The sequence below is a fragment of the Saccostrea cucullata genome, unplaced genomic scaffold (assembly GCF_032062105.1).
Source record: "Saccostrea cucullata isolate Sc308-1 unplaced genomic scaffold, CSIRO_AGI_Scuc_v1 ctg2867, whole genome shotgun sequence".
Lineage (NCBI taxonomy): Eukaryota > Metazoa > Mollusca > Bivalvia > Ostreida > Ostreidae > Saccostrea > Saccostrea cuccullata.
In genome coordinates this window covers 1-61,890 of record NW_026934783.1, presented here as the reverse complement: position 1 = coordinate 61,890, position 61,890 = coordinate 1, and the positions used below count along the sequence as shown (strand labels likewise).

Here is a 61,890-nt window from a genome sequence, read left to right as displayed (position 1 = left end):
TAATTATATATCTTTCATATTGATTATATTGGGACGATTTATATGAAGGCCGATATGGTCTGTTGGCGCACGACCAAAATTCGGAATAATTGACGCATATAACTATTACATTTGCTTTTATTTCTTTGGAACTATGTAAAAGATTGAATTAAAATTTAAATCACTGAAACCAGAATCAAAATCTTTATAATGTGTCAAATTTTCATATAAATATCGTTAGAAACAGAAGACTGGTGGCATGATTTTCGAAGTGATGTTCGAATTGAGATTGATGAAAATGACGTCGTTGAAGGCGAACGCGGCTCACGGAAATGTAACAAATTGTTCATGGTATGCTTTATATTCATCAGAGACGGGAAAATAGTACAGAAAGGACATTACACACTACATTTTAATAGAAAAGTTTTTTAATAGTATAAGATTCAAAGATAGTTTTTCCTCTTTAGAAAAAAAAGTAGTTATTGCATGTTAAGAAGAGTACTGATTGTTTAAAGCAGACATTTGGGAACGTTCTGGGCCATGAACGTCGTGAAACAAGGTGTATTCTCTGCTGCCTAAAATGTCAGGTGATCTTTCAACTAATTTAATTTTGACTAAAATTTGAATCTACTTCAGAAAACGGATAGTAGTGAATTTAAATTATTCCCTTAGTCAAGTGTGGTTTTTCACTATAAAAATATTCATTTGGATGCTAATAGCCTCATGTGAAGCAGAAAAAGGGACCATGACGTTATGAGATACGTAAATTACGCTTGCTTTCGTGCGCCGATGTACACTTACATGGTTTCTTTAATTTTTCATAGTTTTCTTATTAAATGTGGTATAGTCATGAAACTTGATATAAGTGATCTTACAATGTTACTCTTTGCTATGACAAGAAAAGAAATTTAATTTGGCAAACAGAAACTAAACTGTTTGACCTGTCTACGACTTTTTGGGACAGCCCTCGTACATTTCATTGTTATTCATCTAGTCTAATTTTTTTAGATCAATTCTTACGATGTTAGCTCCTCCTCTCATACATACATAATGTTTAATCAAGGGCAGGTAAGTGTTAATTCTCCGCATTCGGAGTTCGTAAGGACAAAAACATGAAATGAATTATTGTATTACAGTCTAAAATTATTTTTATTTTTAACATTTAAATCAGGTGACAAATGGACATACTTCTGTAGTAAACATATAAAAGTGAAATTAAGCTAACCTTTAAAAGCAACAGAAGCGATCGAAAAGACCCGAAACACAGCGTTACGTGCAGTCATCCTTCAACAATTTTGCTTTGAGACTACACAATTAGTCATAAGTAGGCAGATCATTGTGAAAAATGTGAACAAACCTAAATGAATATTCACTACACCTGGTAAATTTCTTAAGGGTACTTACCACAAACAAAAATTTGATGCATGGATTGATATATATATATTTTTTTACATGATTTTGATTTGAAATGACATAAATAATAAATCCCTGAAATATTAAGAAATGGTAGGATTTCCTAAGTGCTTATATAAAAGTTTTTGTTCTGCCTTCTTTATAATTCCATAAAAATTTTTACATCAAACTTTAACCTTATGACGAAATCTTACAAAATTTGGTCACTATACTTGGTAAACATTATTAAGGCTACCAATTTAAATGTAAATCTATGATAAATATTGCTGATTTTTTAAAAAAGTTTGTTTGTGTTATTTATCTTTAATATTGAATTTCGTTTAGAAAAACATGCATATGGTCCACGTATTGCAGTCCTTTTATTTTAAAGGACAGCAACATGTCCTTATATTGTTACGAGTTGTTGTCAATATCATACATATTTGTATATTTAATTTTATGAGCCAATTTCTGATTCTGTCAATCAAGATAGAACTAATTAAGATAAATTTAAAAGTTCTCTTTATAAGCATTGGAATTCTTAATTAATAGAGTGAATAATTTTAAAAGAAATTTTAAAAGCATGGATTTGTACTAAAATGAAAAAAAGTGTGATCAATTAAGTCCTGTGTATAATATTCCAGAGAAAGAAACTATTTTAAAGTATCTGAGTCACCAACAACTTATTGATTAACAGATTGATAAAAAAAAGATTCAAATATTATTCTGAGATTAATTGGTCGATGATTAAACATTTTTTCTTGTGTAAACTTCTAAAAAATATCACATTATTACAAAGCCAAATGTGATAACAACGCAACATGTAATAATCTGGAATAATAGCGTTTTGTGTTGTTTGATTTTACATTAAGATACACGTAAAATTTAAAAACACATATAGAACAATACGATTTTTGGATTCTAACATTTTGCTTTATTACATTTTGTGTTGTTCTCAACGCACAATGTACTACATGCACTTATTGGTTTTTACATTATGCATTCCTTTTTGTGTTGAGAACAATGCAAAATTCAATTAAACAATAAAACAAATTGTAATGAAAAAAAATACATTACATAATCTAAAACACAAAAAATGATTTAAACATATACCAATTAATTTACTGACTTATCTACTTATACACTAGTATCAGTCTGTATCATTTATCCATCACTTACATTATTTATCTCCATAGATTGACCATGGGTCTATGAAAAGCTCTTCGTATGCATGTACCACGTGCAAGCTTACATTCGTAAGGGAATTAGAAGTGCACGGAGAAGTGGAGGTAGGGGTTACTTTGTATGGTGATCATTGTATTTTTATGCAGAAATCTTCCATTTCATTAGAGACAGAGAGAGTAAATTTAATTTCTCTGGTCTGCAATGCACATATTTTATTAAAGAGTATGAAATCTTAATCGTCAAGAAATCCCCTTCCCGTTAAAATAAGCATATATTTGTTTTTTTCCTTTTGTTTTTTTTCCCGTTTGATTTCTGAATTCGCTACTCAAATGAAATTTATTCTCAACCTCACTGACCAAAAAGTCACAGTTTGCTTTCTTGAAGTTTGCTTAATCTCGACATAAAAAATAACAACTCAAAATGCAATAATCTAAAAATCGAGTTTTTACATTTTGCGTCGATTTCGACACAAAATGTTATAATTCTATAAAGTCTGTTTTTACATTTAACGTTATTACATTATGTGCTGATATCGGCGCAAAATGTGATAATGCAAAATACAATTATCCCACTTTATCAAATTACGCATTGTAGCATTGCGTAAACGATTTCATAGCAAAATCATACCTATATTTATTAAAGATACTTTAAGAGCTTATTCTAACCTATATTAAAGTTTGTTCAAATCATTGTTCTTCAAATTCAGTTTTACAATTTAAACTTGAAAGAGAATGTAATAGTATACCTTTTGACAAGATCCAGCTGGATTCATTCACATCCCCACAAACAGTGCGTAGAGTTTCATTTACAGAAACGGTGAAGTTTTCTAAAGCGTACTCTGTCTTTTTCACAAATTCAAAAAAACTGCTTACGCTGCATTTCTGTAATGTAACATTCATTGCATTCATTTGATATTGGAGCATTTCAATTTGCGGGCTTTTAGCGGAAACCATTTGCGATTCATTTAAAGCCTTTATTTTCTCGTTTGTCTTCTGTTCCGTCATCTTCAAAGTCTGTATGACTTTTTTCAGGTCACTTTCCATTGTCTTTTTTGACAAATTAAGCTGTTCTTGAAGACCTAAAATTTTGTTTTCAATCATCTGGTCAAGATACTGAATTTCTTCCTTTGTAAAGTTTCTATTGTAAGTCACTGTCTCGTACACTACCTTTAATTCTTCTTTAAGTTTGATATTTTCTTCCTCAATATTTTGGCTTTTTGTCTCCAGATCCTGCAGTTCTTTTGTCACCTCACTTAATTTTGCCTTGATAACCTGTCCATCTTTTTTGTTGTCTATGGCATCCATCACTAAATTTTGTATTTTTTGTACCATAGAGAATGGACCAGACTTTCCTGATTCAGAATGTCACGTAGGACATTAGACGCCTTACCAGATACAGTACTAGGGAGCAAGCCATTTTTATCAGAAGCTTCGTTTTCAAGTAAAGATAAATCACCAAGTGTTCCATACATGAACATAGAAAGAATAAAACAAAATACTTCTGGAACACCCATCTTTGCAGTAAAATATCGTTTCATGGGTGAGGGGGCTCTTATATATTGTACAACAATGGCGGTTGGCAATTAAATCAACTCATGAAGCACTGAAATAGTAATTGGTTGTTTTTTTTTTTTTTTTTTTTTTTTTGCTTAAAAGAATAATTTGATACTCAAAAGACTTCCAAATAACAGTGTAGTCTTTCTCCTAAGTGAAACAATGCAAGATCCAGTGTATAATTACTAAAAAGAGTTGTCACAGGAAAAAATGGGTTGTTACTTGACTTACATAAATAATGTAATATTTTTCCAAATTGAAAACGCTATCCCGCATATGAAAAGTTTTGAAAAATTGAATCTAAAAAAGGAAGAAAAGATGTGTAAGTGTGTTTGTTGAAAAGAAATAAAAAGATACTTAAAAATTGATAATTGAGAAAATTGTTCACAACATTGTATGCTTAATCTGATATAGTACTTGGTAACAAATAACTTTTATAGATATCTTTTCGACAAATATAAATGACTAAAGTTCCATTCATGTAAAGCAAGTGTTTTAATGTGATACTTCTGATATAGTACTTGGTATCAAATAATTTTATAGATATATTTCCGATTAATATAACTGACTAAAGTTCCAATCATGTAAAGCGAGTGTTTTATTGTGATACTTGAACAACTCCTAATTGTCAGTAACCTTTGATATTTAAATTGTTTACATAAAAATGACAGTTAGATATTTGATAAAAAATTCTTTGATTCAAGATATGTTTACAATTTAAGTTTTATCAATACATATGACTAATGGCTGATGTAACCGCGGCATAGTGGTTACTCCTCCTACACATATATTTTCCTATGAAAAAAAGACCTGAAAACTGAAATGAAAAACCTTTGTCAAAATATGACCTAATTATTGATTGTACTAACAACGTCATAAAACTGACAATAGACTTTACAAAAAATCTCAACTTTAGAGAGATTGCCGAGATCCTCCAAAGTATCTCTCAGTAGCCTGCTTCAGTTTGAGACATGGCCGGACTTAAGGTTCTATGATGTCAGTTATTTAAAATTCAAAAGCATAATAGTAACGTGTTTACATAATATGAATATAAATAAATATTGTTAATTATAAAACGTCCTCAAATATCTGAACATCGTTTTAATGGTCATAGTAAATTTTGTTTTTTTTTTCATGTAAGAAATTTGAAAAAAAAAATCGGCATTCTAGAAGTATCAAAGAAGGTAGGCTAATAAAGGAGCACAATTAGTGCCCATTGAAATCCTGAAGATAATTGGAAGACCTATTTACCGAAGGCTACATGAATATTGTAAATGGAAATTTCCCAGATCCTTCAATATAAACATCTTGATGTTACTGATTTCTGAAAAAAAAATAACGATTAAAAATTTAAAATTTTTTAAACGTTTTTTGGGAGGTTTTGAGAAACAGGGTAAGTCTAAAGATTCTCCTTCACAGAAGTGAATATTTTTGTAAGGAATTAAAGGAAGGGCGGTGTATATCATTTTCTTTCATTGTTTGTGAGGTTTTTTAGGAGGTTTAGGAATCAAGCACGTATAAGCAAGGTAGATTAAACCCATCCTGGTTGACTGCAACGTCAAAAGTTGTGATTTTGAAGATTTTCACCTTTAGAAAGTGAACTGTGAGTATAAGCGGTATGCTACCCTGGTGCTGAACAAACTTTTCTCCTAGACTGGAATTAAAAACTGTTCAATTTCTGGCATTACAACACACTTTGAAACATGCTGAGGAAGAACACCCCCCTCTACTCTTGACCAAGTAAAGTTAAACAATCTGCAAAGAGTTGCGTGAAGGATATGGAGATAACGAACAGTATTCAATCTCAACGTCCATTAAACAAATATACAAAATAAGAGCAGAGCAAACACGGACCTCCGAAACATCAGAGGTGGGATCAGGTGCCATGGAGTAGTGAGCATCCCCTGCCGACCGGTCACACCCGCCGTCTGCTCCTTGTCATAATCAGGAAATAACGGAAAAAATCCGTGGTCAATTCAGTGTATAAATAATGGACTAACAATTGGTATGAAAAACGTCAGTCAGCATTTCATTCAATGATAAATTGTATTTGCTGACAAGGTCATTGTATCGGCCATAGAATTTACGAAATGATGACTTTAAACGAGACTGTTGATTTTCTTGTTTCATCAACTTGCTTGTCAATAATTTACCTCGTTTAAGAAATTGTTCATACGTAGAGCATGCTCTTGCGTATCGAATCAACTGAGATATAAATACTCCGTATGCAGGTGATGAAGGTATATTGCTACATAAGTAAGGGAAGTTGACGATAGAAAAGTTAAAGTCATCACGTTTATCATATAGCTTGGTTGTTAGATTGTTAGATTTGAATTGAAATTTTTCATTCTTTTACCAGGAATGAACTACATTATTCATTTACTATGGTTTTATGTCAGAATTGTCTATTTTAAGTTTTTTAAAAAAGATTTTGTTGCCATGGTTGGGAAAAAATTATCATAAATGTTATTGGTTCATGAATTTTATTCATTCATGAACATTCCTGAAAAAATTCATCAAATTATTCATGAACAGTTCATGAAGATCCAATGTACTTATTATTGGACATTCTTGAAATAATGAATCTTCATGAATATCTTCATGAATATGACTATCCATGAATTATTCATGTAAAAAAATATTCATGAATATTCATTAATTTTCTTTTATGAATAAGAATTCATAATTTAAAAATGTCCAATAATAAGTTCATTGGATCTTCATGAATATTTCATGAACATTTCATGAAAAAAATGCATGAAAAATTCAAGGAAATTCATTCATGAATTATTTATGATCGTCTTGCAAGGGGAGTGCATATACCTCATGAATCTTCAAAAATTTAATTCATTTCTTATACTGCAGTATTTACATAATTTTTCTGACGAATTACCACAAAATAAGCCATTAAACTGCATTAAATTTTTTGACGTCAAGTACGGTATTATGACGTAACAATTGATATATTCATGCTCATCCATTGTAGTTCATGAGAAAATATACAACACTAATTTTCACAGAATCTTAAGGAAAAATATTTTAAAATGTAAATATTTCTAAATCGTCTTACAATCTGAAAATTCTTTTTTGACTTAAATGTCTTCCAGAACTTTAAAATGATATTTTGTTGCACCACAACATTTTTTTCTGTCGCACTCATAACATTGCATAACCATTTTTCAAAATCAGCCTTGACCACAACTTGACACAACAATAGGAAATACAGTCCACATTTAAAGCTCTGTACTTTGAATATAATTAGGAAGTTTTATTTCCAACATTAATCTTTCACAGATCTTTAAAAAAAAGTTTTGAATTTTCAAATTGTCTCAAAAAATTGTTGCATTCTGACATTTTAACATCATTTTTCTGCTCTTTTTTGTGACTTGGGATATCAATGAGATATATGTAGCAGGTCTTTAGACAATAAGACATATGTTGAGACATAGAAATTTATTTCCACTGTTTGAAATTTTTGTACAGGATGATAAATACGTGTCTGTTCATTTTTTTTAATTCACCCAGTAGTGTATTGCTACATTAACAAGCATTCTGGGAGAATTGCATAAGCAATACATGTCCCCTACTGGGTCTCTTTTTTCTTTAGGATGTCATTTTATAATATGCAAAAGTTAAGTCCAAGGTAGAAATGCATGCTTTTTAGGTTGTGAATCAATGAATTAAACCTAATAGATTAATCCGCATTAAGACGACAATTTAATTCATTTGTCCAACGTCTTTTTCTCGTTTCATATTTATGTCGACCATCGGAAGTTAGCGCAGCACGAACCCGATCTTAATTAAAAGAATGTTAAAAATTCAAAATTCAATAATTCTGTCAAAAATCAATGAAGCTGTGCGAAATTCAAACTTGACCTGTAACTCATCAAGATACACGCACATACCAAAATTCAGATCAATATCTGCAAGCATTTAGAAAAAAGTGCGGGAAACCAATTAGGACAAACTGACAGATATACAGGGACAGACAGCTAGACGGACGGACGTACATTCGCAGAGGAAACCTATAGTCCCCTCAGGTTTCACCGGTAGGGGACTTATAAGGGAAGTTGACAATAAAACAGTTTACGACTTTAAGTTCAACAAAGTTTTGTGTTAAATTAGTACCCTTTTTAGTAAAATATCCAAATGACTCTATAATTATATTAATTTCAATGTTTATCGGAAACGAGCCTTTTATAAAACTAATGTCGAAATACACAGTACCTGTATCTTACTTCTTTTCTGAATGGTCGTGCAGTGTACGTCAGTGCATCGAAAATTCAATCACACCTCAACGCAAGTTTAAAACTTGTCCAATTGACCGAGCGGTCTAGCACGCTGTAAACTGGTAGATGAACTAAACGACTAACATGAGTACTACGGCTTTTAGGAGGAGGGTGTGGGGTTTTGTGACAGAGAAAAACATCTCATACCTAAATGATTTTTTTGCAGTATTCCAATCTAGACAAATTAGTGATCAAGCGTAGACAAATAATTTTAAAGTAAAATTCTAAAAAAAAAAATGTGGGTATTTTCCACCCAACCTCGAAAATAGTCCTGGATCTGCGCATGTTCAAGTGCATTAAACTCAATACACCTAATCATAAGACGACACCTAGTGATAAGTATCCTCTACTGTCTTCTTAGGCTTCTGAATATTTTTAAAACTGTTTTCCGTGCTCAAGCTGGTCAGGTGTGTAGATTTTCTTCTGATCACCCCCCTCCACCCCGTCTGATGTAATCACAGTAACTCAGTAACTTTTGATGCCCCTTGCTTCCATATCTTAGAAATAGAAATTGCGAAATAATGATATTTTTTTCGCTTTTCTTCTTGTTAGTTAGGACTTTTTCAGCATTTAATTTTGAATGTGGTCTTTTTCAGCATTTAATTTTGAATGTGGTCACAACTGAATTCATATGAATAACATTTGTTTTATATTTTTGTACTAGTTAATTCAAATACCACGCAGGCCGTTCATCAAATACAAAGTTATACTTGCATTGCTTTGAAACTATAAATATTTTTAGAAATTCATTTTTTATGTTCTTAATAAAATCACATATTTTTTTATTCGCTAATTTATTGTGTTTCTCAGTTTCTTCAATTAAATTTATTTAGACATTAATTCAGGATTCATTATCACGAGCCCCCTCCCTAACCCTGGCATGATACCCTGTAAGTGGTGCTTTCTGTTTTTCTGTCAAAGCGTAATAAAAGTCCTATGGAAACAAGATAAACAATAATTTCCTTGTGTTCAAAATTGTCAATAATATTGTTGCATGAAAAATATCTTAAGACTTGTCTTGAGATTTATCAAACAGGGATAGTTGTCTGAATGCCGTGACAGATCTTTTGAATGCCATTAATGTTTAAATATTTCAGGACAGTTCTGTGAAACACAGTACAGGCTTATAATAATCATCTAAAAGTTAACATTACACCGTGTGTCTTTATGCTCATTAATATAACATTTATGAAATAAATCAACTCAATTGTAAGACTATTTACTTCTCATACAAATGTTGTTCATTTAATTTTTCATCCACTGAAGTGTTATGCTATATATATATCCACTATGAATAGTACGTTTAAAGACATTTTTCTTTTCAAATATGAAGTGTAAAAATAAATCACGCACATTGTCTGCTTTGAGGTTTCTTTATTGCATATAACTGCCACCTTTATAATAAACAACGTTAATGCATTTGTAGGAAGAAAGCATGATTGTTGAAAATTTAATGCAGTGGTAGAAAAAGTTTCTGATTGTTTGACAAAGATAAAATATCAAATTTGTAATGATGTGTCAGATCTGATAATAAATGTTCTCTAGTTCCTGTGTCTGATCATCATCACAGTCGATCTGCTTTAGAGCTTCACTACTCTTCCAATGATGCCATATCGGGTATTTCCAACCGGACACACCAGACTGTCCATACATTCCGTTCAGGTTTGAGTAGTGACAGCCGTTGTACCACCAGGCTCCGTGATATTGTGCAGCACAGTTATCACCACTCCTAGCGTCGTTGTCCTGGTCTTTTGTTGTAAATTTCATTCCATTGTGATAATTCAAACTGTCACCTGTAACAGAGTATAGATAATGTTCTAATCTATAATTCAATGATAAAGTAATCATAACATCGGAACCCTCACATAAGAAAACTCTAGGGTATTAGTGAAGTAATAGCATACAAATGTCAGTGTAATATCTTATTTTTTTTATAGCACATCATACATTCTAACGTAAAACTAGTATCAAAGGTATTCTAAAATATAATTTGAATGTGTATGAACGTGAAATCATGTATTTCTAAGAATGTATTTTGATTGTTGATTCACAGGTAGTTTTAAGAATATATATAATTTTTAAGCAGTTAGCTTCGCTAAGCGCTTTATGGCATGTGTCCGATTTTTATCAAAACCGGAAACTTCCATAAGGCGCTACCTATCGACAACGGAAGCTTCAACAAAGCCTCTACCTAATACCTATGATTTGTTTCTAACACATATAGCATATGTTAAATAAAATCAAGACTATCAAAACAAAATAATCTTTCGGTTTTATATATTTTTTTTCCTGATTTTGTTTGTCAACGAAATAAATTTATAATTGTTTTATTAAAAAAAAGTTTATGTATAGGAGCATTTGGTGTCGAGATTAAATTTCCGTGACATCAGCTGATGGCGATCTGGCCCTATGACGAAATTCGAAGTCAGCATGAAGTTTAGCAGATAACATTATCAACTCGTTAGAATTAAACTTTAGGAAGAAATTTATAGCGAGAAATATCATATTTGAAACCAATGCTACAGGAAAACCAGTAGGCATTTCCGATTTATGTATTTAATTTAAGCCTGAATCGAACAGGTGGTCAAAATGGCGTTGGACACCTTGTATGTCTATATATAGAGGGAGTAGAATGTTTCGATATTTGGCTAATTTAGAGACTTACTGAAAAAATTCAGGTGCCTGTGATTAATTATAAGGCACCCCTCATGAACAATAAATATTTGACCGAATTATGCCACTGGGCACAGGGAGGACGGGCTAATTACTGTCTAAAGCCTAAAAGGGGTTTTTTGTTATTACTAACTGCAAAACATCGAAGAATCTCTCGATCGAGTTTCATTTTCCAAAATATTAACTTAGGTTAACTCAGGTAATATTAGTACACAAAGAAAGCCTTTATATCAAAGTTGTACAGTTATGAATTACTTCCATAATGAAACATTTGTTTTCTTCTCCTTTTTTCTCAATTGAAAATATTTAAAAGATGATAAAAGCTTTGTTTCTAGGGAAAAATTGATTTTCAAAAAGTGGGAATAAGATAGAATGAACCCACCTGCTGACCCGCAGTGAGCCTACGAAACTGAAGCTCTCTGAAATTACCGTAATTAATTCGTTCTGAGCACTTTTGGACGCAACTAATGGAGACAATTAGGGAGAAAATTTTGAACTTTCTGTCTTTCAAACTGAAAATCGCAGGTTGATATTTTGAAACAAACATTTGTGACATCAGTCTGGGATGTTATTGGTTATACAATTTAGTTAAGTACTACAAAATTCATTGTGTCTGCTTCTTTGCTGATGACATTGACGTTGCGCACGGTATTGGTACTATAAAATATAACTTTTTATGTCGCAAAGAAATTTGCGGTTTCACGATATCATATTAAATTTAAAATTAAAAATAAAATTATTTTTGTTATCCAAAGTAGATAAATATTTCTAAAACTTCTCATTTAAATTGTTTACAATTATTTTAACTTTGATGAGGCGTCATTCATTATTGGTCATTACGACGAAATTTCCGTGTCCGACGTTACATCAATTATTCTTCGTGCAACTACAAGGCATGAAACAATGCACTTACAATCCTCTAAATTAAATGAAATTTAGGGGATACAATACAATATACGCATTCTTTAAGAAATTTTTGAGTTTTTAACCTCATTTTATCAATTTCAAAATTTGGAACGGATTTACAGTGCGTAAGTAAAATGTCTAACAGAAAAAAATCGTTTCCTTACAATAACATTAGCCGAAATGGTGATGTGTACCAGGCATAAATTCCACAGAAATATAAATTTTGGTGAATAATCATTTAGTACATATATTTCTAAGTTTCATTGAGTTGGTACATATTATATTACTTTTCCAACGTAAATATTAGGAAGGTTTTCTTAAGTGTAGCCATTTTGTTATGCACGCACAACTCACTGTATTGTAACTGAATATGTCTCAGTTACATTACAAAATATATAAATTAATGTAAGATATATACCGATCATTACTGTAGCTTGAAAGAACATTTAATACTGCATTAAATAATTGCATAGTTTTTACAGTAATGGTCTACATGAAATAAATACAAACATCAATAAAAGTGTAGAAATTTTGTCACAGGTACTAAAAACGTCATTTTACACGCTACTTATAAACATATGACGTCGGGAGCGTCAAATTATTATAGCCGTGTCTTTTTTTCTGCAAGTCCGTAGTATAGACCACAGCTAGTCTTGTGGACAGGACCCCCCCCCCATTCATCCTCGGAGCTTGTTGGACATTCTTTTTTCAAAAATTTTATTTATTACACCTAATCATAATGTGTACCTTAGGAAAAAAAATCATGAAAACCCCAAAATAATATCCTTCCACAGAAAAATACCCCACTGTACGAAGTATACATTATAAGATCATCCCCCTTCTTTGACCAAAAATAGTAAAAAGATTTTAGAGTTTTGGTGATTAACCAGATTTTCAATAATGACGAAACGTCTCCATCCAAAAATTGAAACTTGAGCTTAAAGATGATTTTGTTTCATGTTCTTTAGTATTCAAAACTAGCCTAAACAGCAGCCTACTACTTGGGCTGAACAAAGCAAGATAGTTTCAATCCAATATAATTAAGACAAACAAGGTTGCGATGACCTATCATAAAAGAACGGATCCATATCACACAATACCACAAAAATTGTAATAAAAAATAAAGTCGTGTGCTCAGCATTTTTTTTTTAATTAAAAACGACGACCAGTTCCATTGAAACGTAGGAAGCATGAAAATTTTAACTTTCATTTTTATCTACACAACCAAAGCGTAAACGGACGCTCTATAGAAATAGAAAACTTGTAATGACCTAACTGAAAAAAAGATATTGAGGCAGAAATGGTTGAAATGGAAAACTACCTAGCTGTTTTCACTTTATAAGACAGGCAATACAAAAGTAAGGAAAAAAAGAGGTCTGAGAAATAAAGGATAATTTATTTTTTTATTTTTATTTTTAAAGGATAAACGAGTGCGTTTGACATTTCATTAATTATAATTTTACAATTTAATTTTTAAGATTCATTAATAAGCATCTCGATATTTCAAATATATTTCAAATATTAGAAGGTTCAAACATTGAAAATTTTGTGCCCTGTTACACTATTTTCATTTATTTGAAAAATAAAATTCATATTAAAAAATCTGAGGTATGCATGCATAAGGTTCAAAACGTTATAAAGACGTAATGACTTCAATAACGTTATTTTGACGTAACGTCAATATGAACCAACACCGTGCGAAACGTCATTGGAAAAAGATATGCATGCCTACTTTAATATCATCATTCAATGCATTTTTTGTCATTGTACACTGTACATATTTGATGAAAGCATGCTAACCGCTTTTCAGTACTTTCAGTACTTTGATTTTGATTTGTCATTTTGCTTCAAGATTGTAAAATTAATTGATTGAATTGGACATATTTCATTGACAGGTCAAAAGGATCGGACACAAGTTCAGTAACTTAGATAGTCCTCTCCTAATACAACATTTTGTAAATAAAAAATAAAAACATATATACATATACGGTCTACTACATACATTGTATACATCGTTGTAATAGAAAGAGAAAAAAAATCTTTAAATGTACAGATATAATTCTAGATGGTAAGAGAGAGAGAGAGAGAGAGAGAGAGAGAGAGAGAGAGAGAGAGAGAGAGAGAGAGAGAGAGAGAGAGAGAGAGAGAGAGAGAGAGTTAACTAATTTTGAAAAACGACCATATGCATTTAAGAAAGTTTGAATAATTAATCATTATAAACTTTAAGGTAATTAGGGTGAATTCACCATGCATCGAACACCTTTGTACTTCAACAAGTTCTAGCGATGTGCACTTTTGGGGCTGGGGGGATAGCTGGGTTCACTTTTAGGGTTGGGGGATAGCTGGGTCAAGGGAGTGCAGCCCCTGGAGGGGGATAGCTGGGTCAAGGGAGTGCAGCCCCTGGGGGGATAGCCGGGTCAATGGAGTGCAGCCCCTGGGGGGATAGGTGGGTCAAGGGAGTGCAGATTAGGGGGTCTGTGGGGGATAGCCGGGTCAATTCAGTACATATAGCCCCCTAAATACGGGGGTGTTTACACTGTGTTTACATTATATACTATACGCTGCTACTACGATTTTGTCAGCGACTCAAGAATTTAATTATAACGTCACGCTTCACAGTCTACCCAGCCTAGCCTAATCGGTTCAAACTGATTTCCTCAAAACAATAAAAACCTGGATTTTTTACTGAAAACAATTACAAAAACACACATGGTTTATATACCTTTACTGTAAGGGCCCTGTGCATCAATACGTTTTACCTGCGTTTTTATACCTGTTGCATCATCTGTAAGGGGGCCGTGTGCAAAACATACCATAGACTTACCTATGCATTGTGACGTCATAAACTTGGCAGCGACGTCATGTTAGTCCTTCACAAGCCGCGATGGCTGCTTATTTTGACACAATAACACAGACTTTCACAGCGCTTGAGACTTCATGTAATAACAGTATGGTCCTATGGATTTCAGTACCAAAACTGATTTTCTACCGTTTTTCTTCCAAGAAAGTTCTGAACAGCTGAATCCTGGATCAGCCTAGATGTTATTTCACTGGATTATTTAATGAATATTACTCTACTGAGTTACCTGGTTACATGGTAAGTTTTAACAAACTTTTCTTTATACATTTTCTATGAAGGTCATCTTTGTATTTATTCATTATTACTGTGTTATATACCTTATGTTTAGAACATTCATATAAACACTGCCATTGTTTACCCTGAAATACACTAGGACACTAAAAGATCCTTAAAATGTTGATAAATCTTTTTTGCATGAGTTATGATCATATTGTCTCACATTCCTTTTATTGGATCAGTATTCTAAATATTCTTATGAGGAGACTCCTAGCATATCTTATAAAATACTGATACATGCTTTTAAAACAACTAAAGTGATATTCTCAGTTGTTATTTCTAATATTTCTATGAATCTTTAATCACAGTGACCAAAAGAAGGATATGGAGATAATCAATCAGATCATATTATGCCAATGAATCTTTTGTCTCAAATCTTTTTTAATGAAATATACAGAATCTTTTGCCTTATTTGTCACTCATATTTTTACATTCTGGTGCAACAGTGGCCCAATGAAAGTGGGAAAAACTCAGTCTGAGCATCTCTGTAAATCTATAAACATGTGTGCCCCCCCTTTTTTTTTTAAACCTTCATGTATATACATGTATGTATTTTATTTAGTCAGTGATTTCAAACATCAACATGTAAAATATATATTGAGTACTTTAAAAGTGAATATGCATGATTTTTACACCCTGAATATTCTGACATACTAATGGTGACATCAGTTAAAAGAGTAATTAGTTATGTAAAATTCAGTTTATATGAATGTAAATGGGGTATTTATTCTCAGTTCATGTAAGGTATAATTTGCATGTAACCCAGAGTGTATTTAATATTACTACGATGGGTCATTCTGTGATTGAATTTAAATCAGAAAAAATGTTTACTAAATTTTGGTAAAATACATATGGTATCTTTTACATTTCTGTCGTGTTTGTCTGTCAATTGTTGCTTTACTTCCTTTGTAAAATGAGGTTAATTTGTGTATCACTGAATATTGTATGCTTTTTTTCAGGATCAGCTAAGATGTTGTTTCACTGGATTATTTAATTGGGCATATAATTGGATAATTCTGGTAAGTTTGTCTTTGTTTTGTTTACATTTCCTATGAAGGTCATCTTTGCATTTAACCATGATTATATGGTTTAATTTAATTACTGTGTAATTCTTATGTGATCTAATATCTCTAACATTCATATAAGCACAGTCTTATTTTGTCTAAAATATACACTGAAATCATTTTGTATTTGTGATATTAATACAGTAACTGTGCTTTTTTGTTATCATAACATTGATATATATGAACTTTTTAAGTCATGCAGTTTTGTCATATTAACAAAATGATTATATTTTCTATATAAAGATATGTTTTGTTCCTAACCATCTATAATCCATTCTCTATAGTTCTATAATTGGTATTATGTCTACCCAAATTCCTTTGGAATTCAGACTTACAATAAATTGTGAATCATTTTATATTTAATTCTGAAAATGTATATTTTAAAAGGATAAAAAAATGTAAAAAACATCTGAAATCTACAAAAGGTTTTTTTATGTCTAAATGATAATCATTTTATTTATGATATTAATACAGTATGTGCTTGTATATATGGCATGACATATATTTTTTTTTGAGATTAAAAACATTTTTCACTTTTTTGGTATTCTTGGTATTTAAACATGCAATGTTTCATTTTTGTCATATTAAAAAATGATTATATTTTCTACAGTCCTCAACCTGGAAGATATGTTTTGTTCCTAACCATCTATAATATGTCATTCTCTATGAAGTTCAGCCTTTTTTGGAAATACATAGTTAGTCAACCAACATAGAAACAATCAAACTTGAAGGTAAAGTTTCAATGAGATATCATTTTAATTTATTTAATTCTGTTTTATTTAAATGTTTATATTTTAAAATGGATAAAAAAATGGATAAAAAACATCTGATAATGGAAATCAAAATTGATATGCTGTTAAGAGAAAGTTTTTTAGTGTCTAAAAATTAATCTGATAATCATTTTATTTATGATATTAATACAGTAGTTGTGCTTGTTTATTATCTATAGATAACATGTTGAACTTTTCTCATCTGGAATTAATGTTAAAAACAATTTTTTGAGATTAAAAACAAATATTTTCATGATCTTTTTTGGTATTGTACATGTTGTATTTAAACATGCAATGTTTCATGCAGTTCCTTGTCATATTAACAAAATGATTATATTTTCTACAGTCCTCAACCTGGAAGATATGTTTTATTCCTAATCATCTATAATCCATTCTCTATGAAGTTCAGCCTGTCTGCCCAAATTCCTTTGGAAATACATAGTTAGTCAACCAACATAGAAACAATCAAACTTGAAGGTAAAGTTTCAATGAGATATCATTTTAATTTATTTAATTCTGTTTTATTTAAATGTTTATATTTTAAAATGGATAAAAAAATGGATAAAAAACATCTGATAATGGAAATCAATATCATAAAGATAGTAAGTTTTTTAGTGTCTAAATAATTAATCTGATAATCATTTTATTTATGATATTAATACAGTAGTTGTGCTTGTTTATTATCTATAGATAACATGATGAACTTTTCTCATCTGGAGTTAATGTTAAAAACAATTTTTTGAGATTAAAAACAAATATTTTCATGATCTTTTTTGGTATTGTACATGTTGTATTTAAACATGCAATGTTTCATGCAGTACTCTGTCATATTAACAAAATGATTATATTTTCTACAGTCCTCAACCTGGAAGATATGTTTTATTCCTAACCATCTATAATCCATTCTCTATGAAGTTCAGCCTGTCTGCCCAAATTCCTTTGGAAATACATAGTTAGTCAACCAACATAGAAACAATCAAACTTGAAGGTAAAGTTTCAATGAGATATCATTTTAATTTATTTAATTCTGTTTTATTTAAATGTTTATATTTTAAAATGGATAAAAAAATGGATAAAAAACATCTGATAATGGAAATCAATATCATAAAGATAGTAAGTTTTTTAGTGTCTAAATAATTAATCTGATAATCATTTTATTTATGATATTAATACAGTAGTTGTGCTTGTTTATTATCTATAGATAACATGATGAACTTTTCTCATCTGGAGTTAATGTTAAAAACAATTTTTTGAGATTAAAAACAAATATTTTCATGATCTTTTTTGGTATTGTACATGTTGTATTTAAACATGCAATGTTTCATGCAGTACTCTGTCATATTAACAAAATGATTATATTTTCTACAGTCCTCAACCTGGAAGATATGTTTTATTCCTAACCATCTATAATCCATTCTCTATGAAGTTCAGCCTGTCTGCCCAAATTCCTTTGGAAATACATAGTTAGTCAACCAACATAGAAACAATCAAACTTGAAGGTAAAGTTTCAATGAGATACAATTGTAATTTTTATTTATCTATTTATTTATTTATTTATTTATTTATTTACATATGCATTTTTATATTTTTGAATTGATAAGTAAATGATATATGATTTTTTTTTTTAATAAAGAGGGCTTGGTGGTCATGGTCATGTTTAAACTCTATTGATATCCTTTAGAAGAAGAAGAAAAGGCATAAAAATTCATGATCAAATTTTTAAAACTAAAATGTATGAAATTTTTCTTTGCCAAATGATAGTTAACAGCTGAAGATAGCATATTTATAGAATAAGTTAAATATGGCTAATTTGTTAACCCCCAGCTTCCTTAATAGCATAATTGGTAAAGATAGGAAGTTTTGACTTCAATTGCTGATGAATTCTGAATTTTCCATTTAATATTAACATTCTATCAAAGAGAAAGAATACTATAATGTGGCTCATTAGGATGACCAGAAAAGAAATCTTAATGACCCTCTTGACTATGTATAAAGATTGTAACCTTATAACTGATGTAAGATGATCTGATTGTGTGGAAATAAAATTTCCTGGTGTTTCTACTACCCAAGATCTTCTTATGAGTGTATGGGACTGCTGTAATCCTTCTCCTGTTTATAAAAATAATACCTTGGAGCATGACACTTTATTCATAAAAGGCACTTTCAATATCATTTCTATGAGTTTGTGTTCTTTCTTTTTAATAATCTAGTGTTATATCTCCTTTAACCTCATTAATATGTATGCTTCCAACATCTTAGATCTGTCTGTATAGTTTCTTCAGCTCTTTGAACACAAATACCCTGATTCAATCTTTTGAGGTAAACATCATAGAGACATCATAGATGATTATCAGAGTGTATATATCACAATCTTGACCATAAGGTCAATTTAAATGGTCAAAGGCACAACAAATGAAAGTGAAAACTTTTCTTTTTTTTTTTTTTTTTTTATCAGAATACATAATTTTGTAATAAACAAACACTGGAAAGTTACTCTCATAATGAGCCTTAATGTCTTCCAAGAGTTCAGTTTGGACTTCCTCCATTAATCCTTGTATCTTGTAATCCTTGTATCTCCAATGGTTTTGTGGGCTAAAAATCATGTGTCTTTAACAATCTTTTTTTTCTGACAACTGTTTTCTCTTATCATCTATAAACTTGACTTCTTCTCTAGTCAAAGGTCTTTCAGGGTAATCCAAGTAATTCTCACCCTCTTTTGGTAATAAATGGTTATATTCTTCATTGGCTTCTTCTGCAATCAAGGGTCTTTCTATGTAATCTCTGACAACATTAGGATCACCCTTTTCTGGACATAATTGGTTATATTCTTCTTGAGAAATGATCTCAATAGTGCCATCTTTTTTATTTTAACTGGTATACCTCTGTCTACATCTTTCTCTGAAAGAATTCTCTCTCCGAACTGAATTTTACTCATTCCTTTACTCTTTTCTTTACTAGAGGTGTTACCCATGGTTAATATGAAAAGTCAAAATCTTATGTTACAACTTGTTTTTATACCCTTTTTGTCTATATGTAGAATTCCATCAAGCTTATATTACATTACAATTTTTTTTTTTTTCAACTAAGACATTATTTTTTTTTATTTTTTCAGGATTCTCTAGTGAGAGGTTATGGAAATGATCTATGTCTACTCTTAGAATGGTGAAAGACTCTCAGATTATGCAAAGACTAACAGAATATCCTCTCTTGGAACACTGAAACAAGAAAACCAAACTTAAGAGGATGCAGGATTTAAGAAGAACATAAATATGATTTCCATCGAATTTAACCAGTACGATCATAGACTGTGGTTTATACAGGATGACAAAGAAAGGACCCAGGATTGTATGTTTCACTGTCAGACACTGACTATGGATAAAGTGTAATCATTTATCAAACTGAGATCTAGTCAAATCAAGTATTGAAAATATGATTTTCTGATAGCATGAGCTCTTTAAAAACTATTTCTCACTGACCTCAAAGTATCTGAATGTGACTTTTATTTTTACCAATTCATATTGAAGACTGTTGTTATGTATGGGAATTACACATTTAAACCTTTTATTTTTCATCTAATTTTTACAACCCCCTAGAAATTACACAGATATCCAGATGCTGGATTTAATGGTATTATTTAACTTTCCTGGAATTGTAAATATATTTTGTTTGTGTATGTATCATGTTTAATTTTGAATTTAAAATTTGTCTCAATAGGACCCCCATAAAGATGTAAGTGTCCCATAATCTGTGATGCAATAATATCTTGAATATTTGTTGTCATCCCATATACTTCATACTTACTACATAAAGACTGATTGGAGGAATACACTTTGTTGTTTGGGACACTTTATCAAGGTCAAAGCATGAGATTATTGAGAAGACTACTTTGACAATAATTTGTAACTTACAAACTTCACATCATAAGTACATAAATGAAGAATGAATAGGATGAATAAGAGATTTCTTAAGAAATCTTGGATCATGTTTCTCCTGAATAAAAACCAGTTACTGAGATAACTGATATGAGTCTTGCAATAACTTCAACATTTTGTAATAAGTATAGAAAATATGATTTTCTGATAGCATGGGCTCTTTAAAAATTAATTCTCACGGACTTCAGAGTATTTAAATGTGACTTTTATTTTTTGCCAATTCATATTGAAGACAGTTGTTATGTATGAGAAGTATACATTTAAACCTTTTATTTTGCATCTTATTTCTATATCCCCCTAGAAATTACACAGATATTCAGATGCTAGATTTAATGTAATTATTACTTTCCTGGAATTGTAAATATATTGTATTTGTGTATATATGTATGTGTATTGTACCCTATTTTTAAATTTAAAACTTGAAATATGATAAAGGTCCCTTAGTATCCCACTTCAAGATGCAGTTACCCAGTAATCTGTGATGCAATATCTTGAATATTTTTATCATCTCATATACTTCATGCTTACTACACATAACAGCTTATAGTAATACACATAGTTTTAAAGGACACATTTGTCAAGGTCAAAGCATGCGATTATTGAGATAACTACTTTTGAAAATAATTTGTAACCTACAAACTTCACATCATAAGTTAAGAATGAATCGGAGATTTTCTATAGATTTTAAGATCATTTTTCTTCTGGGTAAAAGTCAGTTGGTAAGATTACTAATATGAGCTTTGTAATGTTGAAACTTTAACATTTTGTTATAACCTAGAGACTTTATATCTGTTATATTGGGTGACATGGCATATTCTTTGGAAAGAATTGGAAATGTAAATCAAATGCACAACAAGGATGTTTAAAGACTTTTACTATGTAATACCTAAGAATTCTGTAAAAAATCTTATTATCACTGCATAGATAAAGACTGGTTGGAATAATATAAGTTTTGAACTAAGGTCAAGGGGAAAAACCCATTCATAAATAGATCTGCATGGGGAAGACTCCTCTAGATCTTCATTCAAAAGTAAAGAAAGTATTTTTTTTTTAAGTTTGAAAGATTGAATGGCAGCATATCATTTGCTTATGAATTTAAAATGAATCCAAACATATACATCTTTAGATGATAACTGTAGAATTTTTTCAATTCCTGGACTTTCTGTCTTGATATTTTCCTTTATTTTCTGTAAAATTTAATGATTGTCTTTTTTAGTTTAGTTGCATTAGTTTCTTTTTGGCATGTAAAAATGACATCATCCAATTTGAAAGAAGTTCATCTACATTTTATATTTAGGAGAGAATTTTTCATCAAAGGTTTCATTTTTGTTTATATGGAATGCTAAGTTCTGTTGATTTCCCTTTTTCCTACTAAAGACATACCAGTAGAGTAGTAAATGTACATGATGTGTCAGCAAAGCATGCGGAAACCTGATGACTTTATCATTTCTGATTAAATCAAATTATGAGTTTCATCTTTGTTACATTGTAATAATTCCTAAATAGGACACACACCAGAAACTCTTAAAATGATCTCTACTGTTTTAACTGAGCATCAGGCTTTAACAGTACATAACTATTCCAAATGATTTTTGGACGCTTTTGTATCAAAAAGACAAAACAGTTGGTTCACAGATGTTCCAAAGAAAAACAGCCACAAAGAAATGATTTGTTATGTTCTTTGATTGATTCATGTAAAATATATTTTAAAAAGTATACTCTAACATTTATCTTTTGCATAAATAACTTTTTGTGGAGAATTTTTCATAACTTTAAAAAAGTAGTCTTATTGTGTAATATGGTTAGCTTAAAATCTTGTAGACTTTAAAGTTTTACATGACCTGTCACACATCTTACATGTGTAACCATTTCATTTCAGGGTATTCAGCATATATTGTGGTTTTCTCTTAAATTTATTTGCTTATGTAATCAATAATTTGAGAATACTCAAATTAGGAAATGTAAGAGAGAATAGGCAAGAAAATCAGGGTTAAAAAATGTTTTTACTACAAAGGGGTTAATCTATTATTTAATATATAAGTACATTCAGTCTATACATTTCATTTGGGTATGAAATAAACTTACATTTGAGCATTTTAAGACAATTGTAAATATTACTTTAATCTGTTTTTAAAAAAAATGACGAGATTCACTGTCAGCATGTTATTTCCTATAAAATAAAAAGAAAACAAACAATTTTATTTGAGTCAGTTTTTCTTTAAATGTAAATAAGAAGCATTGGAAGTTGGGAATATTTCACAAAGTTGATTGAATATAATACTCACTAGGACAGTTGGAGTATTATGATTTTACCCTAAAGGACACCAGTTTAAATTTCAATATACAAATCATGATTAGTCATGGAGTATAAAGTTTACACTTGCCAAAAAGTAAATGGTATCTCTATTCAGGGTCAATCCAAAGGAATGAAAACAATGTTTCTTTCTATGTATCAAATTTGAAGGATTTCTTGCAATAATTTCACTGTGTTCCTGTTCTGTTTTCTTTCTATGTATGGATAACCCTAACCTGTTCAATCAGAATACAAGAAGTAAATAAATTATGTCAAATGAAGAAGGTGCACAGCAGAAATTTACATGAATTGAACAGAGAATTCTGAGTTTCCCTCAAATATGGCACCAAGTGATGTAAATTTAAAAGAAAATGTGGATCCATCTTATGATTGAGACTAGTACATATTATGAATGATGGGCATTATGACATTTAGAATGACATTACATTGATTCAATTATATGGACAGCTCTTAATCCATACAGTCAAAATGGAGGAAATATTTTTCTTTATAGGCATAAAGTAAGAAACACTCAACCAATTCATCAGAATTTTACTCTTTAAAGAAAAGGAGCCTTACTTGCTTTGTTGAGTTGACATTCCTATTTTGTCTTTGGTAGGTACACTGATGGTTTCCTTGACTATAATGGGAACTTTTTATTTAAAAGTCCTCAGATTGTCCTGATATTTTGGTTAAAATAATAACTGCATGACATCAAATAATTTGTTCATACAAAGAAATAAAAGATTTTCCAGGTTTCTTCTTTTTTTTTTTTTTTTGGGGTCAAATTAAAAATAGTGTCCAACTAATATATCCAACATATAATACAAGATAATCATCCAAGTTACACAAAGGTAAATAAATGACCTTTTTAAGGTTTTAGTCAAAAGATCAAAGTGAGAAGGATATTTAATAGTTTGGTTAATATTCATCAAACTCCATGGATAGATTAATTAAACAAGCTTCATAAATTTTGATTTTCAGGTAAAAGATTAGCACAATTTTTGCTATACCATTGTTGTCCATGAATATCTAATCAACACTATTGATTTTTCAGGTTAAGGGTCAATGTGTTCCTACTACAGTAAAACTTCATTAATATAAGGATATCAGGGTGATTCGTTTATTTGTTAGAAATTAGTTATAAAATCTCCCACTCTTTTCTATAATATATCAGTGAATGTGCTCCTTAATTTTAAAGAATTTTACAAGCAAATCATATACTGACTTTCAATCCTTCAAAACACAATATAAATTGAATCTTGATATTAATACTTTTTAGGCTTTCAGACTTATAGGATTTCAATCTTAAAAACTTTCAGACTTTTAATCTTTAAAAACATTTAATCATGAGGACTGATTATTTATCTAGTAAGTCTTGTCTTTATGTAATTAAGATCAGTCTTTAGTTATTCAAAATTTTCATATTTGTAAAACCAAATTGTGAAAGTACGGTGTTTGTGTAATCTTCTTAATGTTTGTCTAAAATTATTGGATTTTAATACTGTCAAATATAATTTGTGATGATCAAAATTTCCAACTGAATTCAAAGACAAACTGCCTGACCAATATATATTTAAAGTTTCAACACCATACACTCTTGAATATCCCTAGATATCAATACATTTATTCAGCATTAGCTATCATCCGTAAAATAACCTAAGAAACACTTTTATCGTAACTTTAAAAAACATGAAATTCCTCACGCAATTTTAAAGAATCTTTGTTATAAGGGATATTAAAGGCAAAGGATCCATAAATTTCCAAGTAGCAATATTTTAAAACTACATATCCACATTAAATTGAGGATCATTTGAAGATCCCTTTTCTTGATAACTCATGAAATTTTATGTAGTATGACTATAATGTGTAATTAATCTTGATGAAAAAAAAAAGGATGGTGTTAAGTTAGCCAAACCCAACATCCAAGGGAGAGGGAAGGGGGTTGAACCCTTTTGTCCAGGATACATGAATTTTAAAGGTTTAAAAAAATCATAAAAGTATATCAAATTTATAAGGTTAATATTTCTTAAGTTTTGCTTTTATTAAAAATAAAATTTGAAAGTTTTTTTTATTTAACTTTCAAATTTTCTTTTTAATAAAAACAAAACTTAAGAAATATTAACCTTATAAATTTGATATACTTTTATGATTTTTTTAAACCTTTAAAATTCATGTATCCTGGACAAAAGGGTTCAACCCCCTTCCCTCTCCCTTGGATGTTGGGTTTGGCTAACTTAACACCATCCTTTTTTTTTTTTCATCAAGATTAATTACACATTATAGTCATACTACATAAAATTTCATGAGTTATCAAGAAAAGGGATCTTCAAATGATCCTCAATTTAATGTGGATATGTAGTTTTAAAATATTGCTACTTGGAAATTTATGGATCCTTTGCCTTTAATATCCCTTATAACAAAGATTCTTTAAAATTGCGTGAGGAATTTCATGTTTTTTAAAGTTACGATAAAAGTGTTTCTTAGGTTATTTTACGGATGATAGCTAATGCTGAATAAATGTATTGATATCTAGGGATATTCAAGAGTGTATGGTGTTGAAACTTTAAATATATATTGGTCAGGCAGTTTGTCTTTGAATTCAGTTGGAAATTTTGATCATCACAAATTATATTTGACAGTATTAAAATCCAATAATTTTAGACAAACATTAAGAAGATTACACAAACACCGTACTTTCACAATTTGGTTTTACAAATATGAAAATTTTGAATAACTAAAGACTGATCTTAATTACATAAAGACAAGACTTACTAGATAAATAATCAGTCCTCATGATTAAATGTTTTTAAAGATTAAAAGTCTGAAAGTTTTTAAGATTGAAATCCTATAAGTCTGAAAGCCTAAAAAGTATTAATATCAAGATTCAATTTATATTGTGTTTTGAAGGATTGAAAGTCAGTATATGATTTGCTTGTAAAATTCTTTAAAATTAAGGAGCACATTCACTGATATATTATAGAAAAGAGTGGGAGATTTTATAACTAATTTCTAACAAATAAACGAATCACCCTGATATCCTTATATTAATGAAGTTTTACTGTAGTAGGAACACATTGACCCTTAACCTGAAAAATCAATAGTGTTGATTAGATATTCATGGACAACAATGGTATAGCAAAAATTGTGCTAATCTTTTACCTGAAAATCAAAATTTATGAAGCTTGTTTAATTAATCTATCCATGGAGTTTGATGAATATTAACCAAACTATTAAATATCCTTCTCACTTTGATCTTTTGACTAAAACCTTAAAAAGGTCATTTATTTACCTTTGTGTAACTTGGATGATTATCTTGTATTATATGTTGGATATATTAGTTGGACACTATTTTTAATTTGACCCAAAAAAAGAAGAAACCTGGAAAATCTTTTATTTCTTTGTATGAACAAATTATTTGATGTCATGCAGTTATTTTAACCAAAATATCAGGACAATCTGAGGACTTTTAAATAAAAAGTTCCCATTATAGTCAAGGAAACCATCAGTGTACCTACCAAAGACAAAATAGGAATGTCAACTCAACAAAGCAAGTAAGGCTCCTTTTCTTTAAAGAGTAAAATTCTGATGAATTGGTTGAGTGTTTCTTACTTTATGCCTATAAAGAAAAATATTTCCTCCATTTTGACTGTATGGATTAAGAGCTGTCCATATAATTGAATCAATGTAATGTCATTCTAAATGTCATAATGCCCATCATTCATAATATGTACTAGTCTCAATCATAAGATGGATCCACATTTTCTTTTAAATTTACATCACTTGGTGCCATATTTGAGGGAAACTCAGAATTCTCTGTTCAATTCATGTAAATTTCTGCTGTGCACCTTCTTCATTTGACATAATTTATTTACTTCTTGTATTCTGATTGAACAGGTTAGGGTTATCCATACATAGAAAGAAAACAGAACAGGAACACAGTGAAATTATTGCAAGAAATCCTTCAAATTTGATACATAGAAAGAAACATTGTTTTCATTCCTTTGGATTGACCCTGAATAGAGATACCATTTACTTTTTGGCAAGTGTAAACTTTATACTCCATGACTAATCATGATTTGTATATTGAAATTTAAACTGGTGTCCTTTAGGGTAAAATCATAATACTCCAACTGTCCTAGTGAGTATTATATTCAATCAACTTTGTGAAATATTCCCAACTTCCAATGCTTCTTATTTACATTTAAAGAAAAAACTGACTCAAATAAAATTGTTTGTTTTCTTTTTATTTTATAGGAAATAACATGCTGACAGTGAATCTCGTCATTTTTTTTAAAAACAGATTAAAGTAATATTTACAATTGTCTTAAAATGCTCAAATGTAAGTTTATTTCATACCCAAATGAAATGTATAGACTGAATGTACTTATATATTAAATAATAGATTAACCCCTTTGTAGTAAAAACATTTTTTAACCCTGATTTTCTTGCCTATTCTCTCTTACATTTCCTAATTTGAGTATTCTCAAATTATTGATTACATAAGCAAATAAATTTAAGAGAAAACCACAATATATGCTGAATACCCTGAAATGAAATGGTTACACATGTAAGATGTGTGACAGGTCATGTAAAACTTTAAAGTCTACAAGATTTTAAGCTAACCATATTACACAATAAGACTACTTTTTTAAAGTTATGAAAAATTCTCCACAAAAAGTTATTTATGCAAAAGATAAATGTTAGAGTATACTTTTTAAAATATATTTTACATGAATCAATCAAAGAACATAACAAATCATTTCTTTGTGGCTGTTTTTCTTTGGAACATCTGTGAACCAACTGTTTTGTCTTTTTGATACAAAAGCGTCCAAAAATCATTTGGAATAGTTATGTACTGTTAAAGCCTGATGCTCAGTTAAAACAGTAGAGATCATTTTAAGAGTTTCTGGTGTGTGTCCTATTTAGGAATTATTACAATGTAACAAAGATGAAACTCATAATTTGATTTAATCAGAAATGATAAAGTCATCAGGTTTCCGCATGCTTTGCTGACACATCATGTACATTTACTACTCTACTGGTATGTCTTTAGTAGGAAAAAGGGAAATCAACAGAACTTAGCATTCCATATAAACAAAAATGAAACCTTTGATGAAAAATTCTCTCCTAAATATAAAATGTAGATGAACTTCTTTCAAATTGGATGATGTCATTTTTACATGCCAAAAAGAAACTAATGCAACTAAACTAAAAAAAGACAATCATTAAATTTTACAGAAAATAAAGGAAAATATCAAGACAGAAAGTCCAGGAATTGAAAAAATTCTACAGTTATCATCTAAAGATGTATATGTTTGGATTCATTTTAAATTCATAAGCAAATGATATGCTGCCATTCAATCTTTCAAACTTAAAAAAAAAATACTTTCTTTACTTTTGAATGAAGATCTAGAGGAGTCTTCCCCATGCAGATCTATTTATGAATGGGTTTTTCCCCTTGACCTTAGTTCAAAACTTATATTATTCCAACCAGTCTTTATCTATGCAGTGATAATAAGATTTTTTACAGAATTCTTAGGTATTACATAGTAAAAGTCTTTAAACATCCTTGTTGTGCATTTGATTTACATTTCCAATTCTTTCCAAAGAATATGCCATGTCACCCAATATAACAGATATAAAGTCTCTAGGTTATAACAAAATGTTAAAGTTTCAACATTACAAAGCTCATATTAGTAATCTTACCAACTGACTTTTACCCAGAAGAAAAATGATCTTAAAATCTATAGAAAATCTCCGATTCATTCTTAACTTATGATGTGAAGTTTGTAGGTTACAAATTATTTTCAAAAGTAGTTATCTCAATAATCGCATGCTTTGACCTTGACAAATGTGTCCTTTAAAACTATGTGTATTACTATAAGCTGTTATGTGTAGTAAGCATGAAGTATATGAGATGATAAAAATATTCAAGATATTGCATCACAGATTACTGGGTAACTGCATCTTGAAGTGGGATACTAAGGGACCTTTATCATATTTCAAGTTTTAAATTTAAAAATAGGGTACAATACACATACATATATACACAAATACAATATATTTACAATTCCAGGAAAGTAATAATTACATTAAATCTAGCATCTGAATATCTGTGTAATTTCTAGGGGGATATAGAAATAAGATGCAAAATAAAAGGTTTAAATGTATACTTCTCATACATAACAACTGTCTTCAATATGAATTGGCAAAAAATAAAAGTCACATTTAAATACTCTGAAGTCCGTGAGAATTAATTTTTAAAGAGCCCATGCTATCAGAAAATCATATTTTCTATACTTATTACAAAATGTTGAAGTTATTGCAAGACTCATATCAGTTATCTCAGTAACTGGTTTTTATTCAGGAGAAACATGATCCAAGATTTCTTAAGAAATCTCTTATTCATCCTATTCATTCTTCATTTATGTACTTATGATGTGAAGTTTGTAAGTTACAAATTATTGTCAAAGTAGTCTTCTCAATAATCTCATGCTTTGACCTTGATAAAGTGTCCCAAACAACAAAGTGTATTCCTCCAATCAGTCTTTATGTAGTAAGTATGAAGTATATGGGATGACAACAAATATTCAAGATATTATTGCATCACAGATTATGGGACACTTACATCTTTATGGGGGTCCTATTGAGACAAATTTTAAATTCAAAATTAAACATGATACATACACAAACAAAATATATTTACAATTCCAGGAAAGTTAAATAATACCATTAAATCCAGCATCTGGATATCTGTGTAATTTCTAGGGGGTTGTAAAAATTAGATGAAAAATAAAAGGTTTAAATGTGTAATTCCCATACATAACAACAGTCTTCAATATGAATTGGTAAAAATAAAAGTCACATTCAGATACTTTGAGGTCAGTGAGAAATAGTTTTTAAAGAGCTCATGCTATCAGAAAATCATATTTTCAATACTTGATTTGACTAGATCTCAGTTTGATAAATGATTACACTTTATCCATAGTCAGTGTCTGACAGTGAAACATACAATCCTGGGTCCTTTCTTTGTCATCCTGTATAAACCACAGTCTATGATCGTACTGGTTAAATTCGATGGAAATCATATTTATGTTCTTCTTAAATCCTGCATCCTCTTAAGTTTGGTTTTCTTGTTTCAGTGTTCCAAGAGAGGATATTCTGTTAGTCTTTGCATAATCTGAGAGTCTTTCACCATTCTAAGAGTAGACATAGATCATTTCCATAACCTCTCACTAGAGAATCCTGAAAAAATAAAAAAAAATAATGTCTTAGTTGAAAAAAAAAAAATTGTAATGTAATATAAGCTTGATGGAATTCTACATATAGACAAAAAGGGTATAAAAACAAGTTGTAACATAAGATTTTGACTTTTCATATTAACCATGGGTAACACCTCTAGTAAAGAAAAGAGTAAAGGAATGAGTAAAATTCAGTTCGGAGAGAGAATTCTTTCAGAGAAAGATGTAGACAGAGGTATACCAGTTAAAATAAAAAAGATGGCACTATTGAGATCATTTCTCAAGAAGAATATAACCAATTATGTCCAGAAAAGGGTGATCCTAATGTTGTCAGAGATTACATAGAAAGACCCTTGATTGCAGAAGAAGCCAATGAAGAATATAACCATTTATTACCAAAAGAGGGTGAGAATTACTTGGATTACCCTGAAAGACCTTTGACTAGAGAAGAAGTCAAGTTTATAGATGATAAGAGAAAACAGTTGTCAGAAAAAAAAAGATTGTTAAAGACACATGATTTTTAGCCCACAAAACCATTGGAGATACAAGGATTACAAGATACAAGGATTAATGGAGGAAGTCCAAACTGAACTCTTGGAAGACATTAAGGCTCATTATGAGAGTAACTTTCCAGTGTTTGTTTATTACAAAATTATGTATTCTGATAAAAAAAAAAAAGAAAAGTTTTCACTTTCATTTGTTGTGCCTTTGACCATTTAAATTGACCTTATGGTCAAGATTGTGATATATACACTCTGATAATCATCTATGATGTCTCTATGATGTTTACCTCAAAAGATTGAATCAGGGTATTTGTGTTCAAAGAGCTGAAGAAACTATACAGACAGATCTAAGATGTTGGAAGCATACATATTAATGAGGTTAAAGGAGATATAACACTAGATTATTAAAAAGAAAGAACACAAACTCATAGAAATGATATTGAAAGTGCCTTTTATGAATAAAGTGTCATGCTCCAAGGTATTATTTTTATAAACAGGAGAAGGATTACAGCAGTCCCATACACTCATAAGAAGATCTTGGGTAGTAGAAACACCAGGAAATTTTATTTCCACACAATCAGATCATCTTACATCAGTTATAAGGTTACAATCTTTATACATAGTCAAGAGGGTCATTAAGATTTCTTTTCTGGTCATCCTAATGAGCCACATTATAGTATTCTTTCTCTTTGATAGAATGTTAATATTAAATGGAAAATTCAGAATTCATCAGCAATTGAAGTCAAAACTTCCTATCTTTACCAATTATGCTATTAAGGAAGCTGGGGGTTAACAAATTAGCCATATTTAACTTATTCTATAAATATGCTATCTTCAGCTGTTAACTATCATTTGGCAAAGAAAAATTTCATACATTTTAGTTTTAAAAATTTGATCATGAATTTTTATGCCTTTTCTTCTTCTTCTAAAGGATATCAATAGAGTTTAAACATGACCATGACCACCAAGCCCTCTTTATTTAAAAAAAAAAATCATATATCATTTACTTATCAATTCAAAAATATAAAAATGCATATGTAAATAAATAAATAAATAAATAGATAAATAAAAATTACAATTGTATCTCATTGAAACTTTACCTTCAAGTTTAATTGTTTCTATGTTGGTTGACTAACTATGTATTTCCAAAGGAATTTGGGCAGACAGGCTGAACTTCATATAGAATGGATTATAGATGGTTAGGAATAAAACATATCTTCCAGGTTGAGGACTGTAGAAAATATAATCATTTTGTTAATATGACAGAGTACTGCATGAAACATTGCATGTTTAAATACAACATGTACAATACCAAAAAAGATCATGAAAATATTTGTTTTTAATCTCAAAAAATTGTTTTTAACATTAACTCCAGATGAGAAAAGTTCATCATGTTATCTATAGATAATAAACAAGCACAACTACTGTATTAATATCATAAATAAAATGATTATCAGATTAATTATTTAGACACTAAAAAACTTACTATCTTTATGATATTGATTTCCATTATCAGATGTTTTTTATCCATTTTTTTTATCCATTTTAAAATATAAACATTTAAATAAAACAGAATTAAATAAATTAAAATGATATCTCATTGAAACTTTACCTTCAAGTTTGATTGTTTCTATGTTGGTTGACTAATTATGTATTTCCAAAGGAATTTGGGCAGACAGGCTGAACTTCATAGAGAATGGATTATAGATGGTTAGGAACAAAACATATCTTCCAGGTTGAGGACTGTATAGAAAATATAATCATTTTTTCAATATGACAAGGAACTGCATGAAACATTGCATGTTTAAATACAACATGTACAATACCAAAAAAGATCATGAAAATATTTGTTTTTAATCTCAAAAAATTGTTTTTAACATTAACTCCAGATGAGAAAAGTTCATCATGTTATCTATAGATAATAAACAAGCACAACTACTGTATTAATATCATAAATAAAATGATTATCAGATTAATTATTTAGACACTAAAAAACTTACTATCTTTATGATATTGATTTCCATTATCAGATGTTTTTTATCCATTTTTTTATCCATTTTAAAATATAAACATTTAAATAAAACAGAATTAAATAAATTAAAATGATATCTCATTGAAACTTTACCTTCAAGTTTGATTGTTTCTATGTTGGTTGACTAATTATGTATTTCCAAAGGAATTTGGGCAGACAGGCTGAACTTCATAGAGAATGGATTATAGATGGTTAGGAACAAAACATATCTTCCAGGTTGAGGACTGTATAGAAAATATAATCATTTTGTTAATATGACAAGGAACTGCATGAAACATTGCATGTTTAAATACAGTGCTAAAAAGTTCATGAAAATAGTTCATCATGTTATCTTTAGATAACAAAAGAAGCACAGTTACTGTATTAATATCACAAATACAAAATGATTATCAGTGTAATTTTTAGACACTAACAGACTTTCTCTTAACAGCATATTCAATTTTGTTTAATACCTGTCAGTACAGCATACAAAAAGATATTAGCATATACAACATGTAGTCCTACAAAGATGACCTTCATAGGAAATGTAAACAAAACAAAGACAAACTTACCAGAATTATCCAATTATATGCCCAATTAAATAATCCAGTGAAACAATATCTTAGCTGATCCTGAAAAAAAGCATACAATATTCAGTGATACACAAATTAACCTCATTTTACAAAGGAAGTAAAGCAACAATTGACAGACAAACACGACAGAAATGTAAAAGATACCATATGTATTTTACCAAAAACAAAATATGGAGGAGGGTGGACAAAATTAATTAGCAACTTAAATGACAAGAAAATGATGCTCATTGCAATTCAACATTATTTCAGACAGAATCCTCCTTAATGAGGTACACTAAGTTGCGAATAGCTCTAGAAGAATTTAGGATTGACCAAACGGCATCTGAGTGATGTCCTGGCCTGCCATATCACCGGATCTGACTCCTATTTAACACATTTAAGATTGTTAATTGGAATATCACACCCTCCCCCCCTTTCCATGTAGTTTCAACTAATCAGTAATAATAAAGATACAGCAAGTGTGGCGAGTGGCGGCAGAAAGTCAATCCTTTATTCATAGGTACTTTGTATCCCTGAGGATATGATATCTTGCATTAATTAGACCGGGTGATGTTCTCACACTCCATACAGATAAGTCTGACAAGATACACGCTATGCACTTTCTAATTTCTAATTGTAAATTGTTTTTGATTAAGATAAAAAATAAAGATAGCCAGACATTTAAGTTCATCTATTTATTTCAATTGTTATAAAACACATAGTGTAAAAAGTTTGTGCTATTATTGCACGACAGTACAGATTACTTCTAAGTTATGCTACTTATAAAAATATTTATTTTTGTACATTAATTGAGTACAAATGTCAACTTTCTACAAGACAATTCTATGACCTCAAAGAATCTTGAATAATATTGAGATACGTGAAAATTGATGCACGGAAAGATTTATGTTTCAAGCTTCATTTTGAGACTTTATTAATTTAATAACTATTTTAAGTGTTTTCTTTCCTTGCCGAAGAGTGGATATGATTTAAAGTTCTTCTTAATTTCGTCCATGAATTATAATTTTGTTAAAACGTTTGTGTTATCTGTTCTCTATAGATAAATTGTTAATGATCTGTTTTGTCGAAGATCATATAAAACATGCAAAGAGACAAAGAGAAAAATTCTTTTCTTTAACTTTTCTCACAAGTAAAACAATTCTAGCAGTGGAGCGTCTGCTCTAGAGTCGCGAAGTAGGAGTTGATCCTTACGTCGTGGGTTCGAATCCCACCGTGGGACATGGAGACGGTCCTTCGGATGAGACCGTATAAACAGAGTCCCATGTCGCAGTAAGTGCTGGCACAAATAAGATCCCTGGCTGCTCGTTGGCCCTGAGTGCAGAATTTAGGACAAAAAAATTGTAGTTCTCCACCGGCAAGTGGTGGCGTCTCCATATGAGTGAAAAAAATTCTCGTGAGGACGTTAAACAATATACAATCAATCAATAAATCAATCAATAAATTCAAAACAATTCTACCTTACTTGGGTTTTTTCGATCAATTTTAATACGACTCCGACGTTATTTTTTTCTAAAATGAATGATATTTAATACCAAGGAAGGGCCTTTGGATATATTTCAAAAATTACAATAATTAAATAAATATAAACATTCTTTTACAAGAAGGTATATGAAGGTTTATTTTGTTATTTTGGTAGATAAGCAAAAAGTCAATCTTACCAATCCAGTAGTTTGTAGAGGGATCCCCAAATCCTTGTTTATATTTTGACCACGTCCTGTAAAAATCTGTAGAATTGTCCTGCCTTCTTTGTATTTCCTTTAACACATTGATAACGGTGGTTAGACAAAATATATTTATCTTGTTATTTCAATTTCTTGCTCAACGTTACATTTCATATTGATGCAATTTGAAATCATTTTTTCTTTACACGTGATGAGGTTAAATTGAATAATAACGATTCATGGCAATTCAAAGTACAAGTATAACCTTGGTAGGAAGAGTTCGATATTTTATTTACTCACCGTCCACCCTCCTCCATTTGTACTCATGTCACAGTAAACAGACCTTACTACTTAAACTCACACTCACCGACCACCCTCCTCCATCTGTACTCATGTCACAGTAAACAGACCTTACTACTGAGGCTCACACTCACCGAACACCCTCCTCCATCTGTACTCATGTCACAGTAAACAGACCTTACTACTGAGGCTCACACTCACCGTCCACCCTCCTCCATCTGTTGTCATGTCAAGGTAAACAGACCTTACTACTAAGGCTCACACTCACCGTCCACCCTCTTACATCTGTACTCATGTCACAGTAAACAGACCTTACTACTGAGACTCACACTCACCGTCCACCCTCCTCCATCTGTACTCATGTCACAGTAAACAGACCTTACTACTAAGGCTCACACTCACTGTCCACCCTCCTCCATATGTACTCATGTCACAGTAAACAGACCTTACTACGGATACTCACACTCACCGTTTACCCTCCTCCATCTGTACTCATGTCACAGTAAACAGACCTTACTACTGAGGCTCACACTCACCATCCACCCTCCTCCATCTGTACTCAAGTCATTGTAAACAGACCTTACTACTGAGGATCACACTCACCGTCCACCCTCCACCATCTGTACTCAAGTCATTGTAAACAGACCTTACTACTAAGACTCACACTCACCGACCACCCTCCTCCATCTGTACTCATGACACAGTAAACAGACCTTACTACTGAGGCTTACACTCACCGTCCACCCTCCTCCATCTGTAGTCATGTCACGGTAAACATACCTTACTACTAAGGCTCACACTCACCAACCACCCTTCTCCATCAGTACTCATGTCACAGTAAAGAAACCTTACTACTGAGGCTCACACTCACCGTCCACCCTCCTCCATCTGTACTCATGTCACAGTTAACAGACCTTACTACTGAAGCTCACACTCACCGTCCACCCTCCTCCATCTGTACTCATGTCACAGTAAACAGACCTTACTACTGAGACTCACACTCACCGTCCACCCTCCTCCATCTGTCGTCATGTCACAGTAAACAGACCTTACTACTGAGACTCATACTCACCGTCCACCCTCCTCCATCTGTTCTCATGTCACAGTAAACAGACTTTTCTATAGAGTTTACTTTTATTGTGTATACTCCATCGCTTCCCTTTGAATACGGGTTCTTCCTTAAAATGTCCCAGCAACTACCACAATCAATAGAGAGCACTGGAAAATAGATATTATGATCAATGTATGTATATTTTATCAGGTCAGATATACCGGCAATTTTCATTTACATAATATGTCGTTTTTCATACGAATTGTTAGTCAATTATTTATACACTAAATTCAATTCCTTAAATAGAATGTCATCATACCTTTTGACAAGATCCGATTCGATTCATTCAGATCCTTCCAGACGTTGTCTAGAGCATTTTTTACAGATACTGAGAAATTATTAATTTTTTCCTCATTGTTTTTAACACGTTCGGCAATTTTGTTTACACCGCTTTTCTGTAATGTTGCGTTCATTCCATACATTTGGTTTTTGAGATCCTCAACTTCTTTTGCCAATGCACGATCATTGCTTTTGAAAACCATACTTTTATTACCTATATCATCATCAAGTTCTTTTATTTTTTCTAGATGAGCTTTAGCAAAAACAATTTGCGATTCGTTGAGAACGTTTATTTTCTCCATTGTACTTTGTTCCTTTACCTTCAATGTCTGTATTTCTCTTATCAAGTCACTTTCGATTTTTTTTTTTCAAACAGATCAACCTGCTTTTCGAAATCTGAATTTTTCATAGCTAACTTACGATTTTCATCTTGGAAAGCTAAAGTGTTGCTTTTAATTTTCTGGTCGAAGGATCGAATGTCTTCCTTTGTATAGTTTCTATCAGCGTTCATCGTACCGTAGACGATCCTCAATTCCTCTTTAAGTTTGACGTTTTCTTCCTCCATTATCTGGTTTCTAGTCTTCAAGTCCCGAATTTCTTCTTTTGTTTGGTTTTTATTGCCATTCACCGTTTTATGGATGACCTTTAATTCCTCTTTAAGTTTGACGTTTTCTTCCTCCATTATTTGGTTTCTAGTCTCCAAATCCTGTAAGTCCTTTGTCACCTCACTTAGCTTTGTCTTTATAATTTGTCCATCTTTTTTTCTGTCTATGGCATCCATCACTAAATTCTGTATTTTTTGTACCATAGAGAAGCGGGCCAGACTTTCCTGATTCAGAATGTCACGTAGGATATTCGAAGCCTTACCGGATATTATACTGGAGAGCAAACCATTTTTATCAGAAGCTTTGTTTTCAATTAAAGATAAATCACCATAAGTTCCATGGAGGAACAGAAGGAGAAGTAGAAAGGCCATTTTTACAGTGATTTCTGATGTTTAAGGAAGCCTTTTATATGGTGTGTAACAAAGGTTTTTAGGCAATCATTTTATCAACTCATACAGCTTTAAGAAATTAAGTGTTTTACATTGAAAGTATTAAGTGGTCCTTGACAAGCTTTCAAAAAAACAATGTTATCTTTTTAACAAGCGTGAAAACTTTTATCCGGAATTTAATTACTTAAAATGATGTACTTAATTAGCAAATGATATAGTAAGTGTGTTTTATTGTTTAAGAATCTATCTTATACTAGACACGCTTTCAGAAAATAATGTTATCTTTTTGTCCAAAATAAAAACATAAACCGGGTTTCAATTATTAAAGTTTATTTGCTAAATGAGTAATAGATGAAATGATTAAATATCAATAAAAAAGATTATACGATACTTGAGACCTGACATTTAAAAAGAAATCATTTTACTCTTTACTGTGTAATTAAACACAGCATGACACACCCTATATATAACCCTCTCCCTGTATAATAGATCAGGATATATATATTAAATAATAATACTTGTACATGATATTCAATAAAGTTATAATAATAAAATATTCACTGAATTGACGATGGATTTTCCCATTATTTCCCGATCATGACAAGGAGCACACGGCGGGTGTAATAGGTAGAAAAGGGGTTGCTTACTCCTCCATGGCACCTGATCATACCTCTGATACTTTGAAGGTCCCTGTTTGCTCTGCTCCTATTTTGTATTCGTTTATGAACATTGATATCAAATACTGTTCGTTTTCTCCATATCCTTCATTGAAGCTGAATGCTAAAAATTTAAAATGAGGCCAATTTTCATGTCATGTTGCGATAGGAATGCCTAGAGATTAGCCTTGAAGGTACGTCATATTTTACATCTTTAAAGAGGAATACTAATAATTTGAAGTTAATGATTTTGCAATTTTTTGACTTGTTGTTCTAAAAATTTGACCTTTGCGGATGAGGTATGGCTTTGGTGAATTTAGTCCAGGGTTCTCCATGAGAGGTTTACTGTGTTGCTCCCGACACAGTAAAATTTTCTCCGACACAGTAACGAATCAAATTTTATGCATGCAACACAGTAAATATTTTGCCGACACAGTAAGATCTGTGTTAATCAGAAAATCTAAACACACAAATTATCTCTAACTGAAACTTTAATCAAACAATTCTACCGTCTTTCAATTCTAAGAATTAGAGCACTTAATAACCAGGGCTTCACCTTGCATAATCAATTATCTCCTAGACTCTCGCCGGACTTTACGGATGACGAAACATAGACAATTAAATAATTTGTTTTCACACTTCCATGTAACGGTTAATTGGTAGTTGCAATAAAATACATCGTATTATTTTTTTAAAAAAATATTTAAATACGTCTCTTCTTTAGAGCCACGGCGCAAGAATTATGTTAGTCCTGTAAGTCAAACATGACATCGTACCAAAGTCATTTAATTAATTTAAATAATTTGCCGAAAAATTTTCAACATGTTCAAGGAACTTTTAAAAATATTTTACTGTTTCTTCTTTTGTATGCGGAAACAAGAAATCTGATAAATAATCACGGCAAATCTTTCAAAAATGTTAAGTAGATCGACTGTATCGGTCAGAATTTCCTGTATCCTTGATAACGTGTTTTTACTTATATCAATATGTACGATCATACCATTTGTGTAACGAATTAGCGTTTTTTAAATAAGTGAGTGCATGTTTTCTTTTGTAATTATAATAAATAGTGATTCAGTAGCGAATTTGATCGCAAATAAACCGCAAAAATTTAGTGCTTCGCGTATACTTAGCAACACAGTAAACTTTCAAATGATGGAGAACCCTGTTAGTCAATGATTAGTAATTATTTTACATCAAACAAGCTTTGATAGAAAATTTTATCAATGTGAATATGTTCCACCCCAACATAAAAAAAAAAAAAAAAAATCCATGATGCATTAAAACTCAATACGTCTTACGTCTTATCACATGAAGTGATATGGACTCTCTCCTGTCTTACTCTGCTTTTTGATAATATTTTAACTGTTACTGCCTTTACTATTTAGAACTTTTTTTAATCAGTAAAAGTTGTTAAAGTAATAAAGTATATGAGTTACTTTTGTTTTCTATTTTTTGTACTAGTTTCTGTATTTTTTGCAATGTACGCCCTTAATCACATTAGAAGTAAATTTAGTATTATCGTATGAGATCTAGAAGAATTTATCAAAAATTAACTTTTAATTTTGTAATAAAGACATTTATTTTCATTCGTTTATTTTTTTCCCTTACACTATGTACAATCAGCTATATTTAGACTATCATTTAGCATTAATGATCACGACCTTTCCCCCTCTCCCTCCCATGAATCTCTATATTTGGTGTACTCAGATCTTACGTCAAAGCTTAACAAATGTTCTGTGGAAACAAGGTATATCGTTCCTTAAATAATTTTAAAAAACTGAAGCAGCAAAACCAAATAGGATTTTTTCTTTCCAAAACTTGCAATAATATTGTTGCATGATGTATGTAAACAGTGTTATAAACATGTTAAATAATTTGATAGATCTTTTGATCGCTGATAATATTTTAACTTATCGCTTATCATATAACATACTTAAACTTTTAAACTCATTATTGTACCATTATACGAGAGTAAGAATTCCCCATCTGTCTTTACGCTTATTTAAGTAACATTGATAAAAACATTTGAAGGTTGAAATCGTAAATATACATATTGTACATATCTTTACAGTGTTTGTGGTTGTTCGAGATCAGGTTTTCCAACACTCTTTTTGGAATTCCCACGGGTGGCAATTGCGCCCTTAAATAAGCAGAGCTAATTTTTGTAATCATACGGCGGAGAATGTGTCTAAAATCTTCTACGTGAAAAGAGGAATACACTTGCTTTGGCCTTCAGCTAGAGATATATCAACGACGTATGGTTAATCAACAATAGTTATTTCAATTCTTATGTCGATACGATGTATCCTGGTGAGCTTTAGAAAACAATATCACAGTGTCTGAGAAATATATTTCATATTTGGATGTTTTACTTGAAAAAGATGTTAATGGTAATCTGACAGCTAAACTCTGACATTTACTTTTCTGTCATTAAATTCCCTTACTTTCATGTATGCAGCAATATACCTTCATCACCTGCATACAGATTTTATATCCCTCATTTCATTCGTTGCGCAAAAACATGCTCTACGTATGAACAATTTCAAAACAGGTATATTATTGACAAACAAGTTGTTGAAACAAGAATAGCAGTCTCGTTTAAAGTCATCATTTTGTAAGTTCTTTTGTCAATTCAATGACTTTTTCAGTAAATAAGTTATCATTGAGTCAAATGCTGACTGACGTTTTTCACACTAATTGTTATGTTATTATTTACACAATATATTGACGATAGATTTTTCCATTGTTTCCAATTCATGACAAGGAGCACACGGCGGGTATGACCGGTCGGCAGGAGATGCTCACTCCCCATAGCACCTAATCACACCTCTGATATTTCGTAGTCCTTGTTAGCTCAACTTTTATTTTGTTTTGCTTCGTGGACTTACGAGCTTCAATATTGTTTGTTATCACCATATAATTCATATTAGGTGATTAAATTCATCAATTATATTTAACTTTATTCCATATTGATATACATGTGTGATGCTAAAATTTAACTTCCATCCAATCTCCCTGCTTTGAGTTCTCTTCGTGAAGCACCTTTAAGGTTTCGTCAAAGGTCAACATGTCCAAAAATTTATTCTTACAATAGCCCCAAAACTATGTAAGGTATAAAGTTAAAACTTTCACAGTTTATAAATTTTCTATTGATTAACAGATAGAAAGTATCACTTGATAAAAAAAATACTTGGAATAATATTAATTGAGAAAAATTCTTCTTAAAAATGCTTATATTTTCAAAAAAATACACCTAATTAATTCCGTGCTTCTAGTGAAAACCATCATTGCAGAAACAAAATATGTTTATCAGTGAAGGGCAAGTTGGACTTGGATAGCCTCTGGAAAGTTGTTTTCCCTGTTTATTTTATCCAAATGTTAAGACTTGAAAGTGAAAGTACACTGCAAATGGCGGATTCTATAGGGGTCTTGTCTTTATACATGCCACGCTTTCAATAACAACCTTTCAGAGACCATTCACGTCCAACTTGCCCATCAATGATAAACATATATTATTTCTGCAATTATTGTTTTCACAAAAAGGACAGAATTAAGCAGGTGCATTTCTCTTTTAATATGCAAGTTTTCCGATAAAATTTTTCTCAAAAGATATCTTTTTAAAATTATTGTTATCAAGTGATACTTTCTATCTATTAATCAGTGATATATGTAAAAACTGTAAATGTTTTGACTTTTTATCACACATAGTTTTGGAGCAATTGTAAAAATAATTTACTAGACATGTTGACCTTTGACGAAACCTTAATTGAAGCATTTATAATGGAGAACATTTATGTATTTATACAAAGAAAAAATTCTATATTGCATAAAGTAATTGTCTATTTACAAGATTTAGATAATAAAACTGCAATGAAATAATGAAACTACATCAATTTGCTATTTATTTGACAAAAGTAAAATATAAAAAAAAATGTAATGAGTCATTACTTATATTATATTAGGTCTGATCATAAATTATCTCTAGTTTTCATATCTGATCATCGAAGCCTTTTGAACATTTTGGCAGGGATATCATGTCAGGTGGTTGCCATCAAACCAACAAAATGTACTTAATAAATGAATGAATTGTAATAGAGCAGATATAAGCATATTGGATAACGTTTTAATACTACCTATTTCATATGAGTAAACTATTTAACCGATAATCATCATTCTTGCCAGGACTGATTATGGATTTTTTTAAAGCTATTAATTTCTGTGTCTGATCGTCATCGTTGTCTTTTGTTTCTTTCTTTTTTTCAGTTCAATTATACCGGGTATTTAACACCAGACAAAACAGACTTTTCGGACGCGTTAGTTTCTTTGTCTGATCATCATCAGAGTCTGTTATAATGAATTATATTTTTGTTACTAGTGATACCATACACAAAACTATAAACTGTTATTTAGGTGAATAGGGCATAAAACACGACCCCCTAATATTAAAGAAGAAAGATTAAGTAATTAAAATGATTCAATTTTTGTGTCTAATCATCATCACATTCCGTTTTAACGCTTCATGTTTACTTTTCCAGTGAAACCATGTCGGGTGTTTAGCATTAGACACGGCAGACTTGACGTACTGCCCATTGAGATTTGAGTAGTGACATCCCTTGTACCACCAGGCCCCGTGGTATTCTGTTGCACAGTTACTAGAGTTTTTGTTGTCATTATCCTGATTTTTTGTGGTGAATTTCATTCCATTGTGATAAGCCAAACTGTCACCTAAAATAGAGTATAGATAAAATCATAATCCATAAATTAGTAACAATTAAAACATTACTCAAAGCATTGTATAACCTCCACCGTAATCACTATTGTCGAGGATTTAAAAGAAACATTGTAAATGAATAATGTAATGATAACAAAGAAATACCTCATATATTATTTATGCGAGATATCCTACATTTTAAGACAAAGTTTGTATCAAAGCATTCTGAAATATAATTTGTACTGTGAAGATACCTGAAACGTATATGACTGAAAACGAGATATCACATCTCCTTTTTAAATGGTACATTTGCTTTATTTTTTAAAAAAAAATATTGTTAAAAATTCATGTACACATTGGGGTATAAGCTTTACAGCACATTCAAGCAATGAATCTATTATCTTCAAAAGAACCCTGGTTTGTACGTATTACGCATTAAAGACATGGAATAGGTGTTTTTTTTAAGATAGAAAAGGGCTTTAAAGGGTTAGGAAGACTTAAAATAACTTGCATTTCTATGTAATTTATTCTTTATATCATAGCTTTCTATCATTTCAAAGTGAAAATATTTAGATAATATCCATTCAAAGATGCCCTAATGATATGAAAAATTAAGCTGCGACATAAATGATACTTTTTTGATGTCAGTCGAATAGTGACATAAGGAACACACTATATACTATATATGTAAAATTTTCCATTTAGTGGAAGCAGAATTTAATTATAAACTATATTTGTATCCGGTGTGATGATAACTGAACATTATGATCAAACTTACCTGCGGTTCCTGAATATCCCGATACAGTTAGTACGTATTTATTGTATTGATCACCGACATGAAACGCGGAGTACTGAGCGTATGCTTCAGCACCATCAAAACTTTGGAGTTCAACCCGGAGTTCTTGGTCCATGTTCCTTGTCAACTCATGGATTGCGTCATTTCCTTAAAAGAGGATGAAACAGGCAATATTAACTGATAGTAATAATCTTTATAACACTTTTTTAAACGTAATATTAAACGTACTTTGTTGATATTTTCATGTAGATAAATATTGCAATTTACTAAAAATACTTGTGAGATACCGTACAAGTAAAAGCAGTAAAAATCGTTTAGGGTTTATATTCATGCACAGTGTACTGTATTTCGTTTATTATCTATCATATTACGAAATCAATGTAATTTACTTATTTGTTTGGATATTATAACATTTGTAATAGATTTAATATCTATCACCTTTCTTACCTTACAAGGCAGCATTAAAGTGACAAAAACGTATTATTTTACTATTGATACGTTTAAGGACAGATGATTCAATTTAATAATAATAAATAAATTCTTTTATTTAGGCAGGATAGCACAATTAGTACATATTACTAGTTTACATTGTGGTCCTGTATGAAACATATTTATAGACAGATTAAAAACAAATAATAAAGTAGAAAATAGAGTAAAAAAGAATATATACATAGCATATTATATAAGACATATTTGTACATGCTAGTAAATAAACTACTAGTATTAAATATTGTGCCACAAGATAAAAATTCATTTAAAACCATTTTTTCAACTCTTTTAATTAAATTTTCGCAAAAAGGCTGGTTTAAAAGAAGCTAAACAATTACAGTTTCTAATAGAATCAGGCAACTGGTTCCACAAAATTGCAGTCGAGACATTAAAAGATTGTTTATAATACTCTGTTCTTGCTTTTGGAATGAATAAAAGGTCACTAACAGTACTCTTTGTTGCCCTAAAACTAACCTAGCTAACATATCTAAAAACATTCAAATATTCTGGTATCATACTTTTCAAAATTTCAAAAGCAAGGACAAGTTTTCTATATATAAAATAGTCATGTATAGGCATCCATTTAAGAGCACTAAAATGTCTACAGTAGGAGTTTGAATTTCTTTCACATTCATAATAATTCTAGCAGCCCTTTTCTGTAATTTAAAAATTCTATTAATAAAACTTTTGTTTTTGGCTGAACACCAAACAGTACAACAATAGGTCAAGTGAGGAAAAATAACAGTGTAATAAACTTTCAGCAATGCTGCCTTTGGCATAAAACTTTATAGACGGGTAAAATACCTATTTTCTGTGAAATCTTATTACATAAAAAAATCAATTCCTACTGACCAGGTTAAACATTTCAAAATGACATATCAACATACAATGCTATTAAAGTCAATGTTTATTCAATTGCATACAAACATAACAAACCAAAATATTATGTTGTTACTTCTTAATCATGTTAACGCAGGTCTGAACAAAACAGATTGTTGTACTGAATTAATGTCTTAGATTAAGTGTGTCTGTTTTATTACAGAAGAATTTGTCTTCCCTTATTTTGTATGCAATTGAATAAACATTGACTTTAATAGAATTGTACGTTGATATGTCATTTTAAAATTTTTAACTGTTCTGTATCGTAAAAAATAGATCCGATGGACCCATGAAAAGGCTATTGTTCAGTAGAATTTTCTATGTAGCATGATTTATTATTCAAGAAATCATGTAAGCTTTCGAAAGGATGGACTTTTGTTAGATTTTAAATTTTCTGTCATTTTGGTCATGGTTTATAAAATTATTTGACATAATCTGCTATTTATTCTTGATAAATATTTTGGATTTTTTGGGCCAAGTTTGATATAAAATATATAGAAAAAATGATATAGGTAAATGCCAAGTAAAAAAAAAATAGAAAAAGAGTTATAAAGTATTTTATTTTAAATTGTTTCTGTGCGATGTTTTTCTTTATTTCATGATGTCTGTTGGGATTAGATATCACAAAATGTTGTACCATGAGCATCAGTTGAGGTATGCAAAAATAGGATCTTCGAAATGATTGATTTAGAATCTCCTCCACACTTCATGATTACAGGTATTTTAGGAAGCGAATGTTTGCAAGTGAGTCCGAAATTAGTTGAGAATTTATGCAACCTTTCCAATTATTTAGAGGCAGAAAATTTTTTTACGCTTCTTTACAATGGTTTCTGTGGTACTCTGTTTTCAAGGAAAAGTGATAGTTTATCTGAAATCCATGCAATATAGCTTTATTCTAGGGTTTATTATAAGAATAAACAAGGAATAACAAATGGCTGCATATTGAATTTAGTTTGTTTCAGTGTTTGCTTTCTATGAAAGACACTATTTTAATTCACTCTTACTATGAATAAAATTATATTCAAGTAAATAATATACTCATTTACGTGCAGTTCTCATTGAAGATGATAAGGTTTATTTGTTAGAAAAGAGAGATGTAAATTTTACCAATGCTGTAATTGTTGGAGGGATCCCTAAATCCTTGTTTATATTTTGACACTACATATAGATAGGTACCTTATAATGTAAATATTACATAAACTAAACATACCGATCCAGTAGTTTTTAGAGGGATCTCCAAATCCTTGTTTATCATATTCTGCCACTACATTTAAATAGACACCTTACAATATATAAATGGTACATAACTAAACTTACCGATCCAGTAGTTTGTAGAGGGCTCCCCAAATCCTTCTTTATATTCTGACCATGTCCGGTAAAAATCTGTAGAAATGTCTTGTCTTCTTTGAATTACCTTTAACACATTAATTGAATTCAAAGTTCGTTTAGAATTTGGTAAACGTGAGTATTTTAAGTTTAAGACGTGTTTATGTACTTATAAGAAATCTTGACAATAGCTATAAATGCTATATTTTGTAGAAGAGAATTTTTCACACACACTCCTAAATTATTCTCTTTATTTAATAACAAGTTTTACTCACTGTCCACCCTCCTCCATCAGTTCTCATGTCACAGTAAACAGACTTTACTTCATAGGCCATGGATATTCTGTATACTCCGTCCCTTCCTTCTAAACTCGGGTATTTCTTCAGAATGTCCGAACAATCCTTTGGGAGCACTGTGTAAAAGAATATTCAATGTTACCCACATACATACTCTATATTGTAAATCAGACTATATACGTTATAGTGTTCTTTCAAAATTTAGGTTTATAAAGAGCAAAAGGCAGCCCCAAAACATCAAAATAAAAAATAAATATATACGTGATTAAAAATCAATCTTGATTGATTCGGTCTTCGAAAAGAATGATTAATTTATAAGTTTTATGTAGAAAGCTCCATTATGAACGCTTGTTCCAACTGTTCTCTTTCAAATCCGGTTTAATAGTCTAAACATAAACAGAATGTTATAATATACCTTTTGACAAGATCCAGTTGGATTCATTCAGATCTCTACAAACAGCTTGCAGAGTTTCATTCACAGATCTTCCTAAAGCGTCCTCTGTATATTTATAATGTTCCAAAAGACTGTTCACACTGCACTTCTGTAATGTTACATTTATTTCATTCATTTGGTTTTTGAGTTCCTCTATTTGGGGGATTTTGGCAGACACTGATTGAGATTCATTTAGAACCTTCATTTCCTTCATTGTGTTCTCCAATATTTGGTTTTTCGTCTCCAAGTTCCGTAAGTCCTTTGCCATTTCACTAAGTTTCGCCTTTATAACTTGTATATCGTTTTTGCTGTCCGTAGCATCCATCACTAAATTTTGTATTTTTTGTACCATAGAGAAGCGGACCAGACTTTCCTGATTCAGAATGTCACGTAGGACCTTGGAAGCTTTACCGGATACGGCACTAGGGAGCAAACCATTTTTATCAGAAGCTTCGTTTTCAAGTAAAGATGAATCACCAAATGTTCCATACACAAACATAGAGAGAATAAAACATAGTACATGTAGTACACCCATCTTTGCAGAAAAGTAACTTCTTATGTGTGAGGAGGCTCTTTATATGTTGTGCAACAATGGGCGTTAGCAGTGTAATCATGTCATGAAGCATTGAAATAGTAATTGTTTTTTTTGCTGAAAAGAACATAATAATTCTATAATACTTCTAAAGCTTCTAATTGTCATTCATCTTTGATATTTGATTATTTTACATACAAAAATGACCGTTAGACATCTTATAAAAATTCCTTGATTCAGAATATGTTTTCAAATTAACTTTGATCAATGCATAGAACTAGTGACGGATATGACCGGCATAATGCATACTTCTAGGCATATATCTTCCCTGTAAGATTGATCATTGTTCATTATCCCCAACCTTCACTCTATGCAAGTTTTGTGAGGAATACACTTTTTAACAAAATTAACAAAAATATATGAATATTTGAATACATCATTGTTATACCATTAAAAAATTGATCCTATACAAATCTATATAAAAAAGTTTAACATTTCAAATGTTTTGCTGAGTGGGCATAAAAAAATGTTTGACCGCTGAGTGAGATGTTGAACCGGTCGGAAAGATTTTGGACCGCTTACGTCATGACCGCCTACGTCGATACGATATATCCTGATGAGCTTGAGATAAAAGATACCACAGAGTCTGACATTTCTGTTTCATACTTGGATATCTTACTTGAAAAAGACACTAATGGTAATCTAACAACCAAGCTTTATGATAAACGTGATGACTTTAACTTTTCTATCGTCATCTTCCCTTACTTATGCAGCAATATACCTTCATCACCTGTATATGGTTTATATATATATCTCAGTTGATTCGATACGCAAGAGCATGCTCTACGTATGAACACTTTCTAAAACGAGCTAAATTATTGACAAGCAAGTTGATGAAACAAGAATAGCAGAAGTCTCGTTTAAAGTCATTATTTCGTAAGTTCTATGGTCGATACAATGACCTTGTCAGCAAATACAATTTATCATTGAGTCAAATGCTGACTGACGTTTTTCATACCAATTGTTATTCCATTATTTATACATTGAATTGACGACGGATTTTTTCCATTATTTCGTGATCATGACAAGGAGCAGACGGCGGGTGTGACCGGTCGGCAGGGGATGCTCACTCCTCCATGGCACCTGATCCCACCTCTGATGTTTTGGGCGTTCGTGTTTGCTCTGCTCTGATTTTGTATTCTTTTATGGACTTTGAGACTGAATACTGTTCGTTATCTCATCCTTCACAGAATGGGAGGAGCTTCATCTCATTTTCATTCTTTGTTGTTCAACAGTGATGGACCTGATGTAAGATAACGGAGGACAGTACAAAATACATGTATCACTATGTCAAAAAAATTAAATAAAATGAAAGGTATAACAAAACATCTATTGACTGAGTTTTCGGGCAAAATGCGTTTTGTCGGACCTTTGAACCAAACTGTCTGCCTGAGGCCGTTAGGCATGTTGTCCTCGAACCAAGTCAATGAATATATATTATTTGCTAATTGTGTATACAGGGAAATCCCTCCACTTCTTGCAAACAAAATTAAAATTATTTAAAAAACGCTGTATAATTTATTTAACTGAACTGTTTCTAGGAGAATGAAAGCTATGACAGATCAAACAGTCTACATTTGTTTAGATGTTGTTCATATACTTGGTAATGCATTTCTAGGTGATTCTCTGTTTGACATTTAAATGTCATCAGATTTCGACTGCATCGATTCCTTGTCAGCAAAGACAATTTATCATTGCGTCAAATGCTGACTGACGTTTTCATTCTAATTGTTAGTTCATTATTTATACACTGAATTGACGACGGATTTTTTCCGTTATATCCCGACCATGACAAGGAGCACATGGTAGGTGTGACCGGTCAGCAGGGGATGCTCACTCCTCCATGGCACCTGATCCCACCTCTGATGTTTCGGGGGTCCGTGTTTGCTCTGCTCTTATTTTGTGTTCTTTTATGGACTTTGATATTGAATCTTGTTCGTTATCTTCATATCCTTCTTTAAAATAAAATAATATAGATTTATAAAAACTTATTCCACTCTGACAAAGTATTCAGATATTTTTTGTCTAAATTAACACTGTCTGGCATAATCTTCGACAGAATTCATTATAGAAATTGAAGTCCGAAGGAAAGATCGGGACTCCCTGTATTTTGGACTTTTTAAGATAATTGGTTTCATACTAAATTTTATTGATATAAACTTGCACCGATGACGAGTTCAAAAATGCACTCAACCTATCGAAGTCAGCTTTACAAATCCAGTGACTCACAGAGAAATCACCTTATTCTTCTTTATAATGGCTTCGAATCCGGTAAAATATGTAGAATGGTCCTGTTTTCTTTGTTTTGCTTGTAACATATTGATAAGGTTTGTTTGAGAAAGAAATGTATTTTTGTTTCAATTTTATGGATATTGAAAAGTAAAGGGGATCTTCCAATTTTACAACATTTTTAAGGTCTTTGCTACAAAAAGCTACAGTAGTTTTAAAAACTGAAAAAAACAACATCACAAACAGTTCCTCTGAGTCATGCTAAGAAACTCAAGGTCTGTAAAATCCAAATAAAAAGGAAGTTAAATATGCAAAGATAAGTGTTCCTTGTAAATAGAGACGATAATGTATGATATTTGCAGACCTCCCATTTAAAGTGTCTTGTTTTCCATCTAATTGAGAAGAGAATTGCTTATACTGCGCATTACAGGACCTAGGCAGTTTAAGCAATATTCTTTGGTAACATTTAGGAAAATGTGTCCACTTAAAAAGATAAAAGAAGAAATCTTGGTTTTTTCTACTTTAAGGATATGTGCCTACCAATGAGTATATTATTATAAAGAGACTGAAGAGTAATATTATTATTATTTGGGACACGTTAAGGACTTTCTTGATGATGTAATAGCTGGCTATTAAGTTAATTGAAAAGGAGAGACATTTACTTGCTTTCATTAAAGAAACGTAAACTTGGTCCAGTGACAATTATTACGATTCTTCATGTAATTATTAATATGCATGTCCTTACCAAGTCATTTAATGAAAAATGATGAAGCTTGTACTATGGATACCTGAACACAAATTATATAAGTCTTTATTGAATAACTTTAAGCCATACGGCTCATTAGCATATAAATAAAAACAGATATAAATCTGCGAGAGTGGAACCCCTAGTGTCCATCTGCTTGACTCCCCAAAAAAAACAAAACAACAAATACACACTATAATTATTTCAAATTATCCATTATTACATGAAAAATAACTATAGTATATAATACACATATATAAATTAAATTCTTCATTATTTCTTAATTCCTTAATTCCTTTGCATGGAGAATAAATTTTCCTAAACCAATTAAAACCTTAACATCATGAGAGCTGAGTAACTAAGTAAGCTTGTACACATTTGGAGATCTGAAATACTATTGTTTGATATATTTTTTTTAAACAGGACATTCAAGCAAAAAATGATATTCATCTTCTATACAGTGATCACTACAAAATTGACATATTCTATTGCTTCTTTCAATTTTCTATTTCTTCCTGTTTTTATACTTAAGTTATAGGAAGAAAGTCTTATTCTTGTAATATTTTTCTTTAACTTAGAATAAATAGGTTTTTTCAAATTTGCATGGATTTTGGAAAAATTGTCACACACAATGTACTTGTACAAAAAAACACTTTGTTGAATTTTCAAAAAAAAAAAAAAGCATTACAATCTTGAAGGTAGATATTCAATAATCTTTCCGTATTCAAGATATAAACTGTGTTGCATTAATAAAATCTTGATTAAACCAAAAATTTCCAAGTCCCATTCTAAATAACTCATCTTTAACATCCCTTACCGAATTAATTTTAGAATGTAGTTTATTTTCTGCATTGTGCAATAGATATTTACATCAACTGAATATTTTCTCCTTTATTTCTTAAGAAAACCCATTGCGTTAATCACTGCATGAATTGCAGTAGGCATGTCGCCTGTACAGATTTCTTGATCAGTGGCTGTTCCATCAATGAAACGTATAAAGACGTTCGCATCATTAATACAATAATTAATCTTTTTAATCCTGCTTTAAATGATTATTTAAAGAGATATAAATATAAACAAGAAAATGTCTTTCTTTGTTTGCTATTACTGGAATTAACGGAAGCAGCTGTTGCAGAAAAAATACATAACCCGCATAGGCGGGTTATGTAAATTTTTTCTGCAATAGCTGCGACCGCATTTTATTGTTTAAATATTCATAAGAAGAACGCCGCAAACTGGCAGATGAAGGCTGTAAACTGGAAGATGAACACTGTATACCAAAAAATGAACGGTGTAAACTGGAAGATGAACGCTGTATACCACAAAATGAACGGTGTAAACTGGAAGATGAACGCTGTATACTGGAAAATGAACGGTGTAAACTGGAAGATGAACGGTGTAAACTGGAAGATAAACGCTGTATACTGGAAGATGAACGGTGTAAACTGGTAGATGAACGGTGTAAACTGGTAGATGAAGGTTGTAAACTGGTAGATGAACGATGTGAACTGGTAGATGAATGGTGTAAACTGGTAGATTAATGCTGTAGACTAGAAATGTAGGTTGTAAACTGGCAGATAAAGGCTGTAAATCAGATGAACGCTTTGAACTGGTAGATGAGCGCTGTTAACTGGCAGATAAAGGGTGTAAACTGGTATATGAACGGTGTAAACTGGAAGATGAACGCTGTAAACTGGCGGATGAACGCTGTAAACTGGAAGATGAACTCTGTAAACTGGCAGATGGACTGAACGACTTACAGGAGTACTACAGCTTTTAGGAGGAGAGCATAGGGGTTTATTGAAGAGAAATCTCTCATACGTAAATAAAGTGTGTACAGTACTCCATTCTAAACAAATAAATGATAAAAATAAACACGTATTTTAAAGTTCAATTTACAAATTAATGTTGGTATGTTCCACCCCATCTCGAAAAAAGTCCCGGATCCGCGCATGTCTCAGTGCATTAAACATAATATACCTAATGATACGACGACACCTAGTGATAAGTATCCTTTTCTGTTTTCTTCTGCTACTTAATATTATTTAAAATGCTTTCCATGGTCAAGCTGCTCAGGTGTGTAGACTTTCTCCTTAGCACCCCCTAGCTCCACCCCGTCTGATGTAATCATAGTAACGTTTGATGCCACTTGCTTCCTTATCTTAACAATAGAAATTGCGAAATTATGACATTTTTTTCGCTTATCTTCTTGTTAGTTAGGACTTTTATATAACATTTAAATTTTGAATGTGGTCACAACTGAATTCATATAAATAACATTTGTTTTATATTTTTGTACTTGTAAACTTAAATACCATGCACGCCGTTCATCAAATACAAAGTAATACTTGCATTGCTTTAGATCTATGAATGTTTTTTTTTTTAGAAAATTCATTTTTATTTTCTTAATAAAAGCATTTATTTTTTTATTCGCTAATTTATTATTATCTTAAGTTTCTTCAATTAAATTTATTTAGACATTAATTTAGGATTCATGATCACAAGCCCCCTCCCCTAAATCTGACATGATACACTGTAAGTGGTGCGTTCAGATTTCATGTCAAAGCTTAATAAAAGTCCTATAGAAACAAGATAAACCATAATTTCCTTGTGTTCAAAATTGTCTATAAAATGTTTGCATGACTTCTCTGAAGGTTTATTATATAGAGATAGTTCTGTGAATGCCGTGACAGATCTCATGACTTTCATTAATGTTTTATCTCAATATATCAAGACAGATCCTACTACAGTTCTTTGAAGCACAACTCAGACTTATAATCATCACTTATTTATATAACATTTATAAAAAAAGAAAATTAATATCGAAATTGTAAGCCTATTTACTATAGTACTTCTTATATATTATGTTGATCATTTAATTTTTCATCCACTGTAAGTTTATGATATATTTATCCACCATGAATATTCCGTTTAAAGACATTTTTCTATGCAAATATGAAGTGTAAAATAACTCACACACATTGTCTGCTTTGAGGTTTCTTTATTGCATATAACTGCCACCTTTATAATAAACAACATTAATGCGTTTCTAGGAAGAAAGCATGATTGTTGAAAATTTAATTCAGTGATAGAAAAAGTTTCTGATTGTTTGACAAAAATAAAACATCAGATTTGTAATGATGTGTCAGATCTGATTATAAACGTTCTCTAGTTCTTGTGTCTGATCATCATCACGGTCTGTTTTGATGTTTCCCAGTTACTTTTCAAGTGATACCATGTCGTGTATTTCCAACCAGACACACCAGACTGTCCATACAGCCCGTTCAGGTTTGACAAGGCACAGTCGTTGTACCACCAGGCTCCGTGATATGATACAGCACAGTTACCAACACTATACCTGTCGTTATCCTGGTCTTTTGTTGTACATTTATATCCATTGTGATAATTCAAACTGTCACCTGTAACAGAGTATTGATAATGTTATAATCTATAATTCAATGATAAAATAATAATAACATCGTAACAAGTTAATATTAAGATAATATCCAGTTAAAATGTCTTCATAATATGCAAGATAAACATGTGACATCAAGCAAACTCTCTTGATTTGAGTCAAGTTGAGTTTAGCAATGCACTTTAAATTTACAATATAAATTAATTTTTTCTATTCAGCCAACTAAGTGTTATAAGCAGAATTAAATTTCTGATTGATTTTCCTATCTCATATGATGATTGAGATTATAGTTCAGTGTTATGATTAGTTCTACCTGCGGTTCCTGAATACCCCGATACAGTGAGTACGTATTTATGGTATTTATCTCCGACATAAAATGTGGAGTACTGAGCGTAGGCTTCGTCACCATTAAATCTTTGTAGCTCAACCCGGAGTTCCTGGTCCTTGTTCTTCGTCAACTCATAGATTGCGTCATTTCCTTTAGAAAATGGTAAAACATACATATTACTTTATTGTAAACAATCTTTGGAATACTTATTTTATCAATGTAATGCATAATATACACTTATCCACTGGGTGTGAGTGGGATAGTTCTTTTATCAAACCCGCGACAGAGAACTATTCTCGGGCTTGCCCGAGGGGAATAGTTCCTGTCAAGGGTTTGATAAAAGAGCTATCCCACTCGCAACCAGTGGATAAGCGTTTTATTATACTGATGTATAATTTTATTTCTGAGGTTTGAATTTCTTTGGAGTAAGATAATTCTGCAAGAATAATCTGAAATCCTGATGATGTCACAATGCTACTGAATTCATTATGACATCATCAATTTAAAGATTTATTGCTGGAAATCAAAATTGGCGGCAACAATTGCATGAAAATTTTCCGAGGGTGGATAGCAAAAACTATACCCCGGGGTATAGTTTTGCTATGCGTAAACTATAAAGGATAGTTATTTTACCCTCTGAACTTTATATAGGAAACATATTAACAGGAGTATAATAATGCACTTTGTTCATATTTTCATGTAAATAAATATTGTATAGCTAGACAATCTTGTGAGACGTTGTTCAAAAAGCAGTAAGGGACACTGTATGGTTGTTTTTCATAATTATCTACAATATTACGACTGTTATTTTCCTTTTTTGTTTTTTCTGCTCCCGTAAACGAAGTTTCAGGGCTGTACTGTATAGTTTTTGTTGTGTCCATCTGTCTGTGTGTCTATGTGTCTGTCTCTCTGTATGTCTGTTTGTCCGCAAAAACTTAAACCTTGCCTATAACTTTTAATTTAGTGGAACTATGACTTTTATATTTCACATGTGTATTTCTTGTGACAAGGCCTTTCTTAAGGTACCACCAAATTTGACTATTTGAACTTAACCTTGGAGTTTGACCTACTTTTGCTCAAAAGTTCCAAACTTTTTCTTTGGCCAGATCTTTTGAACAGTAGACACAAGGACATTTATACTTCACATACGTATGCTTTGTGGAAGGACCTTTCTTTGGATACCAACAACTTTAACCTTTTGTCCTTGACCTTGGAGATTTCTGTACTTATGAAAAAACTTTAACTTTGGCCATAACTTTTGAACTTTAAGGGAAAGGGCTTTAATACTTCACATGTGTAATTTTTGTGAAAAGACCCTTTATTGGATATCAAGAACTTTGATCCTTTGACCTTGACTTTGGAGTTTGACCTACTTTTAAAAAGCAAACCTTCATACTTTACATATTCAATCCTTGTGACAAGACCTTCCATTTGATAGCAAGTCCTTTGTCCCTTTGACTTTGGAGTTTGACCTACTTTTAAAAAGCAAACCTTCATACTTTACATATTCAATCCTTGTGACAAGACCTTTCATTTGATAGTAAGTCCTTTAATTTTATGCAATTTAAATTGTACTAAAAAGTTGTTCTGGGGGCCCAAGAAAAGTCTTTTCTCCATTGGCCTATTGTGACAAGATGATCATTTTGGAAGTGTATTTATGGAGAAAGTGCGTCTGGTTTACAAGCAGATAAGCTCAACTATATTAAAGTAGCGCATAAAGCCCCTTCCCCTGTTTATACGTTCTGCATTATCAAATCTTTAATATCAAGTTTCTTTGACCTATATTTATTTATAATGTTTATTTTTATTGGGCAATATCTTTGAAAAATAATTAATTGGGTATTTGGGGTATTTTGAAAGATATCTAAAAACTGTATCTGTGTAAATGCTGTGAACCTATGGTAAATCTCTACCCTCACCATGTAAAATGTTTTGTGTAACATGGTTTATTGCTTTAATATTCATCTTACACGTCAAAAGGATTTTTTTCTTAGATTTGAAATTATTTTTAATTAGGTTCTTGGTTTATAAAATTATATGATTCATTCTCCTATTTTTTCTTGATAAACATTTTGATGATTTTTGTATTGTTAAGGTTGATAGAAAAATCAATGGAACAAATTATGTAATTAAATGTCATTCATTAAATTTGCAAAAGAAAATTACAAAGAATTCTTGGCTCTATAATTATTTCTAAGTCCTGCATATCTTCATTTCTTTTTAAAATCTGTTGCTAATAGTGATATCTGTTTATTCTTTTTAATACAGTATTGTATAGCAAAAATAAAAGTTGTACCACGAGCCCTCGGCCGAATTAGGCAAAAATAAGATCTTCGAAATTATTGATCTTGAATCTCGTGCACACTGCATGAGTACAGGTATGTTGGGAAGCAAATTTTTGTAAAGTTGAGGATTTCTGCATCTTTTATGTATGTAGAAGCAGAACTAATTTCTGTTTCTTTCCAATAGTTTTTATTTGTGTTTATAAATGTAAAATGGCTTAATTTAGGCCTTTCAAGTGCCGCTAGGGTTCGCTTTCATGAACGATAACTCGCTGCTGAAACTTGTTTGAAGCAGGCCCGAGGATCTAACTGTTTACATGCAAGTCAGTTTTTAGTATTTCCTAAGTGTTTCTTTGCTGTCAGTAGAATCCAGTAATTTTAAAATTTAGCTCCAATGTTAAACTTCTTTACTGTGTATTTGCGGACACCGTTTAATAATATATATTTAAAATTTTTAATTAAAATAAAAAGTGAAATCTACCCTCCTTCTTAGTTCTAACCTGATTGAATTTTTATACTCGGTCGTTCCCCTTCGTGCTTAGTAACACAAATAAGATAATCAGTTGTTGCATTTACTTGTAAAAATATGTTTTTATATAGGAAGCGAAAAAGCGCGAACACAAAAAACATGACATTTTATTTTCTACTTCACAACAGTCGTCAAAGAAGTTAAAAATATTGAATAGAGTCTGTTCTCCATTCATTCGACCCTGTTATTTCAGGTAGAGTGAAGGCATTCTACTTCTTTTGGTCAACACTTTTGTGTACAAAACAATGTAAGGAACCCTTTTGTGTGCATAACAATACCAATGCCGAAACAGCCTATATGTCATTCCTATAAACGACAACTCATAATTCGGCACTTAATTGGTCATTTTTCACACCTGAGTTACCTGTCCTTAAAACACAACATCGTAAAAGTCAATTATAAAATATTAATTTTTTTAATGACGTAATTAAAAGTATGCATAAGTTATTATCTTTTTTTTTTAAATATTTTCATGTACCTATAAACCTATCTATGCAATGTTTGTGCAACTTGAAAAATTAGTTAAAAGGCCTACTTAATCATCAGGATTTATAAACAGTAACAGGAAATAACAACTGGTGCAAATTGGGTATCGTTTGTGTTTGCTTTCTACAACAAACATTTGAATATACATAGAAAAGCTTCCAGATGCAAAGAAAATGATGCTAAAGTAAATAATGTAATCAATAACATATAGTTATAATTAGAGATAAGTTTTTTTTGCTAAAGCAAAAAGTCAATCTTACCAATCCAGTAGTTTGTAGAGGGATCACCAAATCCTTGTTTATATTCTGTCCACGTCCTGTAAAAATCTGTAGAACCGTCCTGTCTCCATTGAATAGCCTGAAACACATTAATTGATTTGTAATTCGTTTTACACTCAGCAAACTTGAGTAATTTAAAACTTGTTTACTTAATCATTTATGAAATCTTGACAAATACACACGGATTCTACATCATGTATATATGTAATTCTTTAAAAATCTGGGGTTTTTTTTGTGAACAAACGGAGTAGATCTTTTTACTAAATAAAAATACTTTTATTTTTATTTTATAACAAGTAAATTATTTTTTCTTCTTTATTATTATGAGTTGTACTCACCGTCCTCTCCCCGCCATCAGTACTCATGTCACAGTAAACAGACTTGACCTCAGAGCCTACGGAAATTCTGTATATACCATTGCGACCCTTTAAACTCGGGAACTTCTTTAAAATCTCCCCGCAATCCTTCAGAAGCACTATGCAAAAGATTATAAATTTGTCACAAATAAATGTTTAGGACACTTGTAAACTTCAATGTTCAACAGAAAATACTCAAGTAATTGTGGACTGACTGAAATTGTGTGGTGAAACCTGATTAGGAATTTTTGTCTGCAATTATCCCCTTTTTCCGAAATAAATATTGTGTAAACCAAATACACCTTGTATCCACCTCTGCCAAAAGACCCACAGTAAGCATTTGAATATGACTGAACAAGAAGAATATACATTTTCAACTCTTTTTTTCCGATAATTACGACTGAATGCAAATTAATTTCGAAAAGTGAAAAGTCAAATGCCTTATATGTATTGCCCACCATTTAAAAAAAATCTTTTTGTTTTGCTTTGGCATTATTATAGTAGAAGTACCTTTAATGGCTTATATATTGTATATCTTGCCACTTTGGAGTTGGTTTCTTTTCTCTATAAGCTGGCATGTATCCTCTCAACCCCAATCCCCTGAACAAATTTCTGGATATACCTTTAATTCTATTAACTTAATTACATTTTTAAATGTTTTTCCCAGTGTATATTCAGGTTCAATAACATACATATTCGTATACTAGTATTTAATTCTATGGGCAAATGAAAATTTCACTTACAGACATTTAAAGACGTCAGCAATCTTACATAACAGCATTACATCCGCTCTTGAATAAATCAGTTTTCGAAATGATTTCATTTAACTTTCTTCCCATCTTTTCTTTCTTTGAAAAAAACTTTACAAAGTTTCTATTGTCTATTTCTAGGAACAACAATAGTATTTATTAATGTTATTCCTTTTTGTATATGTAATTTTATTTGTTTTGATGAATTAATATGGGTATTTAAAAAAAAACGAACTTGTGATTAGAAATTATAAATGTATGCTAAAAATGAAAATAAAAAGTGCGATGAATTAATTCCTCTGTATCATTTTGAAAGAGAAGATATATTTTGAAAAAACAACATCTTCACTAACAGATTGATCAAATAAAGATTCGAACATTATTGTGGTTTATGTGGAAGATGATACACATTATATGGTGTACAAACGCCTAAAATATATCTCATGAACGATTTCGAAGAAAAATCATATCTATATTTATTAAAGAAAGTTTGTAACACGATTATTCTAATGTACAGTTCTCTTTCTTCAAGGTTTGTTTCAATCATTCTCTTTAGAATTCAGTTTAGTAGTCTTAACTGAAATACAATGTAATATTTTACCTTTAGACAAGATCCAGCTGGATTCATTCAGATCCCCACAAACAGTATGTAGAGTTTCATTAACAGAGACGGAGAAGTTTTCTAAAGCGTACTCTGTCTTTTTCACACGTTCAAAAAAACTGCTTACGCTGCATTTCTGTAATGTTACATTCATTGCATTCATTTGATATTGGAACATTTCGATTTGCGGGCTTTTAGCGGAAACCATTTGCGATTCATTTAAAGCCTTTATTTTCTCTTTTGTATTCTGTTCCGTCATCTTCAATGTTTGTATGACCTTTTTCAAGTCTCTTTCCAATGTCTTTTTTGACAAATCAAACTGTTCCTGAAGAGTTAAAGTTTTACTTTCAACCACCTGGTCAATATATTGCATTTCTTGCTTTGTAAAGTTTGTATTTACATTCACCGTTCCATTCACCATCTTGAATTTCTCTTTAAGTTCAATATTTTCTTCCTCCAATATTTGGTTTTTCGTTTTCAAGTTCCATAAGTCCTTTGCCATTTCACCAAGTTTCGCCTTAATAACTTGTATATCGCTTTTGCTGTTCGTAGCATCCATAACTAAACTTTGTATTTTTTGTACCATAGAGAAACGGACCAGACTTTCCTGATTAAGAATGTCACGTAGGACATTGGAAGCCTTACCGGATATGGTACTAGGGAGCAAACCATTTTTATCAGAAACTTCGTTTTCAATTAAAGATAAATCACCAAATGTTCCATACATGAACATAAAGAGAAGTAAACATTGCACTCGTAGAACGGCCATCTTTACAGTGATTTCTGATGTTTAAGCGAGCCCTTTATATGATGTGTAACAAAGGTTTTTTTTTTAAATCTTATCAACTCAAACAGCTTTAAAAAAATGCAGTGATCTACATTGAAATCTAAAGAGATACTTGACAAGCTTTTAAAAAACCAATGTTATCTTTTTGTCCAGAGTGAAAACTTTTATCCGGAATTTAATTTCATAAAATGACGTACTTAATGAGCAAAAGATATAATAAGTGTTTTTTATTGTTTAAGAATTTATTTGATTCTTGCGCGCTCTCAGAAAACAATGTTATCGTTCCGTCCAAAATTAAAATATAAACCGGGTTTTAAGGATAAATAACACAAACAAACTTTTTTCAGAAATCAGCATTATTTCTCATAGATTTACATTTAAATTGGTAACCTGAATAATGTTTGTCAAGGAGATTGGGAGAATTATATAAGATTATGTCATAAGGTTAAAAAATTGTGCAAAATTTTGTATGGAATTGTATAGAAGGCAAAACAAAATCTCATATCTAAGCATCAAGGAAAACCTACGATTTCTTTTTAATTCAGGGATAAATTATTTATGTCATTTTAAATCGAAATCAGTCAAAAATTATATATCAAGCCGTGCATCCATTTTTTGTTTGTGGTAAGTACCCTTAATAATCAAAATTGTCTTGCTTGATGAGTAATAGATAAAATGAGTGCTTATCGCTAAAAGGAAGATACGATACTAGATATCTAACACTAGAAAAAAAATCATTTTACGTTTTAATATAAACATATTTCATTGAATAATGCAATAAAGCGTTGGCAATAAGCGATGCCTGTGTACACCCTCTCCTTATATAATAGATCTCGATACAGATATTAAATAATTATAATACTTGTACCTGATAATCAATAAGCTTATACATGTAATGAAAAATAAAGGTTCACAATCAAGTATTGCTCATCAGTATTATAAAACAAGAGGCCCAGGGGCCACAGCGCTCACCTGAGCACATCGGGCTTGAATTTATCCCCCCCTCCAGGCGTTCATCATTTGAACAAATTAGAATCTACACTACCTGAGGATGAT

The 61,890-nt window shown here is 31.0% G+C and overlaps 2 protein-coding genes and 1 long non-coding RNA gene across 3 annotated transcripts; 1 reads left to right on the top strand and 2 right to left on the bottom strand.

The window, feature by feature from the left end:
* The first annotated feature begins 16,862 nt into the window (after positions 1–16,862).
* Positions 16,863–23,011, top strand: LOC134241372 (uncharacterized). Its single transcript, XR_009986645.1, has 5 exons — positions 16,863–16,908; positions 17,294–17,424; positions 17,805–17,935; positions 18,316–18,446; positions 20,060–23,011. It is a non-coding gene; the product is annotated as an uncharacterized LOC134241372 (long non-coding RNA).
* A 10,813-nt stretch (positions 23,012–33,824) lies between these two features.
* Positions 33,825–37,876, bottom strand: LOC134241374 (angiopoietin-2-like). Its single transcript, XM_062723438.1, has 4 exons — positions 36,855–37,876; positions 36,533–36,702; positions 35,182–35,278; positions 33,825–33,886 (listed from the first exon to the last, which is right to left on the bottom strand). The coding sequence occupies exons 1-4, from the start codon at positions 37,174–37,176 to the stop codon at positions 33,825–33,827; spliced, it is 651 nt and encodes a 216-aa protein (XP_062579422.1). The 5' UTR covers positions 37,177–37,876.
* A 4,540-nt stretch (positions 37,877–42,416) lies between these two features.
* Positions 42,417–60,848, bottom strand: LOC134241373 (uncharacterized). The gene is made up of 11 exons (XM_062723437.1): positions 60,048–60,848; positions 58,680–58,816; positions 58,324–58,420; positions 54,752–54,916; positions 54,194–54,442; positions 52,344–52,573; positions 47,440–48,031; positions 47,004–47,140; positions 46,720–46,816; positions 44,017–44,181; positions 42,417–43,252 (listed from the first exon to the last, which is right to left on the bottom strand). The coding sequence occupies exons 1-11, from the start codon at positions 60,814–60,816 to the stop codon at positions 43,002–43,004; spliced, it is 2,889 nt and encodes a 962-aa protein (XP_062579421.1). The 5' UTR covers positions 60,817–60,848; the 3' UTR covers positions 42,417–43,001.
* Positions 60,849–61,890: the final 1,042 nt, after the last annotated feature.

What these genes read in the sequence shown, in the direction of transcription:
- LOC134241373 (XM_062723437.1), bottom strand. Translation starts at nt 60,816, where the DNA reads ATGGCCGTTCTACGAGTGCAATGTTTACTTCTCTTTATGTTCATGTAT. An exon ending in CAGCTGGATCTTGTCTAAAG is followed by an intron (nt 58,817 to 60,047) that starts GTAAAATATTAC and finishes TCTTTTGCATAG; the next exon opens with TGCTTCTGAAGGATTGCGGG. An exon ending in CTGATGGAGGAGGGTGGACA is followed by an intron (nt 46,817 to 47,003) that starts GTGAGTAAAACT and finishes AATGTGTTAAAG; the next exon opens with GTAATTCAAAGAAGACAAGA.
- LOC134241374 (XM_062723438.1), bottom strand. Translation starts at nt 37,176, where the DNA reads ATGGAGAAAATAAACGTTCTCAACGAATCGCAAATTGTTTTTGCTAAA. An exon ending in GTATGAGTCTCAGTAGTAAG is followed by an intron (nt 35,279 to 36,532) that starts GTCTGTTTACTG and finishes AATGTGTTAAAG; the next exon opens with GAAATACAAAGAAGGCAGGA. An exon ending in CTCTACAAACTACTGGATTG is followed by an intron (nt 33,887 to 35,181) that starts GTAAGATTGACT and finishes TGTGTTAAATAG; the next exon opens with GAGTCAGATCCGGTGATATG.